The sequence below is a fragment of the Plecotus auritus genome (assembly GCF_963455305.1).
Source record: "Plecotus auritus genome assembly, chromosome: 2".
Taxonomy (NCBI): domain Eukaryota; kingdom Metazoa; phylum Chordata; class Mammalia; order Chiroptera; family Vespertilionidae; genus Plecotus; species Plecotus auritus.
This window is the reverse complement of record NC_137771.1, coordinates 181679374-181750579: the sequence shown is the minus strand read 5'-3', so window position 1 is coordinate 181750579 and position 71206 is coordinate 181679374. Positions and strand designations below refer to the sequence as shown.

The 71206-nt window shown below is 45.6% G+C and overlaps 3 protein-coding genes across 5 annotated transcripts in view; all 3 read right to left on the bottom strand.

The window, feature by feature from the left end:
- SST (somatostatin) overlaps nt 1-1202 on the bottom strand; it is a 1417-nt gene extending 215 nt beyond the window's left edge. Inside the window, exons 1-2 of the mRNA XM_080655638.1 lie at nt 948-1202; nt 1-142 (exon numbers count right to left, since the gene is read on the bottom strand). The exon at nt 1-142 is cut by the window's left edge and continues 215 nt beyond it. Of these exons, the coding sequence (XP_080511764.1) occupies nt 1-142; nt 948-1085 (280 nt within the window). The 5' untranslated portion in view covers nt 1086-1202. The remainder of the gene's footprint in view (nt 143-947) is intronic.
- A 25935-nt stretch (nt 1203-27137) lies between these two features.
- RTP2 (receptor transporter protein 2) lies at nt 27138-30489 on the bottom strand (the record flags this gene model as incomplete). Its single annotated transcript, XM_080654697.1, has 2 exons — nt 27138-27651; nt 30326-30489. The coding sequence occupies 2 exons, from the start codon at nt 30487-30489 to the stop codon at nt 27138-27140; spliced, it is 678 nt and encodes a 225-aa protein (XP_080510823.1).
- A 14018-nt stretch (nt 30490-44507) lies between these two features.
- On the bottom strand, nt 44508-67815 carry BCL6 (BCL6 transcription repressor). 3 transcript variants are annotated; one of them, XM_080655421.1, is made up of 10 exons: nt 67757-67815; nt 57156-57194; nt 56162-56333; nt 54228-54449; nt 51797-52768; nt 51319-51506; nt 49753-49920; nt 48562-48692; nt 48319-48456; nt 44508-45722 (listed from the first exon to the last, which is right to left on the bottom strand). In XM_080655421.1, the coding sequence occupies exons 3-10, from the start codon at nt 56320-56322 to the stop codon at nt 45579-45581; spliced, it is 2124 nt and encodes a 707-aa protein (XP_080511547.1). In that variant the 5' UTR covers nt 56323-56333; nt 57156-57194; nt 67757-67815; the 3' UTR covers nt 44508-45578. The 3 variants fall into 3 exon arrangements, with proteins under 3 accessions (XP_080511547.1, XP_080511549.1, XP_080511548.1); XM_080655423.1 differs by lacking the exon at nt 67757-67815 and adding an exon at nt 59848-67720; XM_080655422.1 differs by lacking the exon at nt 67757-67815 and adding an exon at nt 58362-59464.
- Between the last annotated feature and the right edge of the window lie 3391 nt (nt 67816-71206).

Below are 71206 nucleotides of genomic sequence, written 5' to 3'. Positions count from 1 at the left end.
GGTTTGAATTAGTGGATCTCTGCAGCTCCAGCCTCATTTCATCCTGATCAGCAGCCTGGGACAAATCTTCAGGTTCCAGGGCATCATTCTCTGTCTGGTTGGGTTCAGACAGCAGCTCTGCCAAGAAGTACTTGGCTAGTTCCTGTACGGGGTGGAGGGGAGAGAGATAGAGAGAATGAGCAGGAGGGTGGAGATGAATAAATGAAAAAGCCTAGTTTGGGAAGCAGATTCAGCTCCACCCAAAACCCAATTTTCACAGTTGTGCACCTCTGTCACTTAAAATCATTAAGGTTATAAAAATAAGGGTAGTTACTATAATCACCAATTACACAAAGAGGCTTGAAAAATCAAATGTTTCTGCAAGTTGTCTGTCTCTGTAGGCTTCAAACACGCATAGAGAGAAATAACAGATCTTTAAAGCAGTTTTGCAAAGATAAACATGTGCCAACAGTTTAACTCAATTTTCACCTCATGAACTACAAACTTATCACTTTCACTAAGTCACTGTGGGGAATGAGACCTTTCATAATTTTAAACACATTGTGTTCCGTCTGTACAATGCCCATTAGCCCTTGGTCCACTGCATGAGAGGGGGGTATTGATTAGGATGATAGCATCGTCAGAGGTGCGCTCTTTCAGCACCTGGGTCAGCGCCTACAGTGGTCAGCACCAAGGATAGATGCCATAATACCTTCCAGCTCAATTGCCCAGGACTCAGAATTTTTGAACTCACCTGTGACAGACTGCGCTGATTAGGGGGGAAAGAGGTAAGAGAAGATTCTGGACTTTGAAAGTTTTCCTAAGAGCTTTCAGAGCTGAGGGACCCAGGAAAGCACCAAAACTCTTCAGGAGCACCTCTTAAATCCACCCAAGGGGACTAGGGCGAGACTAAGAGAAGGGTAGGGATTCTGGAGAGGGGAAAGAAAACGTCGAGGGAGTCTCCTTACCTGCTTCCCCGCGGCAGCAGCCAGGGATTTCTGCAGAAACTGACGGAGTCGGGGATCCGAGGGCGCGCCAGTGACACCGCCCAAAGCCAGGATGATGGAGAGCGCGGCCAGCGCGCACTGGAGGCGGCAGGACAGCATCTCCGCGGCGCCTGGGAAGCAAGCTAAAGCGCGGTTGGTCAAACGCTAAGAGCGGATCCGCAGGCTGCAGCGAAGGCTCTGAACCTTGCGGCTCCTAAAGCGGCTTGTCTGCTCTCCACCGTCTCACCCCTTTTTAAACTCTCTCTCTGACGTCAGACTAGGAGGCGCCCCCAGATCTCACGAGCGCTTTTACGCACAATTAGCCTCGTGAAATCAATCACAGAAGTGAGAGAAGGCTACACAATCCAAAGTCAATTACTTAAAAAAAAATCCTGCACACCCACGGGCCCACAGGATTCCACACATGTCATACAATCTACACAGTCTTCGATATTCTACGCACATACACATTCCATAATTTCACTCACACATGTACATGTGCACTCGATTACACGCAGAAGCTCAAACACAGCTGAAAAGACAAGTGCACTACCACCCATGGCTGCATACACACAAATGTACCCGGACAATTCTTCTGTCCTTATACTCAAAAATGTTAAGAGGGCAAAACAAATGCAGAAATGTATGACGGTGCCAAGTGGAGATTCAGAATCATTCCTCTAAGAATTAATTTAAGAATGGAATTTGGATGTTAGAATGACTGGATCATCTCTTTCTCCATTATCTCCGTAAAAAGTCTTGTAGATTATACTTTAATGGGCTACTTATAAAAGAACTGCACCTTCCCTCTAATGGAAAAATTACCTTAGGCTCACCCTCCATCCCTCTTTCTCAGTAGCTGAGAAACTTCTAGTCTAACCTGTCTTCCTAGTATGACAGAAAAAAAAGAAAGAAAGAAAAGAAAAGAAAAGAAAAGAAAAAACACACACGAACCAAAAAAAAATGAGATTAACTTCATTTTGGTGCCTAGAAACTTGAAGATAAAAAACAATCTCAGAAACCAGCTATTAAACCTTGGTGTTTGGGTCACTGAACCTAGAAGTGGGCAGTGAAATGCTCTGGAGTCTGGATCACACACTGCACAGTTGGCCAGACCTCCACATTCCAAGGCAGGGTTCTTTTCACTCAGCTCTGAGTTTTCTAACAGATTCCTAGCCAGTAGGAGCAGTTTTAGGTCAGGGACCACTCCCAGTCTGGACCTGCAGAAGTCCAGGGATGCCCTGCACATCTGTGACCATTACTATGTGTCTATGTGTGGGGAAAGGATCAGCTGATCTTAGTTAGACCCAGCACCCCCCTGTTCCCTACATGCATCAAAGGGAAGTTTAAGACATGCTGTTTCATATAACTTATTGATCCCCCTGATAAAGTCTAGTATCCACCCAGCACCACATACTTTTTACAATATTATTGACTACGTTCCCTATGCTCTACTTTACATCCCTGTGACTGTTTTGTGACTACCAATTTGTACTTCTTAGACCTTTCATCTTTTTTAAGCCACTAATGCTGTACACCTGAAACTAATATAAAATAATATGGAATATCAACTACAAGTGAAAAAATAAAATTAAGAAAAAAAGGCTAGGGAGGAGAAACCAAGATGGCAGCATAGGTAAACACCTGAATTGCTGCCTTTCACAACAACTTCAAAACTACAACTAAAAGACAAAATGGACATCGTCCAGAACCACGGGAAGGCTGGCTAAGTGGAAATTCTACAACTAGAAGGGAAGAGAAAAGCACACTGAGACTCAGAGGAGCTGCGGAAGTAAAGGCAGAAGTACGGAGGCGCACATGTGGAGAGAGCTGGTAACTGAGTACACGGCTGTCTTTTTCAAGTGGGAGGGAGACAAAAGCTCCCGACTGCTCTGAACTCCAATTCTGGGCAAGACTCTGGGGACCCAGACTCATTCGGGGAGAAACTGGACTGTCTGGCAGTGGGCGAAACTCGAGGGCGGCTTTCTCTCAGAGGTGCTTGCAGTGATTAACAAGGGACACTGAGACCTAGGGGCCTCTTAGGCCAGGGCTGGTGGGAAGCCATTGCTGTTTGCTCTGCCCTGAAACTTCGCCCCATCCAAGCTGAGCACAGAGGCTTTTGCATATGAATGACCTGGTCCTTTGAATTCTATACTTACCTAACAAACTGCAGCTGAGTCAGTCAGACCCAGAATATCCAAAAGAAGGCCCAAGCTGGGCCTCATCTGGGCACCTCCAAAACCCAAAGAAGAGGAATCTGCAGAACTCTCCATAGCTCCTGCTGGGTGGCCTCAGGCAGAGGCTAAATTAGCACCTCCTTGGAGATCCAAGAGCCAGTGTATCCAGGGGTCAGAGTGGGACCATCCAGATTACAACTCCTCAGATCCATAAGGGACACACTCAGGGGGCAGACTCAGTGAGCACCAAAGCCCCACTGAAACAAGTCTTGTCTCATAAGGGTGTCTCCAGCATAGAAGTTCTCCCAGCATAGACACAGCTGATCCTCACAGCCCGTTGGCCTGGAGGTCAATTTCTCCCAGTGATACCAACAACAATCAAGGCTTAACTACAACAAGACTGTGCACACAGCCCACAAAGGGGTACACCAAGAGTGTCCACCTCAGGTAACTGGGGAGACTGAGCCACTGGGCCCTATAGGACACCTAGCACACAAAGCCACTCTATCAACTCAGGGAAGCAGCCAGAATGTGGAGACAAAGAAACAGGTCACAAATGAAAGAAATAAGGAAAGCAAATGACTGGATACAGAGTTCAAAACCACAGTTATAAGGTTTTCAAGAATTTCCTAGAAAAGGCCGATAAATTTGGCGAGACCCTCAAGGATATGAAAAAGGACCAACTAGAAATTAAGCATACACTGACTGAAATAAAAAATAATATACAGAGATACAACAGCAGACTAGAGGAGAGCAAGAATCAAGTCAAAGATTTGAAATATGAAGAAGCAAAAAACACTCAACTGGAAAAGCAAAAAGAAAAAAGAATCCAAAAATATGAAGATAGTGTAAGGAGCCTCTGGGACAACTTCAAACGTACCAATATCCGAATTATGGGGGTGCCAGAAGAAGAGAGAGAGCAAGATACTGAAAACCTATTTGAAGAAATAACAGAAAACTTCCCCCACCTGGTGAAAGAAATAGACTTAAAAGTCCAGGAAGCACAGAGAACCCCAACAAAAGGAATCCAAAGAGGACCACACCAAGACACATCATATTTAAAATGCCAAGAGCAAAAGACAAAGAGAGAATATTAAAAGCAGCAAGAGAAAAACAGTTAGTTACCTACAAGGGAGCACCCATACAATTGTCAGCCGATTTCTCAACAGAAACTATGCAGTCGGGAGTGGCAAGAAATATTCAAAGTGATGAATAGCAAGAACCTACAACCAAGATTACTCTCCCCAGCAAAGCTATCATTCAGAATTGAAGGTCAGATAAAGAGCTTCAGAGATAAGAAAAAGCTAAAGGAGTTCATCACCGCCAAACCAGTATTATATGAAATGCTGAAAGGTATTCTTTAAGAAGAGGAAGAGGAAGAAAAAGGTAAAGAAAAAAATTATGAACAACAAATACATATTTATCAACAAGTGAATCTAAAAATCAAGTGAATAAAAAATCTGATGAACAAAATAAACTGGTGAATATAATAGAATCAGGGGCATAGAAAGGGAGTGGACTGACAATTCTCAGGGAGAAAGGGGTTTGGGGGGTGCGGGAAGAGACTAGACAAAAATCATACACCTATGGATGAGGACAATGGGGGGTGGTAAGGGCAGAGGGTGGGGTGGGAACTGGGTGGAGGGGAGCCATGGGGGGAAAAAGAGGAACCATTGTAATAATCTGAACAATAAAGATTTATTTTTTAAAAAGGCTATTTTAGAATTCTGGTTGTGGTTAAATGTTTGCTGTTCAGATCAGTGTTCTGACAGTTTTTATTTTTATTTTTTCAAAACAATTCCTTATCAAGGAAGGGCTAGATAATGTCCTGGCATGAACTAAGGATCCCTGCAGGCTGACATTTCATGACTTTCAAGCTCATAAAAAACTAAAACATGTGTGTTTCCAGGAACAAAATGAAGCAAAGAACTTGGCCAATGCTTTCACCAGCCATGCATCATGTATGCATTCGCAATACTTAGACCAAAACCATAATGTTGATATGCAAGAGGGGTGGGAGGGGGTGTCCTCAATGGCTTGAATAATTGTCACCATTTCCTTCTGTGTCTGTAAGCCAAAGCAATGGGAGAATGCACAGAGTGGCATGCTAGAGCATCCAGGGCTTGGCAAGTCTAGGTAGGGCTAAGCACCAGTGGGGCACTAAAAGTCACTCACATGTGTTGGAATAGTCTGGAAGAGCAATGACTCTGAGGCCAATGATCCCAACCTAGGGAATACATGTTATTTTCTCTTTATTTTCTGGAACTTCCTTGGCTCCGACTGGAGACTCAGAGTCTAGTTATATCAACCCAACTATCCCAAGGCACCCCCAAATGATCTCACACCTCCTCCACCCAGAACTTGGCCCTAGGCAGCCCCACTGATGAGAGAAGGAAAGTTTTCCTAAAATAGCAGCCAGCCAAGCAACGAAGAACAGCCCTACTCTCTTGCTCAGTGCTCTGGGATCTCTTCAACCTCCCTCCCTGGACTCCTGCTCCTCTCCTTCCAGATTCTCCTCCTCCTCCTCTACCTGTTCTCCTCTCTCCTCTTTCTCCTTTTCCCTAACCTTTCTCTGGATTTCTCTTTCAGAATCTTCCTTATTCAATTCTTCTTTTGTCATCTCTCCCCATTTCCTATCCTCATTCCTCTTTGTTATTCTCCCCTCTCCCCATCATTTTCTGACTTCAGTGTGGTTTCAACTGGCTCTTCCTGCCTTCTTTGCATCACTCATTTCCTTCCTACACTGCTTAGTCAGTACTTGCCTCAGTCCCTGCATCTAGTCTCTTCCTCTCTCACCTCGCTCCTCCTCAGCTGCTTACAAGAATTGCTCATGACCTCCAGCTATTTAAGTCCTTACTTTGGGAACAGTGAGGTCTGGGTTTCTTGCCTCCTGTCCCTGCTGAAGTGCCAACTATGGCTGTGGATGACAAGACTTCTGCATTTTGTTTTGTTTTTATAATCTTGGCATTGTTAGGAGTCTAAGGACCACTTAAGAGAGAAGTAGCAGGACAAAAGGTGGCATGAATTCTTCCTTAAACCCTCATGGCCAAGTTATGCATAAAAGTTGATTTGGCACAAAGGTACTTCAAACTTCCCCAACCTGATCCCTCTGTAGACAACTCCCAAGACCTCCCTCCCAAGTCCCAATGGTTGAGAGGGGGAGTCGATTTTTTACTCTAATTAGGACCCTACTTCCCAGTCCTTAGTCACCAGGAGTCACCTTCCCCCATTCTTATGCAGCCTCTTTCCCCTGTGCACATCAGGGCATGCTAAACCCCCCTCACAGAAGAGGAAATTGAAATCCTGAGAGCCTAAGTGCCTTGCACAAGGCACACAGGCAGGAAGTAGCAAGATCAGAGGGAGGATGTTCTTCCAGTTTAACACCTTTCACACTCCCCTGACTCAGAGATGCCTGAGACACTTGTCTGAGCAGCCTGCATCCAGGATACAAGTGTCTCTAGAAGGCATCCAGGCCTCTCTCATGTGCAGCTCTTCTGGCCAGGATAGGATCTGCCACCTCCTGTGAAATGTACATTTGGGTGACTACCTCCCTATATGAGTAGAAACTCGTTTTAATGAGAAACAGTAAAATCTTCTGAGCAGAGTCAGATGTTCAATATTAAGCAATGCAGGGAAGTAGAAAGTGTCTGTACTGGGAATTGAAAGACCTGGGTTCTAGTTCTGACTCTGCCACAGCCAGCTGTGGGTCTCTCTCTCTGGGCCTTAGTTTTCCATCTACAAAATCAAAGGCTTGATAGGTAACCTTTGTGGTTTCTTCCAGCCCTGATAATCAAAGAGTTTAAATTTGAGAAAATAAAGGGGCAAACTAGAGTGTATTGTAATATTAAAATGCTGTTTCTTTCTCAAAATGAGGACTCTGTGTTAGAAAATCTCCTGGATCCTGGTTGGGAAAGTATGAAGTGCCTTTATACTAAATCAAACAGCTGGGCCATGGGTGTTTAAGGCAATTCATACCTTCCCAGCCAGGGCCTGTTTCCAAGGAAGAGGAGGTGGCTTGTGATTGTTATTGGGCACCTATTCTCCAGACTTGTTCAGACAAGAGAAGAATGGTGTTTGGAGCTGGAGTGGTAGCTAGGAAGGAAGTGAGGACTGGTTAGGTCTGAAGTTTATTTTGAAAGAGTTGATAGAACATTCTGATGGCTTTTTTGAATATTGATTTAAGAAAATGAGCCGAAACCGGTTTGGCTCAGTGGATAGAGCGTCGGCCTGCGGACTGAAGGGTCCCGGGTTCGATTCCGGTCAAGGGCATGTACCTTGGTTGCGGGCACATCCCCAGTGGGAGGTGTGCAGGAGGCAGCTGATCGATGTTTCTCTCTCATCGATGTTTCTAGCTCTCTATCCCTCTCCCTTCCTCTCTGTAAAATATCAATAAAATATATTTAAAAAAAAAAAAAGAAAATGAGAAAAATTGGTAACATTCTCTAAAATGAATGTTTTAGACTTCCTGGACTTTTTTGCAAATGGAAACCTTTTTATTTCCCAATCAGAAGAAAGTAAAAATTACAAACTGTGGAGAGAAGAAACATGGAATAGTGAAAAGAGCCCTAGACTGAATCTCTGAGCCCTAGACTTAAATGCTCAGTTTTCTCCTGTTTAAGATAGGCCTGAACACTTGCTTTTGTTAAAATATGATTTAAGAGCCATATCAGACAGTATACATGAAAGTTCTTGGTAACTCATAAAACATGATAAAAAGAAAAAAAGGCCTGTTTTTTTATTGCTGTTCTGGTGGAGGCAGCCAGCTCAAGCCAAGGGTTAAATGTTCAATGAGCCAGCCTTTGGGAGCTGGAATGTCCCTGCTGATGCTCTGAGCTGGCTAGGAAGGCAGGCCTTCCTCATACTGAGACATATAGGGTGTGATTTGAAGGTCCAGGAAGATCTCTCCCATAGAAGTGCAGCAGATGGGCGCTGAAATTTATCAACTAGAAAATAGTCTCTTCTCTTTTATATACTTTTTCTTGGAGATATAACACATTAAAACTTGGAAGCTATTAACACTTTAGTGTGAATTCACTTGTTGAATTGTCTTCCAGATTTATATCTGGCTAAAGAAAATCTAACACTGACTTAAGTAAAGTTGGGAGCCAGAGATCAATTTGGAGTAAGTGACCCACCCAGTAGAGGGAAGACTTTTTGGTGAATATTGTTGGGGATGAGGGCAGGCTATGGTGAGCATGTGGACTTCCTGCTGGAGGAGAGGAGCCTGACAATACTATAGAGACCTTTTCTTCTACAGCAACTCTACTACTATGGAACACAAAATGAAAACTTGTCATCCTCACTCAGTTGGTGTGGCTCAGTGGTTGAGCACCAACCAGTGAACCAGGAAGTCATGGTTCAATTCCAAGCCCACATGGCCAGGTTGTGGACTTGATCCCCAGTAGGAGGTGTGCTAAGACGTGTGTCCTTTGTGCCCCTAGCAGAAACCCTCACAGATTATAGTTCTGTGCCTTATAAGTCTATATGTCTCATCCATGAGAGATTCACTGAGCAGAAAGCTTGTCTCAGCCATGTTTATATCTTTCTCAGAGACCATAAAAACATGAAGCACAAAGTAGTTGCTGAAAAATAAGGTTGGGTTGGACACAAACTTCTCTCTTCTTATATGTGAGGTCTCTGGATTCTGTGAGTAGGACAAGCATTATACGCTTCTGGTAACAGAGGACTGTATCACTTGACCTCTAACCCTAAGTAGCTGATTCATTTAGGAACACATGTCTATTGATCCTTTAGTCATCACTGAGCTTCAGAAAGAAGAAAAGACCCTAAACATTGCTCAGTGTCATTGTTCCTATGTGTTAACTGAAGTGGTCAGATCAATAAGCTAATATAATCACAGGGAAGACATATCCATCAACCACAGCAGTAAGCACATGCCCATAGTGCACAATAGAAGTGAAGAGCAATGTTAAATCACCTCATTGTAGTGTTTCACATTTGTTTAAGTGTGTTAATATCAACTGGACAAGGGAATGAAGGCCCCAGGTTATGTAGTAGTGCGTAGCTGGGCTGATGTCAGAGCTCTTTCTGACACTCCAATATTTCATCTCTCACCAGACATAGGTAAGGAAACTTTGCCCCTAATTCTCTCTTCATTTCCCTTTCTCTTTGTGGGTCCATTAGTCTCCCATAGCATCCCATTTGTTTATCTATAACTTCTGCTCAGGTCTCCTCAGTGAAATGAAATTGAGCTGTGTTCTGTCCCACTGTGCCATCCAGAGAACATCTCCCAGGTATCTTTATTTATTTTCCTCCTAAAAACAATAAGGATATTTCCTCATCCAGGGGGAGGACAATCTGCAAAGGCCCTGAGGTACAATCAAACATCATCAACAAGGCAAGAGAACCAAACAGATTGGATGAATCAGTGAGGGCTAAGAGATGGGGCCAGCGAAGCAGCCAGTGGCCAGACATAGACTGTCAAAGTCTGTGGTAAGAAAACCATTGAAATATTTTGAGCAAGGAATTGACCTGATTTGTTAAATCTGAGGTGTGAAATCTGAGGTCTTCCATGAGCTTTCCCAGGGCAGCTGGCAGGAGAGAAGTTGTCTTGAGCAGCTAGGTCTGGCAAAATAGGGCCAGAAACAAATGGCCCTGTCCCCTGAACAGTACAGAACAAATGGCAAAGTTCCCATTCAGGGTGATCCTGAGACCTCCACTTTGAAATGGAATGATAGAGACTATAATCACAGAAATGCCCTGTGAAGGTATCCCTACAACTACTTCAATTTCCCTCCACTCAAACCTCTGAGGGTTAATCTAGACTTCTGGGTCTTAACCCTGGCTGTACACCAGGATTGCCTAGGAAACATTTTAAAAGCATAGGTGAGTGGGCCCCAATGCAAAGAATCTGATGCATAAGCTTATATCTTCTCCTCTTCTCTCCTCCTTGATCTTATTCTCATCATCTCTCTCACGTTTCCTTTCATTTTCTGGCTCATGTCTTTTCTTATTTAATCCCAACTCTCCTTTTTCCCCCCATCCCACCCTTGACTTGAGCACAATGGGTTTAACTCTGCTCCACTGCCTCTCCTGATGTTACCCCCAGAGTTGAGGGCAGAGATAGGACTGAGGCCAGCAGGGGACCCATCCACAGACCAGAGCCTTCAAAATCATCGAGTCTCACCCATCCAGTTACATATGGAGAAGGGAAGGGATTCAAGGAACTTTACAGCACACTTGTGTCACAGAAAGAATAAACACAGAACTGAGAAAAATCAGAGACTCTTCATACATTCTTTCCCTGGCGCAAGTGCACTGTGAAGTTCCTTGAATTTCTTCTAGCCAAGTGGTTGATATCATGTAACAAGGTGGTCCTGTCCAGTCCTCTATGTACCTGACAATTAGCTTGCAGCAAAACCCCACTCCCTGACGAAAGCTTTGGGGATTAACATGCTTCCTGTCTCCATCCTTTTCTGTTGTGCATTTTCTAATCCCATGAAACAAGCGGACTGGCTCCTCCTGGCGGTGGCTGCCTGTGGCTACATCAGCACACAGGGCAGGTTGCTGTTGTTAAACTGAACTCTCTTGCCCTCTGCTGGCTAGATTGTAGAAGACAACTTCAGCTAAAATTTTAGGGCAGAATTTTATTCATTTCTTCATTTATTCCGCAGACTCTTTAAAAGCAGCCACTATGCAGAGAATACTGTGCGTGGTGCTGGAGTTGCAAAGAAGTGTGCAAAAAATATTCTCTTCCTGCAAACATTGTAATATTGAACACTTCGGGCCAAATGCTGTGCTGGGGATTTCAAAAATGAACAAAACTCAACCATTGGCTTCAAAAAGAAGTGATCTGGTAAATTATACAGAACTTTATCTGTGCCATAGGATCAAATAATTAGCACTAGAAGGGGCCACAAACACCTTCTAACCAAGTGTTAGTCATTATAGACTTCCCCAATTAGGTCTAGAATCCCCTGCACACAGGCCTCAGGGACTATCAAGATCGGGGAGGAAGCAGGTTACAGGCATTCTGTTTCATTGAACAGGATTCTGCCACAAAGTTTCAGAGGAACAAAGGGATTGGAGGGAAAACACAATTCAAAACCTGTAGTCTAAAACAAAAGGTCCTCTTACCTGTAACCTGAATGCCCTCCAGCCTCACGAACCTTTTCTTTCATTCTCTGGCTCATGTCTTCTTTGCTCACCTAACTCCAACTATCCTTTTTTCCCCATCCCACCTTTGACTTGAGTACAAAGGTCCTAAATCTGCTCCATTGCCTCTCCTGATATTACCCCCAGAGTTGAGTGCAGAGACAGGACTGGGGCCAGCAGGGGACCCATTAATGTCACATTTGTGGTTGGTCTCAGAGCCATAAACTTAATCACCTTTTTCACCCACAAATCTATAGAACCTCACCTTTGCAAGGTCTCTCCAAGAGGGAGGAGGCTCCCAAGGGGGTCTGACATGTGTCAAGAGCTCCTTCTTGTACCTGTTCACACCTTTGCCACAGAACAATTATTCCCAATGCTGCACCCAGAACCAAGGATACTTCCCTGGATCCCTGTTCTCTCCGGGATGCTCTAAAGTGCCACAACAAGGCCTCTTACACCAGTTGCTTTCAAATTTTTTACCACAATTTACGTAAGAAATATACTTTATGTCACAATCCAACACATGCACACACACACACACCTGCCCACGTTTCGCAAAACATACATACTTTTGTTACTTGCAGTAAACTGTGGTACATTCTATTCTTTTTTAAAATATATTTTTATTTATTTCAGAGAGTAATTAAGTGTACTTATGAAAGACAGAAGAGAAGACAGAGGAGGCCATGTGAAGAGGCAGGCAGAGATTGGAGTGATGCCACCACAAGCCAAGGAACAGCAGGAGCCACCAAAAGTGGTAAGTAGAAGAAGGCGGGGGTGGGGGGAGGGAGAATAGAGCTTTTGGAGGAATTGTGGCCCCTGACTCTTTAATTTCAGAGTTTTAAATGCCAGAACCGCAAGCAGATAATTTTCTGTTATTTGAAGCCATCGGTTTGTGGTAATTTGTTACAGCATCTGTCAAAAACAAGTAGACTAGCTAACTTTTCCTAAACTCTAAGGGGACCAGATGGAGCAGGATTCAAGTCACAGTCACCCTCTACATGTGGGGCCACTCCTCCCCCTCCAAAACTCCAGTGCCTTTGCCGAATCAGTTTCATCTGCCAGCTGTTTCTACCAAACAGTAGATTCTCCTAAGGGGCTCTAGAATTTCTTCTTGCAATTATTGCAAGACCTTACCCCATCTCCTTCCAACATACAGAGCTTGATCAACTAAATCCCAACCATGGGCACAGTGGAATTTTTTTCCCAAAAAGTTCCTCAATTTTCATGTAATGTGTACATCAGTTTTTGAAACTGGAAACCAGGCTTTGCATGGCATTACAAGCCCAGAGGAGTAAAATGATTTGCCTGAAGCCCACAGTGAATTAGTAGCAGGTGAGTGTTTATCTGACTGCTAACAACATAAACAGTTTCAGAGTTTTCTCCAGCATTATGAGAAATACAGTGTCCAGATAGGTAAGGCCAACCTCCATTCCTCAGGCATATTTTGTATACACTCAGCTTTCAACCTGTTTATAATACCATCTGCTTCATTTGCTGAAGGGGGATCACTGCTGTCTCCTTTTGATCCTAGCTCTGCACTTCTTACTGATTAATTGATGAACCAATGCCATGCCTTGAGAGAGAAAAAAACAAAACTATTGGCTAAGCAACATTTACAGCAGGAATCCCAGGGAAACAGATGTCAGTTTGGGTTCCTAACAGTGCAGCTGAAAAACTGTGTTCGTAGATCCAAGGAGACATGAGGTGAGCACTAATCCCTGCCTTTCCTGAGATTATATGCCCATCTAGAGTCATGACTTCCAGATCCATTTTCTTCTTTAAAAGAGGCTGGACATTTCTGTTCAGACTTAACTCTTGATAGCTCTAGAAACTAATGCAAACCATATATGTCCTGTTCTTCTAGAAGCCACAACACACAAGAGCAGACTCATACATCTAAATAATTCTGAAACCAGACTGTAGATTTCTTTTTTTTAAAGATATTTTTTATTGATTTCAGAGAGGAATGGAGAAGGAGAGAGAGAGAGAGAGAGAGAGAGAGAGAGAGAGAGAGAGAGAGAGAGAGAAGAGATACAGAGAGAGACTTCAATGATGACAGAGACATCATTGATTGGCTGCCTCCTACATGCCCCCACTTGGGATGGAGCCCGCAACCCAGGCATGTGCCCTTGACCAGAAGAATCAAACCCAGGACCCTTCAGTCCGTAGGCTGATGCTATATCCACCAAGCCAAACCGGCTAGGGCATGTAGATTTCTTTTTATTGTAGCAATTACCTGATTATCTAGCAACTAGAGGCCCGGTGTATAAAATTAGTGCACCAGAGGGGGGTCCCTCAGCTCAGCCTGTTCCCTCTTGCAATCTGGGTCCCATTGGAAGATGTGCCTGAGGGATCTGGCCTAAACTGGCAGTCAGACATCCCTCTCACAATCTGGGACCACTGGCTCCTAACCGCTGGCCTGCCTGCCTGCCTGATTGCCCCTAACCACTCTGCCCTCCTGTCTGATCACCACTCACTGCTTGCCTGCCTGCCTGATTGCCCCTAACCGCCTCTGCCTCCGCCCCTGCCACTGTGGCTTCATCCAGAAGGACGTCCGGAATGACGTCTGGAAGGTCATTCAGCTGTCCGGTCTAATTAGCATATTACACTTTTATTATTATAGATAGTTTGTTTGCATGCCTGGTCCCTTACAAAAGGGCTTTTCACAGAGACTGTGTACCCATCCCGATTAATCCAGAAGATTGCCCCGAACATATAAAATCTTCACAAAATGCTGGTCAAATATTGAATGAATATAGACCCTAATGCCAATCAATGTCTTTGACTACTATATTTGCACAAATGACTCCTAAGCTTACCTTTTCTCTTATCATGTAACCCAGCCTCTTTAAATCTATTCTGCACCCTTTGGCCTGATTCAACTTCTAAATAAACATTTGATCACATAATTGTCTCCCTTCAAAACTCCAAATGCAAATCAGTGTCTTTTTTAAAATGTCCACACTCTTTACACAGATTTCTGAGGTTCTCAGGAATGCGGTTCCAACTTCTTCAGTTTTATTTCCCACTGTACCTCACCTTTAGAAAAGGTGTGTGCTCACTGTTCCCTAAAAGGGCCATACAGTTCAATTTCTATCAAACTACTCATTCTGTCCCATTTCTCTGCAGTTCATGCACACCCAAGACCTCTCAAAGTCTACTCACTCTTCAGGGAGCATTTCCAATTTCATATTTTCTGGAAAGAAGTGAATCCAGATTTTTTGGGACCTGGAATATATAAGATTTGGTGTGAGGCAGGGGTCTCTTTAAGGAAAAATAATACAAAATTATGAATGCAAAATTCTCTCCTATCATCATGGAGATAGCTTAATAGGGACCCATAAAACAAAAATATTGAAACTCACTGACCACAAAGACTCCAAGGTAAGTGTGCTGAAAAACAGCCATGCAGAAGGACTGTAAAAATAAGTGTTAAATGCTTCTCACCCTCAAGAAATTTACAACGCACCAGAAGATATAAAGATATGCTAACAACTATCATACACGAAAGTATGAATTTATTAACTATAGATTCAAGAAAGAGGTTGTGGGAATGTGCTGAATGATATCCTTAATTCTGTCTCTAGATATTTGAGACAGCTTCTTAAAAGATGGCATTTGGGGGTTGCAGGGGAGACTTAAAGGAAGGAAATAAATAAACTTTGGGCAAAGAATAAGAACCAGAGAATTACAGGCTTGGAGATCACTGTGCTGGAGGGCAGAGAACAGCAAAAACACAGTGTGTTTGGGGAATAACCCATAGCACTCTGTGAAGGCAACTCTGGTTGTACAGACTGATGAACTAGGAGACTGTGGCTAGGTTCAGCTCCAAGTGACCCAAAATAGAGGTGCCTTTGAAAGCAGAAAAGTTTATTTCTCACTTGCATAAAATTTCTTGTTGATATTAGGTACCAGATCATTTCTATCTTGTTCTTCTGCCACGTATGATCTTGGACCTCATGATCCATGTTGAGGCAGCAGGGTGAAAAAAAAAAAAAGAAGAAAGATGAAGAGAGTACAGGACACATGGTTATTATCTGTGGGAGGCTGCATTTCCCAAAGATGGCTATAACAGTATCTCCCATTCCATATGTTCTTACAATGTGCCTTTGGCATACCTCTTTTTACAAGGCAGGGCCTTTGCCTCCAACTGTTGAAACTGGGCAGATCTTGTGACTGTTCTGATTAGAATATGGTATGATTGATACTATGTGATTGTCAACGTAAGTCATAAAAGAGGTGTTAATTTTTGCTTTCCTCACTGGGATACTCATTCTTGAAGCCTTCGGTCACCAGGGCAGTCTAACTGCCCTAAGGTGGCCATGTTTTGAGGAAGCCCAACAGCCCACATGGATAAGTGCCAGGACTACGTGAAGAGAGTTACCCAGCCAGCCCTAGATGCTTCAACTCCAGCCACTATCTGACTGCAGCTGCCTGAGAGACCCAGAATCAGAAGCACTCAATTGAGTCCTTCCCATATTTCTGGTCCACAGCAACCATGAGAGATCATAAAATAGTTACTCTTGTTTTATGCCACTAGGTTTTTTGTTAAACAGCAATAGATAACCTAAATATTATTTTTTAGGAAGTTTCCCCCAAATTTTTTACATATAACTTCTGTGTAACATATCTTTTGGCCAGAACTTAATTCTATAGCCATACCTAAGAGCAAATGAGTACGAGCTAAAACCCTATCACTATGGGAAAAGGGGAAAACAAATTTTAGGAGATAACTGGTCTGCCACTGCTAGGAAACGGACTGCTTAAAGACTAGAGATGTATGGATGCAATGTACTAATTTTTAAAAAGACTTAAAGATCGCCTTATATGTATCTACATCTCTATCAGTTATCCATAATAATAAAAGCGTAATATGCAAATCGACTGAACTGCCAAACAGTGAAACGACCATCCAGACGACCTTTTGGATGAAGCCAGGGCTGTGAGGGCGGCCACGAAGGCCTACTCTTGCATGAATTTCATGCATCGGGCCTCTAGTTCATTTATAATCATCTTGTTTTAGTGAAGATTCAAATTAATTTATAGGAGTTGATTTTTTTAAATGCAAATGAGAAGTAATAACGTTAGGTTTAAGGTGGTAAACTCAGCCCATGTACCTACTTCCCAAACCTTTCAATATTTCCAAATTCCACCATAGGCATTATCAAATGCAAAGCATCTATCTTGCAAAGAGATCCGTATATACTAGAAACCGCAGATGCTGCATTCCTGAAGCACTAAGAAACATATGTATGTGTAGTGGCAGTCATGACAAGACTGAATGTGGACCAACTTATGGATCTCCATAGGCAAACAGAAAGTTGACCTCAAGAGTAAAAGGAAAAGACCACTTTCCTGACCAGAGCAGAACACTAACATTCTCAAGCTTGGAGTGGAAGGGTGTGGAGATGAGAGCAAGTGAAAGTTAGTGGGAGCAAATCAATCCCACCTCTGGAGCTGCACCATGCCCCCCAGACAGGGAGCATCTGGTCACTGCACTAACTTCCTGATTAAGTTTGCATGAAATATAAGGCAAGGGGGTCCTGCCTCCTAAAGTCAACACCTAATAAGGTATTCATGTCAGTCAGTGAGAGAAACAGTACTCTTACAACCTGATCTACAACAACACACAGCAAAGAAATGTTTTGCCATGCTCCCTGGGCCATGCAGGGTGGACACATCTGAGTGAGCTCACACTCCACCACCTCCTTGGCAACAAGATCCCTCTTCAAGTGAAGAAAACTTTGGTAAAATAGGAATGTTCTTTCTTCCTTTTTTTGAGACCACATAATTTGAGGAGGCATGACATAATCTCTAATAGAACGTTCCCCACTTACCTGGCTGTAAACAACAACAAAAAATAGTCATTTAAGGAAATTAAAAATTATAGTTCAAACACATGAAAACAATCTAAGAATCAGAGTAAATGCCTCCATCTCCCCTATGGTCAAAATTACTACAAGAAACAATATACCAAACAAACAAGCAAAATCTTACCGACTCTAGCTTGAATTTTTTATCAGATTTGTGAGGTACTGCATCATTAATTTTTTTACATTAGATCAGACAATATAAAAGAAAATATACATTATTATGTTGCTAGCATAATTTTCTCTATATAATTGCCTCAATAAATTCCAGAAAACATTGAAATATCCCTATCAGCTTTTGAGAGAAGCACAAAGTAAAAGACTGTGATCAGAAAATGTAATACTCAGCCAAGTTAAATTTTTTTTGGGGGGAGTGGTGGATAAGAACAAGAGAAAGGCATTCTGAGTCAGGCAGACCAACTGCATATCTTTCTGAAAATATTACTCACAAAAGTACCTCACATGAAAGAAAGAAAATAAGTCAAAATAAAGAACTCAAAGTTGAGTGAGCTGGTATAAAGATGGTGAGAAGAAATCCTATATAATAAAAGGTTAATATGGAAATTGTCCCCTCAGGAGTTTGACTGACTGGGAGTTCAACCGCTCGCTATGATGTGTACTGACCACCAGGGGGCGGTACGGAACAAAGGACCAGGGGGTGGCACAGAACAAAGGAAGGCCCTGGCTGGCAGCCAGGGGAAGGAAGGCCCTGGGTGATCAGCCCTGATCGCCAGCCAGACCTAGGGACCTTACCCGTGCAAGAATTTCATTCACTGGGCCTCTAGTAAACCTATAAAATGTAAGAGTTGATTCCTAAATTAATATTATGAAACATAATGTGTATGTCTAAAATAACTCTTGAAAGAGAATGTATGAGTTATAAAGTCCTTTATTCATTTAATTATAAAATACTAGATTTTTCTAACAAAACTGGAAGTTGAGGTAGGCAAGGAAGAGAATATATGAAATTCCTCCCCATCTACCAAAAGAATTAATAACTTATATCATTTTCATGAAAGGCATACAAGAATATGGGTAAAAATCTACATTAATAAAAGAGAAACATGCAAATTGACTGTCACTCTGCTACACCCACCAGCCAATCAGGAGTGAGTATGCAAATTAACCCCACAAAGATGGTGGGCGGCCATGGAGCTGGAGTGAGCAGGACACTTGGGTTGCCCCTGGTGATGGAGGAAGCCAAGCTTCCCGCCCACCCTGGCCGCCGCTCAAGGAGGGGCTGGGAGCCTGGGTCACCGGCGGGTGTGGCCAGCCTGAAAATGACCCTCAGCCCCTTGCCCAGGCTGGCCATGCCCCCATGGAGTAAGAGTCCCTGCTGGGGGGTGTGGCCAGCCTGAAAACAGCCCTCAGCCCCTCATCCAGGCTGGCCACGCCCCCTCAGCGGGGACCCTCACCCCAAGGGGGTGTGGCCAGCCTGCAAACCACCACAGGCCCCTCGCCCAGGCCACTCCATGCCCCAAGGGAAACCCCACCCTGATCCAGGACACCCTTCAGGGCAAACCAGCCAGCCCCCACCCATGCACCAGGCCACTATCTATACTAATAAAAGGGTAATATACTAATTAGATTGGAAGACCTTCCAGGAGACCTTCCAGACATTCGTCTGGACAAAGCCATGGTGGTGGGGCCGAGGTAGAGGTGGTTAGAGGCCAAGAGGGAAAGGCAGTTGTGGGTGATCAGGCTGGTGGTGGGGGGGGGAGTTGGGGGTTATCAGGCCGGCAGGGAGGGCAGTTAGGGGTGAGCAGACCAGCAGGGGGGCCAGTTGGGGGCGAGAAGGCCATCAGTCGGGGTCAGTTGGGGGTGTTCAGGATAGCGAGAGGAAGGGAAGTTTGGAGTGAGTAGGCCAGCAGGGGGCAGTTGGGGGCAAGCACACTGGCATGGGGGGCAGCTGGGGGCAAGCAGGCCAGCAGGCAGAGTGGTTAGGGTCAATCAGGCAGTCAGGAAGGCAGGTGAGCAGTTAGGAGCCAGCAGTCCCGGATTGCAAGAGGGATGTCTGACTACCAGTATAGGCCCAATCCCTGTAAACTGGCAGTAGGACATCCTTCAAGGGGTCCCAGATTGGAGAGGATGCAGGCCAGGCTGAGGGACACCCCCCCCCACCCATGCACAAATTTCATGCACTGGGCCTCTAGTCTTTACTAATAAAAGGGTAATATGCTAATTAGACTGGGAGACCTTCCAGGAGACCTTCCGGATGTTCTTTTGGACAAAGCCATGGTGGCAGGGCCAAGATAGAGGTACTTAGAGGCCAAGAGGAGAGGGCAGTTGTGGGTGATCAGGCCAGGATGGGACGGCAGTTGTGGGTGATCAGGCCGATGGGGGGCTGTTGGGGGTGATCAGGCTGGGGGGGTGGGGCAGTTGGGGGTGAGAAGACCAGCAGGGGAGCCAGTTGGGGGCAAGCAGGCTGTCAGTGGGGGTCAGTTGGGGGTGATCAGGACAGCCAGGGGGGGGCAGTTGGGGGTAAGCACACTGGCACGGGGGGCAGTTGGGAGTGATCAGGCTGGTGAGGTGGTAGCATTTGGGGGCGAGCAGGCTGGCGGCGGGAGGCAGTTGGGGGCAAGCAGGCTGGCAGGCAGAGTGGTTAGGGGCAATCAGGCAGGCAGGCAGATGAGCGGTTAGGAGCCAGCAGTCCCGGATTGCGAGAGGGATGTCTGACTGCTGGTTTAGGCCCGATCCCTGTAAACAGGCAGTAGGACATTCTTCGAAGGGTCCCATATTGGAGAGGGTGCAGGCCAGGCTGAGGGACACCACCCCCCCAACCCTGTGCATGAATTTCGTGCACCGGGCCACTAGTATATTTTCTAAAAATGCAAAGATAATCAATAGTGGAATAAACATTTGTTGCATAACTTTCTATGGGAAAAATTATTTTTAAAAATCTAACAGAGTAAAGTAAGTTTTTAACATTAATAAGCATTAAAACAGAAATAATTTTTATATGTAGTGTTTTCCTCTTTATTTTCTAAATAAACTACATATGTATATATTTTATCCTATGATTTGGAAACACCCTTCTTAAATTTCCAAAAACTTGAATTTTATTTTATTTTGGTTAACCATTTGGTTTTCACAATTAAATATCTCACATCCAGGGGAAAAAATCTTTTGGCATATTTTTGTTTTATTTTTTACGTTTATTGAGACATCTGAGCATCCCACAGATATTGAATAAGAGATATATCATTTGTCAATTCCCTTCAGCCAAAGATCACCAGGAATATATGTGTTCTGTGATCAACTGGGTTTTTGACTCATTGCAATGAGTGAGGATGCACCCTGGAAGCAGGAAGCATCTCAGAAGAGGATGTTAGAAGGAACACCCTGTAGCTCTGGGGCCTGTATTCGGAAGAGGGTCTTGTAAGTGGGCTTTGTTCTGGATTGGGTGACATCAGAAAGTAGAGATAATTCTATGTAGATATCTTAATAATTCTTATCTAGAAGGTGAGAAGACAAGAACAAAGCAAAAGTTATTATGGTAAAGAAGTAGCAGCCACTAATATTGGCCAGGATAGGGGGTTGTGTAGTCATTTTTTGTGGTCTGGACCATGTTCATGCTTCTATCTGTATTCAGACACAGTTATGGGGTGGTCTTACTCTTCCCTTGATCTAGCATCATCCCAGGGTAGTGTTATCTGAGGTTGGTGTTCTATGGAATTGTTTATGTTCAACAGGAGAGCACCATTACCTCATACCTTCAGATGTTTTGGGCTGCTTTTCTCTTTCTCATCTTTTATAAAAACATTTTCATATATGAATGCACACACACATACATAATAAAAAGTTAATGTATTTTATTTAACTAGGAACATTTATTCTTGTTTAATGAATTTACTATATATAACGGATAGTGACATAGTATATTTAAAACTTTAAGGAAGTAATTCATTCTTATTGTGGAAACAAACAATAAGGAGCAAATATACAAAAATGAAAATCATCTATATTTTTACTGTTCTTAATTAAATTCAACAATGCATGAACAATTGGAACCAGAAACAAATTGCCTGCTTTCACTGGTTAATAAATTAGTTAGTTGACCTTATTTTCAACATTGAATAAACGAAACTTTCTGTGTTGTTTGATTGAAGTTAGTTTTTTTTTTTTAACCTGCAGCTCAAATTCTCATTGTCCACAGAGCACTTGAAGAGATCTTTCACTTCTATATCTAAAGTGAGAACTAAGTCTATTCTTAGCTACTTGAATGTGAAAGAGAGGTGGATGGGAAAAGATCAGAATGAGAAGGGAAAAACTGAATGCTTCTCTTAATATATACATAGTGCCTAGTACAATATATATACATAGTGCCTAGTGCAATATATATATTCAGATGTTCATAGAAGGCCTGGGGTAGGGTTTCTGTTCAGCACTACCTTTTTAAAATTTTGCTTTTAAAGACAAGTTCTAAAAGTGACTATAAAATATTATGCTCCCTCCACACTCCTTATTTGAGCCAAAAAAAAAAAAAATGTTGTCTTCAGCCACCTCCAGCCTACCTGGTTTTCCTGCCCTATTTCTAGCCAGTGCTCCCAGGTTCCTCTGGTGTTCTGTGTTCCATCCCCCTGCCTCTTCCCGTACTTGTTTGCTTCCACTTCCTAAACATGAAGCATCTTCTTTTTTCTTCACGCAGCCTGGGATGCACGTAGCCCTTTGCCAGCCCCAGTCTTGACCTCCTGACCACTTCTGCAAAACATTTCCCTACATGACTTCTCTCCTAAGAGGCCGTTCGTAACTCTCAGCCCCAAGGTATGATGAGTGCACAGTGTAAGCCCTCCAAGTCAGGGACTACATCTGATTATCTCTGTGACCGTGGAATCTAGGACAGGCCAGGAATAAAATAGAGCACCATAGATATATGTTGACTTGTTGATGAAAATGAAGGAATATAGCTGTATAATTTACTCACAGAATCTACTCCATGCCATGTTTAGGGGTGGTAATGGGTTTATATTGATTCATTCTACTGTACCACTGAACTAATACCCAGATCTCAGTTCAGCATTCCTTTGCATGCCTTGCTGTCCCCTTCATCTGGTACTCTGCAAAACAACTCCCACCAGCAATCCGTGCAAGCCACATTGGCTTTCTCAACAGTGTAAAATCAGCACAAAGATGCACACAGGGCTTAGAGCTCACTGCCTTCTTGTATCACCTACAACACAGATGTGGTTACAGGATATATACAGAAACAAAAGAAATAATAGTAAGGGACTTCTCGTGACAGGTCAGGCAAGCCTTATGAGGGGTGGGGAACAAACACTCATTCCACCTGACAGCCACAAATTTCATGAGCACATGGTTCATTTCTACCCAAATACTTACAAGGGCTCTCACCTGAACCTCTGTCAGCATGCTAGCAGACAATTCTTGCACATTTTTCAGAATTCTTTTTTCAAATTTCTAGAAGCCCAACTTCCCTCTCTGTCTTCAGATACCGGCCTGGAGTCCACCTGTCTGTCACCTAGATATTAGCGAGTGGCTCTGCCCTCTGGGAAAAGTACTGTGTCCTTGTCCAGGATCTGACCTGAGTCTCAATAAATATAATGTGTTGAGAAAACAGGCTTATTTATTTTATTTTATTTTCTCAAATTTACTGGGGCAACATTGGTTAATAAGATTACATAGGTCTCAAGTGTACCAGTGTATAACACATAATCTGTATATTGCATTGCATGCTCACCACCCAAAGTCAAGTGTCCTTTCATCACCATATGTTTGACCCCCTTCACCAAATTTAACTGCTGCCCCTCCCTCTCTGGTAACCACTATGCTGTTGTTTGAGTCTATGAGGTTTTGTTTGTTTGTTTTCCCCAAACAGTGTTATTTAATTCTTCCTTTCTTGGCAGGCTGGACTTCCATAACAGATTAAAACTAACCAGCTCACAAACCTTACAAAACTGGACACCTCGCTAAACCTCAGTTTCCCCTCAGTAAGTATGGATAATAAGAGTGCCTGTTTCATAGGTTATTATTAAAGGGAAGTTATACATTATAGCTGGCACAAAGTCAGTATTTTCTTCACTTCCAGCTGGGGGACATCACAGAACATGAAATATACACAGGATGATTCTTGCTGGGTGGGCAGGTGTGGTAGAGAATATGGCATACAAGACAAGAATTTTGTCAGTCAACTCTTCTGGGGACAGACGATGAAAAATAACCAACAGTGGTGGACAGACACACATGCATACAAGTGTGACAATACAATATGATAAGGGCAATAGCAGAGGTAGCCTCAAGGTGGTGCGACCCTAATGCTGCCTGGGGCTGTGAAAGAGGCTTCGCATGGGACGAGTGCTCCAGCTGACACTGAAGATAAAACACTTGAAAGCCGGATGGGACATGTGTTCCAGGAGAGTTGGCATCAGGGTTAGATGAGCACGGGCTTAGTCCAAGTTGCAGGATCACATAGTAATTGAGAACTTAAGTTCTGGAATCAGAGAGACAGTGAATTCCAGCCTCAGCACTGTGCCATAATAACTGGGTCATCCTGCACCAGTTTCTAAACCTCTGTAAGACTCAGCCATAAAATGGAGATAATATAATAGTACCTGCCTCAAAGGGTGGTTTTAGGAACTAATTGAGACAATGCACAAAAAGCTCTTAGCACAGCACTTCACATACAGTAAATTATTGTAATAGCGAATGTTTATTGAGCACCTTCTCAATAAATCTTCTGTATTATCATTTCTAGGAAATGAGATGTGCCTGGCTAATGAGACTAGGTTTTACCATTAGCAGGAAAAAGCTCTGGAAGAGTTTAGGAGGGGAGTGAGCTATTCATATCTGATTATTAGAAAACCACCCCAGGATAGTGGAGGGTGGGCTGTAAGGGAGGAACCTACAGGAATGATAATCATTAAGGAGACTACAGAGGCAAGGCACACCAATGATGCATTTGGGCAGCAGTAAACAGGAAGGAAAGAAAGGAAACCAATCCTAGAAGTCCTTGGGAAGAACAATCAAGAGGACAGGGCAACTGATTCATCATGTTGGGATAGGGTGGGGAGAGAAGGTCAGAAAATAACTCCCAGATTTCTGAGAAGTAGAAGGAGCAAGTTTGGATGGAAAAATAATGAGATCAACTCTGGTCATGCTGAGGGTGCTCCCAGGGATAGGTCAATTGGTTTGGGGGCCTAAAGCTCATCAGAAATGCTTAGAGTAACTATAACAACCCGGAATTCATATGTGGTGAAAACGTAAGCCATGAATGGGTATATATGTTACTGAGGGAAAACCAGCAGAGTAAGAGACTCCCCGAAAATACCAGTGTATAAGGGATGGGTGAGAGAAAGATTATCACAGTGGAGAAAAAACAGAAGTGGGAGAGCCAGGAGTAAGTGCTGTCATGGCATTTTCAAGGAGATGATGCAAAATGCAACAGTGAGACCAAGTGAGATACAGACAGAAAAGTGGCCAGTGGTTGGGCAATGAGGTAGGGGTGAGTTTCAGGGACCTGGAAGTGAGACTTCCATGAATTAAGGAAAAAATAAGAGGTAGAAAGAAATGTAATCTTCTTTGAGAAAGTTGCCTTTGAAGGAATAAAACATTACATGTCAATAGTTAGAGAGGATGTGGAGTCAGGGGAGGGTCATTTTAGTTCAATAGTTACAGGTATGAGAAGAATGAGCTGATGAAAAGGGAGAATATGTTTATCTTCTGGAATTTTTCTTGGGCCTCATCTCATTTCACCTACTTATTGTCACTTCCGTTTTCAGTGGCTCTTCATCCATCAATTCCTAGGCCTCACCTCAGAAGCCTCAGCTTTTCTGACCCACTTGATGTCTGCCCCTCCCCCTAGTCCCACACACAATGTCAGCACCAGATGTTGTCACTGCATCACATTCCTGTCCCTTCATGTCCCTTTCAGACTCCCAGGGTGGACCAGAGCAGGGCACAGACAGTCCTCTGGAGACCACTTGATCCCTGAGCTCCTGATGTTTATCTTCTCAGAAGCCACCAGGTGTTTGAAATTGAGCAACACCCCATAGACACATACTCTGTACAGGCCCACCTGAGCATTTTCTATAGCTGTCAGAGGGGAACACACCTCACATGCCTGCTCATTCACAAACGCTCCAGCCTGATGCTCTTCTTGTACCTCTATTCCGGCCACCCAGACAAAGGTAGATTCTTCCAGATTGCCCAGCTCCATGTAGGTCCACAGAGGAAACTGGATAAGCCACCAGAAACCCCCTGCCAAAACTGGAGAAGAGTAAAGCTAGGCTGCACATCTGGTGGGCAAGTGTGACACAGTGCCCAAAGCATTTCATCTCTGGGAACACATATAACCAGACACAACAGTCTTGACGCTCATCTTCAGTTCTCAGACCCCACTTGGGGCTGAGGCTCTAACAGTGGTCTATAGAAAGGTGCGACTATCAGGGAACAATGTGGGGTGTCAATAGGAGAGTTTCTTTTTCCTGTTCCAGAAAATAATAAATACCAGGTCATATGACGCCAGACCATGAGTCAAACTGCCCAAGTCACAGCTGTGTCTGAAGGAATGGGCACAGCAAATGCATTTTCCCTAATAGGGTGGTCTCATGAACTGGGCAAAGGAAAAGAGGTTGGGGGACAAGTGCTGTCTTTACTGCTCATGCTTCCCCTTAGTCATCACCTCCCCTGAATGGAGACACTGTCACCTGGAAGTTCCTCATTCACAGATCTGCCTCATCTGCCCTTTCCCTCACTGTCCCCGGGATCTAGGACAGCTGTAGAATCTGCTACAAGGTATTTTCACACAGGATGGCAGAATCACACACTATATCCTGTTTAAGAAGTGGTTCCCACAGCTCACACATTTCTGCAGAACACAGGAATATATTCTCCAAGTCCCAAAGAGCGCAAGTGCACACGCGCGCGCGCGCACACACACACACACACGCACACGCACACGCACACACAGAGTCATCATCTTCCAGTGAATTTCAACTTCTCCCCAGGAAATAAGTTCAAGAAATGTTGAGACCCACAGATTCCAATCAATTATCAGCCAGAAGCACAGACTACATATTTATTTGTGTATCTCTACTGGATCCCACCATGGCTGTCCCTTCACCCAGAAGGCTTCATGTGCACTTTTAAACCTGTACCTACCTCTCATTTTAGGAATCCACCTACATTTAAGTGGGAATTTCAAGTTCTAAACCAGTGCTGTCCAATAGAAATGTATGTGAATATGTTCTATACCTGCACAGTACAATATGGTAATCACTGGCCACATATGGCTACTAAGCACTTGGTATGTGACTGCTGCAACCGAGGAACTAAATTTTACATTTTAATTAATTTAAAGTCACATATGGCTAGTGACTAACACATTGCACAGTGCAGCTCTAAATAATTCCAACCAAGCAGATGCTAGTACCAGGGTAAAAAATTGAGCCTTTTCAGGCTCTCCAGGGATGAAGGGGAGGGTGGTGGGAGAGAGGCACTATCTTCATTGCTTCCCTTTAACCATGGCCTCCCCTGAATGAAGACACTCAGCCACACTGTCACCTGAAGATCCCTAGGCTGGGCAAAGACACACTGAATATTGATTGAAGATGCATTGGGTGGGGCCACTGACCTCTCCAAGGGGAACCATGGCAAGATGGTCAGAAGCAGCTGAAGACGAGCTTGAGAGTGAGGCAGGGACAAAACAGGACATAAAGGGGTCCTAATGGGGTGTGGAATATGGACATAAATTAGAAGACAGAGTAGAGATGGAGCTGGAGAGAGATGATCCCTCCCTGTGGGTTTAGTACTCTTCTCCCCTTTCCCCATCACTGTACAGTTTAATAAAAGGACCATTAAGTATCTCCTAGACTAGAGCAAATCTCTCATTCTGCAAACCTCCTAGTGGCAGCTTGCCCTAATAAACGGAGGTCCAGAAAAGTAACTGAGTTGTCCAGCGTCATCTATTGAATCTGTAGCAGAATCGGGACCAGGACCGTGTCCCCGCTTCTTCCCCCGCAAGCACCATCCTCCCGCCCCAGCCAGGTCCACTAAAGGAAGACAGAGCCGCGGAAGGAGACGTGCAGGTAGACAATGAGCAGGCAGAGAGAGGCCCAGAAGAGGCACCAGCGGAGAGAGAAGAAGCTGTAGCCCAAGCCCTCCTGAGGCATGGGCTTAGAGGCACCAGAGAAGGTGTAGGTCGCCTCCTCCTCCAGCAGCTTCTGGCTGGGCTTCCAGTGCACGATGCCCTCCTGGCAGGCCTCACAGAACTCACTGCGGTGCGGCCCGCTGTCCGGGCGGCTGGCCACGTGGATGCGGTACTGGCCACCGTCCTCATCATAGCACTGCTCGCGCAGGCTGGTGATGAGGTTGTCCACCAGGCTCTCGATGTTCTCCTCCAGCATGCTGGACTCCTCCTGCCGCGCCGTGCCGCACTCGTAGCACAGCTGCTTGAAGACGCGCATGCGCACTGAACCCATCCGCTGGGTGCGGTCCAGGTGCATGTGGAAGAGGATGACCACGTGGGGAGACTGCCAGGTGTGCCAGCACCAGGAGCAGTGGAACCTGCGGGGATGGGAGAGAGGGATGAAGATGGGTCTCTCCCCTCGCGGCAGCTTGCCCTGGACAAGTCCGGAAAGGAAGGGCCCTGTGTACCTGGCCTGTAGGTAGAAGCAGAGTGTTTACAGACCCCTGGGCTCTTCAGCGCTCCAGGTAGGCTCCCCAGGAGAATGGAGCAGCACAGTTGCTCAGAAGTCTGGCTTCCAGCTGTGCTCTCCAGCCTGCCTCCTGCGCGCCCTCTGGTGGACCCAGCTTCCCCCAAGCTTGATGCACTCAGGACATGCACCTGGATGCTGCACAGTGGTTATACTCCCCTAATCTGGGCCTTATTTCTCATTTGTAAAATTCAGGGTGATGGTGTCCCGTGACTTTGATAGGGAGATGACCAGCACGTCTCACTCACGCAGCCTGCCTTCTCCAGGGAGAAGAGGAGACTCCTCTAGCCTTGTCAAGCACAGACCACCAAGAATCCCCCGGATGGACTGGTGGAGGGGTGATAGTCCAGCAGGAAGAGCACTGCAGAGTTTGGTCCCTGCTCCTTCACTGAGAACACTCTGTCCCTTGGCAAATCACCCCTAGGTCCCACTCCACCCTGCAGTAGAGAATGGGAAAGTGGATCCTGCTCGGCCTCCTGCCCACATACATGCATACATGAACACTCACCATGTTGTCTATCCTGGGCTCCCTGGAGTCCCAGCCTCAGGAAACATGGAGAGAAGTGGCCTGGGCCTCATCTAGCCAAGCCCAACTCCACCAACCCCCGCCCAATGCACTCATTACCTCCAGGAAATTTCCTTCTATCCCTGGGATTAACCTCTACCAGGCCCATGTCCCAAAGGCTTTACAGGGAGGCAAGGGTATATTGGGCTGAATCTTCCCTCATTATTGGCCCTCTCTGGGCCCCCTGTAAGTTGGCCCTGAAGGACCTCTGATGAGGGACTCAATTCAATCCAACAGATACCACCAAGCACCATATAGCCCAGGCTGTGGAGTAGAGGTGATGCCAAGCCTGCCCCTGACCCCTTCAGCTCACAGACCACAGATCAGTAACTATCACCGCCCAAGCAGGATTGGCAGAGGGAGAAGCCCAAGTGGTCCTGAGCCAGAAGGGCCCATACCTCCATGCTGGCCAGAGCTATGGGACATCAGGATTCATGTGTCCCAAGGCTTAGAGGTAGAGTGAGCCTATGCACAGAATAGGACAGAGCAGTAGTTCCCCACCCCTGCCTGAGGCCAGCTGGGAGACACAGGTCACTAGCTTAGAATAGGACCAGCTGATCCTTGAGGCAAGGAGCTCAGCCTTTAAACTCCTGGGTCATTGTGCCCAAGTTTCCAGTCCTTTGCACCCCTTCCACCAGCCAGCTCAGAGGCTTCATGTTCTCATCCTCCTCCTTCCACACTTTCTTAAATCAAGCCAATCCAGAGTTGTTTCCTCTCCCTCAAGCCAGACCTCAGATCTTAATCCCAAAATACCAGATCTAGCAGAAGGGGACCTTAAAGATCATCAGCCTTTCATTTTACCAAAATGAAACAGAAGCACTGAGAGAAAGAAAAACACAGCCAGGACCCAGCACATAACAGGTGTCCAATAAATGTCTCTTGAATTGATTTGAATTGAAATGATCAGCCAACCTCTGCCTCTGTCAAAGACAGGTTCACTCTGACATTTACAGGTCTTGGAGCAAGAATACAAATGTAAGCTCCCCACCCACAGCCTGCCTCCTGTTCCCACCCTCCGCATCATGCTGCTTCTGAGGGACTTCATATATAAACATGTCTGAACATCCAGCCCTTGTGTCCACATCCCTAGAACACAGCCACCTATTGGCCTCCTGTCTTTGAATCGATGGACCCAGGGAAGAGGCCTGCTCAGACCCTGGAGATGAGCTTGAGGCAGCTTGGGCAGGGAATTCTGTGGTCCCAATCTCAAATCACAGTATAGAAGAAGGAGAGGCATGTGGATTTCAGATGGACACGTCTCCTTGGCCTATGGGAGAAATAGGGCTCCTATAAAGTATGCAATGATAGGCCCTACAGACCTAAGGGAAATCCTACCCAAAACTAAGTCTTTTTGTGACAGTCGGATAAATAATAGAGTTGGAAGGCACTTAATTGGTCATTAAGGCCAATCCCCTGCTTTTGCAAATATGAACACTGAGACCCAGACAGGGAAAGTGACCTGCCCACGTGTACAGAGTTAACTGTAGAGACAGTTTCTAGAACATAGCAAGTGGCCAATGAATGTTTTTGTATTCACATCAAATTGGATTGAGCTGACTGGACAGACCTAGGACTAGAGCACAGACTCCCCATCCCTAAGCTAAGGCTTTCCCTCGTGACCTCATGACCTCCTCCCCTCAGTTCCCACCACTCTTTAAGAGATTATGAAAGTAAGAAAACACTTAAAATGTCAGAGATGGCAGGGCATTAAAGGTATTACAGTTCTTCAATTACCATGAAAAACAGAGACCCAAAGACAGAACACAACCTGCAGGGCCAGCCGGGAGTCAGTGGTACTGTTGGGATTAGAACCAAGGCCTCTTTCACCTACCCAGCATTCCTTCTCTGCCCCTACCCTGACCTGACACCAGGATGAGGCTCCACACATCTCTCTGCCTCCACCTGGAAGGTGCCCAGGGCTGTGTTCCAGGGATTGCCTCCCCCCTTTCTGGCCTCTCACCTGCCTGAGGCATGCTGCTCCAGGTACTGCTTCCAGCCTGGGGCCAGCTCATTGGGCTTGAGGTTGGGGTCTATGATGAGCTCCCAACTGTCAGCAGGCTTCGCTACCTCCATCTTCTCATAGAAGACTTTCTTCCACTCACAAGTGGTCAGGCTGGTAGACATGGCCCTGTGGGCAGGGTCGGGGGTTTGAGCTCCACCTGAGTGAGAACACAGAAGGAGCCCAGGTAGGTGCAGAGAAGTTCAGTCTCTGTGGTCTGAAAATCTGCAGGACCAGAAGGAAACAGGACCCAGCAACCTCCTTTGTCACCCTGGAGCCTGTTGCCATGGCAGCTGGGTGGGGCGCCAAAAGCCAGGGCTGGGGAGGAGAGAAGTCTCAAGGGAGAGGTCCAGGGCCCTGAGCTGAGCTTGGGAAGCAGAGCTGGGTGTTGACACTAACTAACTGAAGTAAGCAGAGTGAGAGGCTCAGCCCAGACCAAACTCACCTCGGCCTGCAGGGGCCTCCAGGAGGCAAAGACAATTCAGTGGCCATCCTTCATCATCCTTCCAGGCATTCTCCTCATCATGTGCTATGGCAACTATGTCACCCTAGGGAGCCAAGAAGATACAGGGATGGAGAGATGCAGAGCCTGCAGCTCCCACATCCCAGATTTGCTTGGACCATCATTTGCCATGTGTCAGGCATTAACTGCTTGACCTGTGTGCAGGCCAAAGCATGGATTAATTTCCGTTCATCCAGATCAGGAAATTGAGGTTTATACAGCTCTGGGTAGCTCAACCAACACTCAGATCCAGGCCTTCCAAAATGAAGTTCATTTGTTCATTTATTACAGTACTGTTGAGCTCCTAATGCATTTCTCTGGGCTGAGAAAGAAGTGACAAGGTCCTTTTGCTTGGGGAGATCTCAGACCAGTTAGAGATGGAATGCAATTTAACCTGCTGTGAAAAGCACAGCAATAACATTTTAGATTCATAGAGGCATAGAACTGTTAAAACTCATATTTGGTTCCTGGTCCCAGGCCACACTGAGGCAGCTGCTGGAGGAACACATTTGTTCTGTGTTGCAGGGTCCTGCAGCCTGTGCTGCTGTTACAAGAGGCCAGGCAATAGGAGCCCAGAGCTCCCCAATGCCCAATTTAAAGACTTTAGGGACTAGGAGGGAACTTGCCCCCAAATTTGCATAATCCAAATGAAGGCAGAATCCCAAGAGGGAGGGAGGGAGCCTCAGTTGGGAAAAGGCCAGTCTATTTGGCAGCTAATTCCAAGTCTGCTCCAATATCTGTGTGGACTTAAGATTTGGTTACTTCCCTCCATGGACTTCGTTCCTCTCACCTGCACAGGGGATGCTGTGCTACATGGCATCCAAGGCTTCCTTTACCTGTAATCATCATTGGCTCTTTAACCTGGAAATTGGTCCCCAGACATGTGGAGGCACACAGAGTGCAGGTCATGCAGAATTGAAAAGGGTTGCTAGGAAACAGAAGGGCAGTTTTCACTGTTGCGTTCCAGCCGTGGCACTTGCACCCAAGTGGTTTTTGCATGGGGTGAAGTCAGGGACAAGACCATTGGATTTTTCTCTGGGAATGGAGAAATTAGGTTTGGGCTGAAGACCTCAGAAAAGACAAAACTGTGTCTTAGAGCCCTTTACTGAGAGCTTTAGAAAGGATATTTAAAAAAAAAAACAAAAACCCGATTTCTTCATTGAATTCTCTACCTCTTAATCTAACTCTCCTGACATTGAATTATGACATCTGAAGTTCAGAAATGGGAAATGAGTTGGCCAAGGCCTCAGGACTGGGCTGCTCACCCCTCATGGGGGCACTCTCAGCAGTCAGCTTCCAGCCCAAGTAAGATGGGGGAACCTTAATAATGAGGAATGGAATGAACTGAGGAGCTTATGGCCCAGCTTAGAGGCACCTGCTAGGAGTAAATCTCTGAGAAATACTGTTCCATCATTCCCAGAAAAAATTGACGCAGAAAAAAACCCCCACAAAAATACAGAAGATGAGAATTGTCAGGGTTTATCTGTTTGTCTTTGCCCAAATGATGCAATCCCCCTTAGGCTTAGTATCAGGATTAATTTAGAATGGGAGCTCTCTAAGCAGAGACTAATATAATTCCTCTTTCTGTACAACAGTCCTGTTTTCTCTAAAGAAACAAACTTGCTTGTGAAACAATCAATGAACACAGTTACTACCTCAGTTTTCTGCAAATGTCACTGGAGTGCTCCAGAAGCCACAATTTAAGTGCTCACTAAGGTATAAATGTGTCCAGCTGTAGCCACATCACACTTTGGCAGGTTTGTAATATATTGCTGCCATATTTTTTAATCTATAAGACACTTTTTAAAATAAAAGAATGTTTATTCATTTATAAAATAAAATACTATGAACTTACATTCTGCAAACAAAATTAGCAAAGGAGAGAGGGATAAAAGAATTAAACCCCTCTTCAATTTGGAATGTGGGTTAATAAACACTTTTGTAAAATGTCCATTACTTAAATGTTACTTATTAGAATAATACAGAGAATGTAAATGTGGAGCCTAAAATATAAAAGTAGTGAAGGGTTGGGAGGAGGGGAGATAAGTAGCTATCACCTGGGGGATTTTGAAAACTATATGTACCCTTACCCCAGAGATTTCAATCCATGGTCTTGAGGTGGTATATACAGTACTACCTCAACCCACTCCAGTCCTGAGAAAAAACAGCCATTGTTACTGAAGGGAATATATTTTCCCACAAGCATCTTGGGGCAAAAAAAAAAAAAAATAGTCTTTTCAAGTTTATCAATTGAAGGGGTTTACAAGTAGCATCACTGTAGCACAAGATCGATCTGTAGCCCCATCAGGGGTGGGCAAACTTTTTGAGTCAAGGGCCACAATGGGTTCTTAAACTGGACCGGAGGGCTGGAACAAAAGCATGGATGGAGTGTTTGTGTGAACTAATATAAATTCAAAGTAAAGGAGCAGAGGGGAGAGCAAGAGAACCGGATAGAACAGCCAGATCCGGCCCGCGGGCCGTAGTTTGCCCAAGGCTGATATAGATGCTTCTCAAAACAGTGGTTGACGTGTCTGATATGTCTGAGTGAAGTAGAATTTTATTTAAAAATTAGATATCCTCATCCAGCCAGCATGGCTCAGTGGTTGAGCGTCGACCTATGAACCAGGAAGTCACAGGTCACAGTTTGATTCCCCATCAGGGCACATGCCTGGTTGCAGGCTCAATCCCCAGTAGGGGGTGTGCAGGAGGCAGCCAATCAATGATTCTCTCTCATCATTGATGTTTCTCTCTCCTCCCTTCTCTCTGAAATCAATTAAAAAATTATTTTTAAGTAATTAGATATCCTCTTTGAGGCTAGGTCTGGGTAGATCCAGGGTTTTCCCTCTTTCTGATAACAAGCAATTGTGTTAAGTTGATAGCACCAGGAAAAATAGTCTTCTAGACCTGTGACTATAAGCCTGATTCCAAGAAGCTATGAGCAGCAGGGCTCCCCTTCCATCCCACTGTGAACACACACTACATGGCTCCTGTGTTATTGGAATTTACACTTAACATGAGTTGTAAAGGACATACACAGAAAGCTCTATTTTGACCTAATGATGGGGGACCCATCATAAATTCACACTGATATTTTCCAATGGTGTTTTAACATTGCCTTATTGCAAAACTATTTGGGGGAAATTGCCCTTAGAAGCTTTATTGACAATATAAGCTCATTAAAAACATTTAATATTCAAATTTTGAGTATTGATTGCTTACCAGGTTACAAACTATTTATTTCTCCATTTCTCATGACACTTGATCCAGTAGGTCTCAAGTGGCAGTGCACAACAGAGCTTTTTATGGAGTTGTTTTGGATAGAGTAAAGGTGCTTCCCATTCCTTCTGCAGAGAGGTCTGGATTTGCAAGAAGCTAGAAGTAATCAGAACCTAAGGCTAAGGCCTATTATTAATATGCAAATCTGATCAGACTGAAGCTTAAAACAATTCCGTGATTCCACATTTCCTCTAAAACAGAATCTTAACTCTTTGCACAACATTTAAAAACCCTTCGTAATCCAGGTCCCACACATCTCTCAGGCCTCACCTGTTATTACTCTTCTCTAATGGAGATGTACTAAATGATAGGGAGTTTAAATTGTCGGTAAAGCTTCTATGGGCCATTTTCGCCAATGGGGGTTCATGAACTAGATCCACTGATGCTTCTAAGTCTGCACTAGTTCATCAGCATTTGTCAAATGAACAGACATCCACAGGATACCTCCATCAGAGTGCCTTAAATCTCCTAGCTGGTTTTTAAAAGATGATATAGGAGGACAGGAAAATCTTAACCTGGATGTATGCTAGTAGCATAAGCAAAGTCCAAGAAGGTGAGGAAACCTTAAGGTTAGTCCAGAATGGTTTCAATGTCCAGGGAACCTATTGATGGAAACTGGTCAGAGTACTATACCAAACTCATGGGTAACCGCAATTTCCACATGGGAGTCCAGGTCATTCTTCCAAGAGACTTTATATGATGCAAGAAACAGCAGAAGCTGCAACCCAGTTCTTGTAGCACCAGGAACTGAGCAAAGAAACAACAGATTATTTCCTCATCTTAAAGACTTGTTGGGAAGAAAATTATAATAAACCTTAATTATAATGAAAATTAATAGTGATAGATGCTTACTTTGTATCATGAGTATTTCTAACTACATGGCATAAATTAATTCATTTAAGCACACAAGAACTCAATGAGCTCAATACTATAACTATTCTCCCCTTTTTACATATAAGTAAACTGAGGAACAGAAAGGCAAAGTAATTTACTCAGGTTGACATAGTAAGTGACAGTTCCAGGATTTGTACCCAAACAATCTGGCTCACCGACTACATGCAATTATCTGCCAAACTCATTATAAAACTTCAAACAAAAGTATATTAACAAATAAATGAAAGTTCCACTTTCTTTTTACCCTAGCTCTCTCTGACCTTCATTTTTTGGCCAAGTTATTGGTAAAATTTTAGAATTTACTTGATTATAAAATGTATTTGATAAAAAATAAATTATGATGTTTTTTTAAATCTCTATAACTCTTTAAAATGTTACATACCATCAATATTTTTCCAGTTTGGTTTTTGATGATTTATGAGACACAGAGATTGTTTGTGAATCTGTGTTAGCTCCTGAGCGCCCCTGCTGACACCAGCATCAGCACCTCAGCAAGAACGTGCTGCTGGGCCCGCCTGCTGCACAGGCACTGCTTATCACATCATTATAACACTGCCTCTGTGTGAAAACCACTACCCAAAGGAGGAAACTTTATTAAAAGTTGATAAAGTGGTTCATTTGTGAAGTGAGGCCATGCTTTGGCAACTTAGGATTCTCTCTAAATGTGAATCCAGTAAAAATCAGAGTGCCTTTGCAAGCATGTCTGAGTTTTTGACTTGGGGGATTCCTGAAGTCTAGGAAATATTCTCTGGAACTGTCAAAGGTCGACTCTGTTGGCTTAAAGGTCTCTGTGGAGAGCCAGAGACTTAGGTTCTCATCTCAAATTTGTATTCACCCAGATCAATAGCTTTCATTTCCTGGGTGTTGATTTTCTATTTGCAAATTTCAAAAGTGCTGATTTTCTATTTGCAAATTTCAAAAGTGCTGACCTCCACAGCCCCGTTCACTGCTGCGGTTTTGGTGTCTGAGGGCACCATGAAAAGGAAAGTGCTCTCACCGACACACACAGACATCCATCCCCTAGACTGTGTCTACACACCTCTGTCCCGGTTTTGGTTTACTTTTGCTTTCAGTGTCCCACGGCTTCTTTTGGCTTTGCTGTACTTACAGATCCAAGGGGATGGAGGCAGTGTCCCCTGCAGGGTCTGTTTTTTAGTCCGTTAGCAAACAGTTATTGACTCCCTGTTCCTGCCAAGAGTCGGGTGAGGCTCTGAGGCTGTTGGGATGACCAATACACGGTCCCTGCCCTCCTGGACTCAGTCGAGGGCAGTGTAGTGTTGCCATTGTTTACAGCCTTGAAACAATCGCACCTTCACTGCGCGACATCCTATCCGTCAACTCTTGGCTGGTTCTCTTGCTCCAATTCCTGCCCTCTTCTTCTCTCACCCACAGTTGTCCAGAGGTAAAGTTTCTTCAATTTATAGACAAATGGAATTTTTCTACTTCCCTTTTTATTATTGATGTTTAACTTAATTGCGTTGTCTTGAGAGAATGTAGTCTGTATGGTTTCAATCATTTGACATTTTCTGAGGCTACAGTTCTTCTTTCTTTATTGTCCTTTTCTGTATTTAGTTTTTAAACATTTATATTGAATCTATTTAGAGAGATACTATACTATTATAATTAAAGCCTCAGATTCTAGAACCAGATCTGGATTTTAAGCTCAGCTGTGCCAGTTACAGGCTTCTAAATTACACAGATGAAGAACAAATTAGTGGTTGCCAGGGGTTAGTGATGAAGGGCGGGGGAGAGGATGGCTATGAAAGGGTAGCTTGAGGGAGTTTTCTGGGAAGGGGATAGTTGTGTATCTTGGTTGTGATAGTGGCTCTATGAACCTAAACACACACACCACACACACACACACACAAATTGGTACATGTAAAACTGGTGAAATCTGAATAAGATTTGTGGATTACATCAACTGCATCAACTTCCTGGCCTTTTTTTTAAAGTATGTTTTTATTGATCTTCAGAGAGACAGAAAGGAAGAAGGATAGAGAGATAGAAACATCAATGAGAGAGAAGCATCATCAATTGGCTGCCTCCTGCACACCCCCTACAGGGGATCAAGCCTGCAACCTGAGCATGTGCCTTGACTGGGAATTGAACTGGTGACCTCTTGGTTCCTGGGTCGACACTCAACCACTGAGCCACGCCACTTCCTGGCTTTGATATTGTGTTATAATTATGTAAGATGTTATCCCTGGTGGAAACTGGTCAGGGAAGGGTACACAAGACCTCTCTGTACTATTTTTGTAATTTCCTGAGAACCTATAATTACTTAAAAATCAAAAGGTGTTTTGTTTTTGTTTTTAAAAGATCCTGGAACATTGTGAGCATTCAAGCAATGTTACTTAGTATTATTTTGTCATAGCTCTCTTTCAAGTTTTTCTGCATTTAATATATATTAATTTTGAAAGTACATAAACAGCCATACATGTTATTTTTTAAAAAACATTGTACCTCAACAAAGTTACTGTTAAATATATAGGAACTTTGCGCCCCTTGTGCACTGTTAGGTTAGTTTTTGATAACTAGTGTCATTTTGTATGCCCCCTTTGAGTTGTGATAATATCTGGAAGCAGGTATAAGGAAGCCCCAAATCCTGGGTCTGGGAATGTTGGTCACCTGGATGCAGGAAACTCTGGAAAGAGTAGCTGAGAAATTGCCTCCAGCATTGCCTCCAACTCTGGTTTTGATGAGTGATTTCTATTCCCAGGACTCCTAGTGAGAGCAATCACCCATCCTGTCTCCCAATTAGTTACTTAGGCAAGAAAAGCCACTATTGCGGTTTCCAGAGGGGCCTTTGAGACCATCCTGTGCAGCCTTTCATTTATAGTCAGAAACTGAAGGCCAGGGAAAGGAAGCTTCCTGCCCAAGGCCAGTTACCTTGAATCCACGCCAGAGCTATTTGTGAGATGGGGGCCCTGGCCAGCAGTGGGGCCCTGGCCAGCAGTGATTGGATGATGCCTCCCCGCAACAACTACTCAGGGTCACTGAGTATGATCGTGAGAGGAAAGCTCAGGGGGCACTCCTCCTCCCTGCAGACATGGAAGGGGAGCAGAGAGGTGCCCATGGTGCAGCCAGTCCACACCTGGTACCAGGCATCCAGAGCTCAGGGCAACACTGTGACATAGATGGCAGCTGCAGGACATGCCCTGGAGGCTTCCTCTCTACATTCAGAATTTGAGATTTTTAAAAATATGTATGTTTTTAATGATTTTGAGAGAGAGAGGAAGGGAGAGGGATAGAGAGTTAGCAACATCAGTGAGAGAGAAACACCATCAATTGGCCTCCTGCATGCTCCCTGCTAGGGATCAAGCCCGCAACCCTGGCTTGTTCTCTGACCTGGAGTCTAACCGGTGACCTCTTGGTTCCTGGGTCGACGCTCAACCACTGAGCCACCGGGCAGAATTTGAAATTTTGACTAAAAGAGAATCTCAGTTCTGAAATCCTAAACTTTCTTCATAGACTATGTTGCTCAGTTAAAAAGCTGTGTCCTGGGTGCATGAAGATAGGGGCATCTTTTTGTTCAGTCATCTGGGCTATTTGAGCTCCTCACTGCAAGTCATTCCCATCCCTGCCACTCACTAGCCCTGCATGCCTAGCCTCTCCTCTCTGAATCTGTTTCTTCATCCACCAAGTGAGATTTTCACTTCCTTAACTGGCAAGATTGTGGTTCCGATTAGGTGAGCTCTTGGCAATGAAAGCCACTGTTGTCTGTAACGTTAGTTACACTTGTTACCATCATCTCACAAACTCCTGCCTCCCTCTAGAGTTCTCTTCTGGATTGGCCTTTTTTGCCTGAGAATTGAGATATGACCTCCCCCCCCCCCCCCTCGTTTCCAAGGAAAACTGCAAACCTGAAACTCAAAGAAATGACTTTTTTAAAAAATATATATTTCTTTATTGATTTCAGAGAGGACGGGAGAAGGAGAGAGAGAGAGATAGAAACATCAATGATGAGAGAGAATCATTGAGCGGCCGCCTCCTGCACGCCCCCTACTGGGGATCAAGCCCGCAACCCAGGCATGTGCCCTTGGCCGGAATCGAACCTGGGACCCTTCAGTCCACAGGCTGACGCTCTATCCACTGAGCCAAACTGGCCAGGGCTCAAAGAAATGACTTTTAGAGTGGAAATTTACACACCCAAGTAGGTCTCGGAAGGAGAGGTTTTGGCGCTAGAGGGCCTCAAATCACATCCCATAAAGCCACTAGCCAATTCCGTTGGATGGCTTCACCAAGACGAAGAAGAGGGTTATAAGAAGGGAACAGGCACAAAGGCATAGAACGCTAACTAGAAAAAAAGAACAAACAAAACCAAAAAAACAGCACTGACCCCATTTACACCACCTTGCTTCCCTGGAATCAGATACTAGTAAAGTGGCACCTTAGCCATCACTGCTTGGCCTACCCTGCCACCTTGTGGCCGTATCCTAGACTGCACTAGGAGAACTGCCTCCTAAAACCTAGGTGCCAGAGGAGCAATAAAACCAAATGGATCCCTAAAGCACACACTCACTCTTTCACTGCTTCTTTCAACAAACCTGTACAGATGGTTTCCAGGATGAGAAAATTCATGGACGGTTGATATTGAAGGACTTCCTGGTTAGGGGTGGTGGGGCAGAGTCAGAGAAAAAGGACATGTTGAGTGGCGGTGTGGTGTGTACGAAGACACTGGTATGTTTGGGAAAGGATGCATTTCTCCATGTGACTTAATGTTAGGGAACACCAGGTGGAAGTAGTGGCAGCAGGGACAAAGTACAAAGAAGAGGTGAGGATGGTGCCACTTTCTGAGAGCATGTCACCAGCCCCCCTCCCTCAAACAATTTCTGTCATAGGTTGAATTGTACATCCCCCCAAAATCCGTATGTTGAAGTCCTAACCCCCATACCTGAGAATATGACCTGGTTTGGAAATAGGGTGGTTGTAGGTATCATCGGTGAAGATGAGGTCATCAGGGCAGGCTCTACTCCAATTTGATTGGGATCCATATAAAAGGGGGAAGTTTGGACACACAGGGAGAACACCATGTGAAGATGCAGACAGATATCCAGGTGATGCTTCTACAAGCGAAGGATTGTGAGCAAGCCGCCAGACGCTAGGGGAGAAGACTGTACTAGGATTCTTCCTCACAGCCCTCAGGAGGAACTAAAGGTGGACACCTTGATCTGACTTCTGGCCTTTAGAACTGCGAGACAATACATTTCTGTTGTTGGAGTCACTCCACTAGTGGCAGCCCTAGCAAACCAAACCACCTGCAGAGAGATGGCTCCCATCAGCCAAGTCAAGGAGGGCCACTCTATCTTGACAGAAGAGGCACTGCAGCTCCACAGAAGGGAAGGGAGACCCTTGAAAGCCCTGAGAAGGCTTCTGCCTGGTAAATCTTCAAAAAACAACTTGCCATTCTGAGCACGCCCCTCACAAAGCCCCTGAATCCTCAGAAATGCCATTTATCAGCTGTAACGTTGTAACTCTGTGTTTCTTTGAGATCCTGCTTCCATATTTGTCCATGTTTGGTTTTCCCAACTTGACTTCCACACCTTGAAGAATGGGACAATGTTACAAGCCAAAGTGGGAGTCAGGAGACCTCTTCCAAAGATGTTCTTGGTGTGACCTTTTAAGAGTGTCCCTTTCCCCTCTAGCATGGTTTCTTCACTTGTAGAATAGAATCATCATCACTAAGGCCCCTCCAGTTGTAATATTTGGCTCTGACCCTAAGCCTGCTTGTTACTCACTAACCTGCCTGCTTGATGTGCAAAAGGCAGGGAGAGTTCCAGGGAGTTCATCTCTGAGAAGTGCTGAGAAGTCTGTCACTGCTGTTGAATGAGTCAGACTCACTTACTAAGAGGTTAACCCTGGGGCTTAGGAAGTATTATAATAGTTCAGGCCTCCAAGATCCCTGGGTCCCCTTCCCAGACTGCAAAGCCCTCCTGCCTCAGCACCTGTATTTCTAGAATGCCACTTCCTTAGCAATCACTGAGGCTTTCTTCTCCTTCACTGAAGGTGCATGGCCCTGGATACTGGATCATGTACGCTCATAGGGGACTGGGCTCCTGTATGCCTCTTAGAAGCTTCCTGCAGTTGCTTTGGGGCTTGGAGGAGCATTGTCTTTCCAAGTGGTTACGGTATTTGGGGTAGAGCACTTTTTGGGTCTTACCTGGGAGGGATCACAGCATACCTCAGCCTTTATTAGCAAGAGCCTAGAGAAATTTCAGAGTATATAAGGGTCTTCCCAGTGGCAGACACCCCAAAGACCTGGACACCTGAGTAAACTGTGCTGTTTGGTTCCAGAAACAGATACTCACATAGACCAGGCCAACTATGGTGTAGGAATAGAGGCAGGGACCTTATTATGAAGAGGTTATAAGATGAATGGAATCTTCTAGAAACCAAAGACCAGACAGAATCCCCCAATCAATGACAAGCTTCCTAGAACTTGATACTAGAAGGTCACCCTTGTCCCAAGCCTCCTCCTCCTCAGGGGACCTCACTCCAATGCCCTGCCATTAATGCGATCCCCCACTCTCCACGGGTCAGCTTCTCTGTGCTTCTCTGCCCTATTCTCATTCTCTTAGCGTTTTCCAAAATGCCTCTGGTAGAATACAAAACAATTTTGAGAAGGCACATGAATGAACATTTTTATTTTGAATGCTATTTAATTTATACTTGGGGAAAATATATCTAAAATGTGAGTTGATTGAAAGAAAAATAGTGTATATATATATTTTTTTTCAAGGTGAGATGCTATAGCAAAATCATGAAGATGGATGACAAGTGAATGAAATTTGAGAAACACTGGGCTGGCTGGTGGTTCTATGTTTCAGGACAAATTCCCAGGACCATCTTGGTGACCCAACTTATTAGCATCCCCTACTTAGGCAACACTTTACATACCACACATAACAGGCCACAGACGTGCCTGTGGTTGGTTGGCCTTGAATGCAGTGTCCATCCTTAGACAAATTATTGGTCAGGGGAGTGGTCACATGATATGGGATATGGCTGCCCAAGTTCTGACTCCAACAGGAACTGAGACAAAGTTTCTGGTGGAGCAGCTTCTGTGGGCAGGTGCAGTGTGATGTGTTTTTATGGGCCCCTGGTTCAATTGTAACTCTTGGGCACTGTCTCTATCCTGGAGTTTCTGAGGTGGGCGTACTGTAACCACTTGGAAAGACAATGCTCCTCGAAGTCCCTGCCCCACCTCAGAGTGGCACAGAGAGAGGAATGGGAACCCAGATTCCAAAGACCCTTATATACTCTTAAATTGAGTCTAGGCTCTTGATAGTAAAGGCTGAGGTATGCTGTGATCCCTCCCAGGTAAGACCCAAAAAGTGCTCTACCCCAAATACTGTAACCACTTGGAAAGACAATACTCCTCCAAGCCCTGCTCTGCTTTGAAGGGTGACTTTGAGAATTAATGTGATCATTGATGCAAAAGTGCTTTGAATATCATAACCACCTCACAAATGCAAGATGTTATTATCACTGCTTAACACATTGCTATGAGTGTCACAGAGAGAGGAATGGGAACCCAGATTCCAAAGATAGCCCATTTTCCTCAAGAAAAAAAAAATGATGGAAGTTTCACCAACAACCAGTTGTGTGAACTCAGACTAGTTAGCCACTACTTGGCTGGGTAACCTCTGCCAAGTCCCTGCCTCAGTTTCCTTATATCTGAAATGGGAGCATTTGCATCTGTTCTTCCTTGTCTCAGATTGGAGTGAGGAGCAGAAGCCCACCCTCCACCCTCTGTCCCAGGACACTGGGTGAGGACAGTGGGCAAGTTCTTGCATGTCTCCTGTCTCAGTCCTTTCATGGGTAGATGACAGACTTGAATTAGGTGATCCTTATCATCCCCCATCCTTTCCAGCTTCTAAGCTGCTCTGCTTGATTCCAATCACCCCTCTTCCCTGGGTCTACCCTCCAACCACCACCCTGGTCCTGAGAAACCTTCCCCTTAAAAATCCCACAAAACAGAGAAGGACCTCAGGCGCCGTTGTTTCGAAAGTTATGTGTTTGTGAAATGTTGCATTCACGTCAAGCTTTTGTAATAAAAATTCCCTATTCCCTTTGCCCTAGCTTATCTGTTTAGAGATGTTTGCTTTTTACTTGTTATTGATCGTCAATTGGCTACAGTTACTCACTCTTTGATCTTCCCTTTTATTTGAACTTGAAGCCACCCACACTGTCTGCCTGGGCCCCCTAGTCTCTTTATTAAACAGTAATGATATATAAACAAACTCCTAGCCCCTCAGGGAACCAAGGGGCTCTGGGGCCAGCCTCCCTCGGGCCTGTGAATTGTCATTCCTGAAGCTGTCTGTTTTGTAAGTTCTTTTGCCAAGTTTCTATGGGAGCAGAGGGATCACTTTCTCCCTTTTCAAAGAGCAGGGTGAGCTGAGGCCTCAAGCTGGCAAGTCCTTTAAAGTCATTTTCAAAGGAAACCTGAGCTGGAAGGCCATGTGGCTGGCAGAGGGTAGTGTGACTTTCGGAGGCTCTCTCTGGGGCTTTGGGTGGTCAGCTCCCGGGAGCTTCCGAGCACGTGCTCAGGGCCTGCTGCAAAGGCACTGCCAGGACACACCATCCTGCCACCGGAAAGGCTCTGCTTCATGTCCCTGCCCTGTGGTCAGGGGGGTGTACAGACTTTCTCCTCTGGGCCAGGGGCCAGGACTACACTGGTCCTCACTATTCTTAGGCCTCGTCAATCAAACTTGGGGTTTTTTGAGGTAAAGTAAAACTAAGTTGAATTTATGTCTGAATCATGACATGGTAAGTAATCTAGATAATCCAATCCCCTCACGGGCAGGCTGGGAGAGGGACCCAGAGGATAATGATTGTCCCCCACACATGGGAGGAGATGGCTGACCTCCACCACAGAGTTCTTTGGACATGGACCATTCCTGCAGTGATGGAGGTTTGCTTGCCTAGCAGCCATTCATAAAGGTTCCAAGTCTATAGATGTTTGCCCACCGCTCAGCAGATACCAGAAAGACACCAATGCTGAGAGATGTATGACTGGGGCCAGAGGCCTTCATACCATCCTCTAGTCTAGACCCAAGCAGAGTTGTTTATGAAGCCAGGAGGCAAGATGAAACCTCTTGCATCCCAGAATGGGCAAATTCTCCAAGCCCGGAGGAGGAATGGACTCACATACACTTGTGTCAAAAGGGCTAGAACTGAAGTCATCAAAAGCTCAGCCTAGAACCCTGAGTGGAAAACAAACAACAAAAAAACACAGAGGAGGGAACCAGCCAGAAAGATAGGTGAGAGATCCATCCAAAATCCCCCACCAAAGCTCACAACCAGGGTCTGGAGTCTGTGATCCTTCCTGGGGCTGGGAGATGGAGCCCCGGCCTCGGTTCCTACACTCCCCATGCCTGTGGCCGTGAGCACTCCCCACTATGTTAAGAGCAGAGGAAACCAGACCCATTTAAGTCCCGATTCCAACACAAAGAAAGACCCCTGAACAAGGCGACTCGACTTTTCAACATTTTATTCTTGTATTTGTACAGCTATATGTTACATCGCGGTAATGCAGTTTAGACACAGCCAAACCCTGTCTCCGGAGCAGTTCTAACACAAGCATGACGCAGAATGTGATGGATGAGACAAACATTCCCAAAGAGGCTGTTAGCGACAACTTCCAGTCCCTGTGTCTGCCTACACTCCAGAAAGGGATGGAGCGCTCGCCCATCCATCATTGAAAACTTCCATGAAAAAGGCACCGTAGGACACGTTGTATAGGTATATACAAACCAGAAACTAGAACAAAACTACACATTTTTCCTTCCGCAGCTTTTTTTGTTCTTTTTTTTTTTAATACACACTTGTAAATTGTAAACCTTCACTTGCAAAAAAATACAAATACACTGAGGCATTTTAGACAAAATATTTTCTTACTTAAACAGATGCAATACTTAAAATATTCTCTTAAGTGCTCTTTCTCAATAAAGATTCTCAGATCCGTGTCTGCCTGCAGATACAAAATCGAGCCTTTAACGCAATGTCATATTTTTAATATATCTTTTTTAGGTTTATATATATTTATTATATATATATATTTATATATTTACAACTCTGCCATATATTCCTTCACCTTTGGTTAAAAAAATTAAAGCCCTCTGTTTGATAACATACCGAAGTCTCTTCTTTTAAAAGAAAGCACATTTACATACAAAAGAAACATCTGTTCCCACAAAACATATACATTCCTCATTTTGCAGACAAAGTCAAGTCAGAGCTTTTGCATACTCTCCCACTTTGATGTACAAAATGATTCTGCTTTTTGCTGACATGGTTCGCCTTGCACATAGGAGAAGAAGCAATATTATTTTCTTAATGTTGGATGGCAGTGGGGGAAGGGGAGCTGCCTTGGCTCCCGGTCCCCACGCCCCCCGCCCCCCACCCCCCATTCCCAGCTATGATTTGTACTAGTTGATGAAAGAGGCACTACATCATGGGATGAATGCTGTAAAATGTTACAGTATCCTTTGGGTAGATTCTGAGAAGGGGCTCGAATGGAAAGCGTCAACACTCCATGCTTCAGCAGGCCTTGGGCAGCTCCGGGGGCAGGTCGGTGGCTGACACACGGTATTGCACCTTGGTGTTGGTGATGGCGCCGTGCTTCTGGCGCAAGTGAAGACGCAGCTGGCTTTTGTGACGGAAATGCAGGTTACACTTCTCGCACTGAAGGAGAACCAGAGGTAAACTGTTAGCTGTCATCGACCCAGGAAACATGTCATTGTTCAAAGACCCAGAGAAGGAGCTTCGCCCTGTTTCCCTGTGAGCCATCCAGCAGCTGTTTCCTCTTAGTGGCCAGGTTAGGAGCCCACCTGAATCTGGGATCCTGTTAAGGGACCAGTACCACTTTGTGCAAATGTCCCTTTCCTGCTTTCCAAAACGTTGCTCATACTTTTCTCCTGCTTAAGCTGTATTTCCCACAAGTTCAAGTCTTATCCAAAAATGCAGCTCAGATGAAAACTCCCCCAATTATTGAGTCCCTCAATCTCTCTAGAATGAAAAGAATCCCTATTCCCATTGAACCCCTGTAAGATTTCTAGCCTTGTCTTATTAGGTGGGAAATGCTTCGAGGGCAGTGAGCACTCCTTACTAAACTTCATAATCTTCTTAGTATCTAGTAGAATATACTTCTTAGGCAATTATACATTAAATCTGAACACATTTGGACAAATGGACTGAATCATGAAAATTAATGAGTCTAAGGATATGCCTTAAAAATGCAGTTAGACTCCTTCTTAGTGTATACACTTTCAGTAAGCTACCAAGGCATCCCCAAGTAGAGCTGTTTCTTACTTTGATTCAATGAATGGATGCTAATAGTTTTAATTGAAGAGTTACTTAAAAGTAAAATGAATGATTCTATGGGGTAACCTGAATATAATTCTCGAAGAGAAAAAGGGCAACTTAGGTAAAAAGTAAGAAAATCCAAATAAAGTATGGACTTTAGTTTGCAATAACGTATCAATATGGGTTCATTAGTTGTAACAAAGGTATCATACTGACGTAAGACATTAACAACAGGGGAAACTGGGTGCACATAGGGGCTCTCTGCACCTCCTTTGCAACTTTTCAATAAATGTAAAACCATTCTAACTAAAAGTGTAATAAAATGTGTTCATTTAGAGAACATGTCTTAAAGTAAAAATGGAAATACATTTAGAGAAATAAAAAAATCAAATGGGCTGGACAGTGAGTAGAAAGAGCCCTGGTCTTGGGAGAAATGGGACCCATCCATGCCCCCCTCCGCTGTGTGCCCTGGGTGCATCATTTCTCTCTCTGGGCCTTGGCTGTCCCTCTGTATGGAACTGAATCAATACACTAGCAGGTCACTCCTAACTCAGACATCCTGTGCATCTAAACTTCTAGAGGATAATTATAATAGCAAATAGTTATTTTCCTCTTACTACATGTCAACCGCTCTGCACACTTTAACAAATTCATTAACTTAATATAACTCTATATGGTAGGTCCTCTTATGGGCTCAATTTATAGGTGATAAAATTAAGGTACTGAGAGAATAACTAATACACCCAAGAATAAATAGCAAGTAAAAAGATATTCACTCAAGGATTGATAAACAAAACAATGAAAATAACTCCATTTTGCTGCTAACATTTGTGATATGGGTTAACCATTCATCAATTCGTTCTTGTGCTCATCACTAACTAGAGTAATGCCATATTCTCCTTTCAGATTAAATGGAAACTAGAAAGATAAAAGAGGCTGCTGTCTCAATACTGCCCTGCAGGGCCGCAGAACCTCAGTGACTGAAAGAGCACAATGTGAAAACCGTTCTTCTACAGCATCCTCATCATTTCACAGAAAAAGAAAACTGTGGAACAGGGAGAAAGGCAGGGCTTGCCCAAGGCCAGAATAAGAACCGAGATATCTCAGCCTGCCTGTCCAGTGTCTTCCCCTCCATAGCAGAGATCTGCAAACTATTCCTCTGTGGAGCCAGACAGTAAATATTTTAGGTTTCGTGGGATATTTTACATTCTCTGACACAACCACTCAGCTCTGCTGCTGTGTTGTCAAAAGTAGCCACAGACAATCCATAAACAAGTAAGCAAGGCTGTGTTCCAATAAAACTTTGCTTATGGACTTTGAAATTTAAATTTTATAAAATTTGCACATATCACAAAATATTGTTCTTTTTATTTTTTTACACACTTGAGTGTATAAAAACCATTCTTAGCTCATGGAATGTTAAAAAAAAAATTAGTCTATAAGCCATTAATCTGCAGAGTCCATGCCGTGGAACACCATGATTCTGATGGGCCAATCATGGCTTCTGGCTGCTGGCCACCTGTTCCTTTCCTTCTTGAAATGTTCTTTTCTCTGTTTTATTTTATGTCACCACATTCTTCTACTCCTAGTGCTATGGTTGGCTGTTCCTTCTCAAACTCCTTAGCTCATCTTCAGTAGACAACAAGCCCAGCACTGAGGCATGCTGTAAGCACTCAATAAGCATTTTGGAATGAATAAATGAATGACTCTATCATTTATGTATTCATAATTCAGACCTCTTTACTAAGGCCCAGATCACTAAATCCAATACCCCCACTTTAAAGATCAGCAAACTGAGACCCAGGCCAAGGTCAATCAGGTATCTTTGAAAATCAGGCCCAAATCCACGCCTATGATCGTAAGTCCAGTGACCATCCCACTGTGCACTTGAGACAGGAGCAAACAGTTCTGCTGCCCTGCCACTCCATATCCCTGTCCCTCCCAGGTCAACCAGCAGCCACAAAGGCTCCCTTACATGGTAAGGTTTCTCTCCCGTGTGGATTCGCAGGTGGCTCTTTAGAGTCTGAAGATGCCGGAAACGGGTGCCACAGATTTCACACGGATAGGGCTTCTCACCAGTATGGATAAGCACGTGGGCACGGAGGTGAGCCACCTGGACAGAAGAGCAAAGCGTGAGAGGCTCTGTCGGGGTGAGCTGCACACCCCTGGGCAGCCACGTGCACAGGCTGAGGGGCCCTTTCCCCATTCCCCGGCTCACCTGTACAAATCTGGCTCCGCAGGTTTCACATTTGTAGGGCTTCTCTCCAGAGTGAATTCGAGTGTGGGTTTTCAGGTTCGCCGGTCGGTTGAACTGGGCCCCACAGATGTTACAACGATAGGGTTTCTCACCTATTACCAAGGGAAAAGGAAAAAGGATAGCTATATTCAATGGAGGTCAACATAGTCCCTGGCTTTTGGATTTCAACGCAAGCTGCCCTTCCCAGGGCTGTTTCGACTTTCTGTCCCTTGGAAGGTGTCAAAGAGAGGATGCAGGGGCCTGCCTCCCCTCCCCCCATACACACAACAGCACCCCTTGATCACAGTTTAAAAGCATGGAGGAGTAGAAACAATACTGATTGTGGAACAGGGATAGAGTGAGGTTCCAGGAAGCCCTGGAATCAGCTTTGTCATCAGGATCATCTAACAGTGGGACCCAGAAAAGTCACTCTCTTTCTCTGGGCCTCAGTTTCCCTCTCTAGAACCTGAGGGGCGAATGTTGATGGCTTAGAAAGGCTCTTCTAGCTCTTCGTTTGGATAAAACTGGTTCAGTAGTCAACCCACTCAGCAGGGAGATACCATCAGGCTGTTCTGGTTTCTTTCAGAACAAACATGCTTTTCCGCTTGTGGCAACTACAGCTGGATTCCATTTGCAAAGGAGGTGGGGCCTGAGTTGGATTAGATGTTCAGACAGAGAAAACCAATAGAGGGCTGTGCCTACCTTCATGGAAAGTTTCTGGGATAAAGGATCCATTTAAAATACCAAGAGAGAGTCAACTTTGGACAACAATCAGGTTATTAGAAGCTACCTAGTAAAGGAATGTGAGTTGATAAGGAATAGGCCCTTAGAGGAAATCAAGAGGCCTTTAGTTTTTTTTCTGGCTTTGCAAAAACCAAATCTACTTCGTGTCTCTCAGCCTTAGTTTCTCCTCCTCAACAGTGGGAAACTGTCTCTAGCGAAAGAAGAGAAGCAAAACAGAGCAGCTCGGAGGAAAGACGAAGGGTCCATGGAGTGGACCAGCCACTAAGCAAAGATGTGACAGGGCTAGAGCCCTCATTCAGGCCAGGATAAGGCCTGCTCTCTGCCTCACCCCACCGGTACCAAGCCCCCAGACTGCTTTCTCTGGAATCCTCTCCCTTTCCTGATCCCAGTAACATCAGCAAGCTCAGGTGGGGTGGGGCAGGGCCATACCTGTATGGACCGTCTTGTGGCTGGCAAGGTTGCCCTTGTAGCGGAAAGAGGCCTGGCAGCGGTCACACTTGTAGGGTTTGTCACTGTGGGTCTGCAGCGTGTGCCTCTTGAGTGAGGCCTCCTCAGAGAAGCGGCAGTCACACTCATTGCAGAAGAAGGCCCCATTCTCTGTCAAAGGGTGGGAGGGGACACTATCATCAGTGAGAGCAAGAGAGATGGGGCTCCAAGGCCCCTCACCTCCATAGCTACCCCAGTGCCCCTGCCCACCCAACATACATGGGAGCCCAGAGCAAAGGGCCTGTGGAGATTTTCTTTTTCTTAGCATTTAGAGTCTCAGTCATGAAGGAGAAAGGACACATTTGAATATTAAGGTACAGAAGGAAGCTCGAACCAGCAGGTACCCCTATGGCCCACAGCAGCTTGAGGAAAGTACCTCAGGGCTCTCCCTTTTCTGGAGAGTGCTGAGAACTGGCTGCTCTTATCAGTTCATAGTTTTATTTGTATTCATTCACAGACGCCCTTGGCAAGGCCCTTCAGGTCCCTGAGCCTCTGTCTGTGTCTCTATCTCCAAAATCAGGATAATAAACCCCTGTCCTACCTGCTTCATAGGAGCACCTGACATAACAAAAGCAGCATAGGAATGTAAGATTAAATCAAATGCAATGATACTTTGAAGTCATTGGGAAGATGAATGACAAACACAGTCACCCTTGCACCAATCTGCATTTCATGTCTCCCAAAGATTTGTGAGACTGGGAGACTACAGATGATGGTGGGAGTAGAAATAGAGGCCCAGAGAGAAGGAGCTCGAGTGCAGAACAAAGGCAAATGGCCAGGGGGACAGCCCTTGCTCTCTTAACTATAGGTCCACAAGCCTGTGCACCAAACCTCTCAGTGTAAATAATCTATTTTTTCTTTGTTTTTAACAATTTGAAAATAACACCTCTGGTGGCTCAGCCCTGATTCGATATGTCTGTGCTATATTATGGGAGCCAGAGCTGCAGGAAGACATAGACTTTTTCATCTGGTAAAAACTGGGGATGTCAAACACAGACTATTCAGAAACTTCAATTTAATAATTCTGTTCAACTAATCTAGTTCAGCTAACATTTACTGAGTACCCACTCTGCTCTAGAGACTCCCTAGGACCTATGGGAGATGCAGGAGTGAATCAGTTCAGATGCTTCCTCTCTGGAATGGACAACCCAGCAGGTGCACTAACATGCCCATAGATCCTGCACCGGCAGTTTAGGTCCAGAGGGGCTGAGAAAGCGCTGGGAGTTATAGCCCCGCAAGCTTCTTTTTTCTGGAATGAAGCTACAAAGTCTGTTTGATAATTCTCTGTTATCCAAGATTAACTCTAACACTCCATCTTCTGCTTTGGTCAACCTAGTTCCCTACAAGGTCAAGAGTGGAGCGACCAGCTGGTGCCAATGGACTTCATCAGGAATTTCTCCCAATCAGTGACAACAGCGTAAATACTAGTACAATAGAACACAAACCCTACAAAGCAGAGGCAGGGGCGGGCCTTCTCCCTGGCCGGAGCGGGCAGAGGGTGGGACTCACCACAGCTGGAATCCGAGTACTCAGAGTGGGTCTCTCCCATCTCCTCCGGGAACGTGGGGCCCGTGGTGTGGAGGCACATCTCCGTGTGCTGTGGGGACTGAGAGCCACAGGACGTGCACTTCGGGGGGTGCAGGTAGAGGGGTGAGTGGCTCTCACTGCTGCTGCTGCGGGGGGAGCCTGCCAGAGACCTGTGGGAGGAAGAACAGAGCTTCAGCCGCTGAAGCAGAGGGGAGCCCTCCCCCAGTCCCCACTCCTGGACCTAGTTTCTTTCCCACAGTACAGAGGAGGGAATTCCCTGGCTTTCTATGGAAAAATTGCCTTCCTTACTTAGGCTAATTCAATCAATAGGCACTTGTCCCACTCCTCTGATATGCTCCACATCAGTCAAGAAAGGAGCATAGCCCCTGCATCCCTCAGAAGTGACCCTGGAACTCTGTCGGGTAACCCGAGCCCAGGCCTAGACTGCCACTGCACTCACCTGTTGACAATGTTATTGAGCCGGCTGGCCTGTGGGATGGTGGAGTCCTCCCCACTGGCACTGAGCTTAGCTGTGGACTGGAGGTCAAGGTTCTCCGGCTCCATGGGCGGCTGGCAGGCCGGTGGGGCAGGGTAGGCTCGAGGGGAAAGGCGTCCCAGCTCGGCCTGCTCGGGCTCCTCGGGTTTGGCATTCTGGTTGAGGCTATTGAGCACAATAAACTTGTATTTCTTCCAGTTGCAGGCTTTGGGGTCGGTGGGGCTTTTGGCTGGAGGGGAGCCAGAGGTCTGAAGGATGCAGGCATTCTTGCTGCTGCAGGACTCTGTGGGCGAGTTGGGCTGGCAGTCGGACTTCTGAGGACTCTGGGGACTAACCAGACCCTTCCGGTTTAGGGGTGCATTGGGGGGCTCGAAGTGCAGGGCAATTTCATCCTCTGAGGAGGGTCTCTCTTCCTCCTTGCCAGCCTTGTCACAGGGGAAGTATGGGACATTCCGGGCCGAGGGGGCAGCTGGCTTGGGGCCCTCAGCCACACTGTAGTGCATGTCACTCCGTGCCTCTTCTGGGGCCACCTCCTTGGGTGAGTAGATGTTGCTGTGGCACACACTGGGGGGTATCTCCATGGCCACCCGGCTGTACTCCCCAGGGATTGGCCTGGCACTATCGCAAGGGAGGGCCCGCTCCTTGGGGAAGGGGTTGGCCACAGGCATCCGGGCATCCCGCAGCTCCTCATCGGAGAAGAGGAAGCTGCTGATGGGGAGGTGGCTGTACATGGGATAAGAGGCTGGCGGTGTGGACAGGCCACTGTACAGGCTGGGGGCAAAGGCTCTGCTCTCACACCCAGGGGGGTTTCTCAGTGGCAGGTTGTTCTCCACCACCTCACGGCCCCGATAGGCCATGATGTCTTGGGGCATCAGCATCCGGCTATTCAGATACTCTTCACGGGGAGGCTTGATGGCAGGAACCATCTCTGCTTCACTGCAGGAGAAAGCAAGAGAAGACACCGGCCTCCAAATTAGAACTACTAAACAGATGACCTTCCAAGTGCCATTGTCTGTGCAATCACAGTTGTGCTTGGGCCAGCTAGACATAGGAAATATGGCTTTGAAGTAGGGAAACACTTGCAATTACAAGGCACTAATGCTTGAAGTCTAGCAATCTAGCCCACAGTTGGGTAAATAGGCCCAGAGAAGAGAAGTTACCCATACAATCTGAGCCTGTTTAAGTCACATACATGTGTAGGAATGTGAATCTGCAATTATTTGGATTATTATGGAATGTAAAGCTTTCAGAGCCCTTATCTCAGTTCACCCAGGCAAAGTCCTGCAAGGAAGGGAAGGCAGGTATTACTGTCTCCATTTTATACACATGGAAACTGAGGCTCAGGGAGGGAAGAATTCATAGTCCTGGTGCCACATGTGCAGAGGGTCATAGACAAACTGGTGCCCTGTGGAGAAAAGGACTCGAGGCATAGGTAAGTGGACTTTGGAAAATAGGTGGCCTTGCTTGTGCAGGAAGCCCTCACTATGAAACAGCCAGAGCTGGCTTCCAATCCCAGCTGAGCCACTTAGCAGCTGTGTGACCTGGAGCAAGTTACTTAACCGCTCCAAGCATAGGGCCTGACCTAGAGAAAGCACTCAGAAATGATGGCTCTGATGATCTTGCCACCATTATCACCCGCAGGAGACGAAGAGTTCTGGCTGTATATACTGGAAGGGACACTATGTGGGCAAAATATAGGCCAACTCAAACATGATCACAGAGCTAGAACCAATGAGTGAAGATTAGGGACTCCATTTCACCTCGCCATAAAGAGGAGCTTTCTGACTGTCTAAGGTAGACTGCGTGGCTCTGGGAATGCTGCGTTCCCAGCTCCTGGTGGGGTTCAAACAGAGGCTAGGAACCCTTCTGTTTGACAAGGGTTGCAATTACCCCAGAGCAGTGAATCAAATGGTCCTAAACAAAGCTCCTCCCTTCTTTGGCTCTCAGATTCCTCACCTTTACATAACGGTATGTCTTCCTAGCCCTTGGATAGGGAGTTAGCTAAAATAGAAGAAAAATCTAAAGGATAGGCAAAGGCTTTGGAACAGAGAGGAAGAGCAGAAGGAAGAGCTGAGTGATAATCATAAAAACATCCACAGAGGAGCTGGCATCCAAGCATGGCCTTACAGGGTGGGTGGGAGGAAAGGGCGTGTCAATTGAATGGGAGAGAGCCCGGTGGTGAGGATGCACAAGGTGTATCTGAATAGCAGTAAGGAGTCAAGTTGGCTGGAGCACAGGATTTCATAAGGGCGGAAGTGTGCAAAAATAGAGGAAATGTAGGTTGTGGCACATTACAGAGGATTTTTTTTTTTCCTGTATGCGTGCAATGTCCAGGGTTTCTCATCCCTTCTGATCCCTCTCATCTCCCAGGCTTCCACCTGGTAGAGCAGCTCACCTGGCCTTGATAAACTTCCGGCAAGTGTCCACGACATGCTCCATCTGCAGGTACATAGCTGTGGCCATCACGGCCATAATGTTGCCCTCCCGCAGGTTGAGCCGAGATGTGTACATGAAGTCCAGGAGGATGCAGAACCCCTCGGGGTTGATCTCAGGATCCAGATTGATCACACTAAGGTTGCATTTCAACTGGTCTGTGAAGATGCTGTAGAACAGGCCACTGCAAAACAAACATATGTCTCACTATAGCAGGCATATAGACTCGCATCAATTACAGTCAGCATCACGTGTAGTCCCTCTCCCCAGACCCTACCTCCAAAACTTCCACAGCAATTAATAATAGTGCCATTTACGGAGTGCTTACCAAATGCCAGTTATTCATTAAGCACTTTTTATATATGACTGGAGGCCTGGTGCATGAAATTTGTGCACTGGGGGGGGGGGTCCCTCAGCCCATTCTGCACCCTCTCACAGTCTGGGAGCTTCAGGGGATGTCTGACTGCCGTAGAGGCGGGAGAGGCTCCCACCACCACTGCTGCGCTCGCCTGTGGGAGCCCACTGACCACCAGAGGGCAGCTCCTGCATTGAGCATCTGCCTTCTGGTGGTCAGTGTGTGTCATAGCGACCAGTCATTCTGCCGTTTGGTCGATTTGCATATTAGCCTTTTATTATATAGGATTCTTCACAACCTTGCCAGGTAGATTCTATCATTCTCCCACTTTTCAAATGAGGAAATGAAGATCAGAGACATTAAGTGAGTCTCTCAAAGTCCCAGAACCTGTTTTCCTTTTAGTGTTGTAACTGCACAGATGACCAGAGTTAATTTTAACACTCATTTGCAATAACTATTTTTTATCCATATTTTTGAGATAAGCCTTCGTCCATCTCTTTATTCTTATTTTACAACTCTTACTGTATTTTTTTAAAACCAAGTTGAGTAATGATGACAAATCAATAAAATGATGCCTACATCTACATTCTCCTCATTTTTTTCTAAAATCCCATAGACTATCACAAGTTCAATATTCCTAGAAGGTCCAAGTCAAGCCTCCGGGTACCATGCTGTCTGGCTGAGGAAAGAGCACTCAGAAGCCAAAAATCAGGGCTGCCACCTCAAGTCTACTGAGTGTGTTGCAGAAGTGAGCCCCACTTCCACCAGTAAGAAGGAATGCAACCTTGGGTAAGATACTTCTCTATACCTTGGTTTCCTTATCTGCAAAGCAAAAACAATAGTATCTATCTTACAGGGTTGAGGCAAGAACATGTAAAGGGTATAGAGATGATGCTGGCACATAGTAAGCACTCGGTTACCATTGACTAAAAGAACAGGTGCTTCTTGTGGATGTCAAATAAGTTCTCTACTAGCAATCGATTCACGTGCCGGTGTCCTTGCTTTAGCATCTATATAATGGAGGCAATCATGCCATCCATGACACAGGCCACTATGAAGATCCAGGGAGATGATGTAATATAAAATTGCTGTGAACACTTGAAATCCTTGAATATATGAAGAAATAGCTGGCTCACTTTCACTAATTTATCCATGGAAATACAGCCACGGAATAAAAGAAATACCATTATGGAATAAGAGAGAAAAAGATTTCAAATTAGCTTGCTTAACATATTTTAAAAATCTCTTTCACTTTTCATTTTTTTCACATGTGAACTGAAGTTATTCTCCATGTTTGCTCCAAACACACCCTTTCTTGAGACAGTATTTGACTTCTTCTCTCTCTATTCCCACAGAACAGAAACTCTTTCTCGAAAGGTGTGGGCATTCATTCCCTTTCTGGGAGGCTACCCAGCCAGGCCCTATGCTGGACATCTGGACACAAATCAGTTGTGATCCCAAACACAGCAAAAGGGCCACATGTTCCACCTCGTTCTCTACCAGCACCATCACTCTCCTTGTATTCCCTTCCAGACCCTCACCTGCAGGCCATGAGGACTGTCTTATGGGCTCTAAACTGCTCACGGCTCACCACTATGACAACATCAGTCAAGATGTCCCGACTCCGGAGGCGATTAAGGTTGAGAAGAACATCACTGGCATGGCGGGTGAACTGGATACAGCTATCAGCCGGCGAGGCCATTTTGTCTTCACCTGCAAAAAGGAGTCAAAATCCTATTAGTTAACCAGAACCTGTTTCTTGCTTACCAGGAGCATGACAGCAGGTCGTTCAGTCTGCTAGCATGGAATGCAAACTGAGAGCCCTTGTGTTTGGTCTTTAAATAATTCATGGCCCATCTCTTGGCATTACTGTTCACATCTGTAAAATGGGGAGAATAATTTTTATCCAACAAATCGGAATAGAAAGCCCTTTACAGAAAAGGGGAAGGGAATGAATATTGTTGAGTGTTTTTTCCACATATCAAATACTCTACCAGCATTGAGAGGCAGTGAGTGTGTGACAGGGGAGAGAACCAGGCTTTGAAGGTTAGCATACTAGCTTGACCTTTTTTTAGCTGTTTGACTTGGAGCTGATTGCTCAATGTTTCTGGGCTTTGGTTTCCCAAAATGAGAGTAGTAATACCTATGTAGTTGTAAAATTAGAGATATGTGCCTGATCTATAGTCTAGGTTCTGAAAAATTGCAGCTATTCTCATCAGTATCTCATTTCTCCTCTATTAGGCTTTAGAATTATCTCAATGTTCCGACGAGCACCTAGCACATTGCTAGTGCATAGTAGGTGGCTAAATTAATTTCAACTAAGAAATAATTTGGGGAGTGAATGATCACACAACAGTGTTAAGATAGTCTAATGCAGGGGTACAGGATGAGGGCTGGGAGTGATAGAGAAGGAATAAGCAATCCTTCACCTCATCTAATGAAAAGTGGCAAAGTTCACAGAAACATATGCATTGGCAAATTCAAAAGAAACAGTTTTCCCACAAAATTTTAAGGTATATAATTCAATTTACTTACCCAATGCCTTGATTCACAGTCCAAAATTTTGCTTAAAACCTGCAGGGAAGAGAAAAAACAAACAAACAGAAATTGATTTAATGAATGTAAGATTGTCCACTATAGTCTTATTTTAGGACACACGTGTTTAGTTTTACTTTGATAGCTGCAGCCTGCCAGCTGGTGCGGTTTTACTATAAGCTAGGAAACATTTTTCCAGCTCTGCTCTTATGAAAACAACAGGCACCCGAAGCCATGCAATAATGTTTATACCCTGCGTACTGGGGATACAGTACATACATTAATTACATAGACATATACACGTATGTTTCCTTTCTCAATATAAACAATACTCATTACCTTAAAGCCAGTGCATTTATGGGAAAGAAAACATTTAAAGAAAGAAAAAATCAGTATTAATAAGGATGATCATTTAGGGGCCTAAAAACTTTGAACACTTTTCGAAACCTGCTAAAATATTATTTTTCAAGTCTTAGAATGATTCCACAAGGCCAACAAGGTAAATCTCTTTACCCCGATTTCACTGGTGACAAAAGTGAGACTCGGGTTCAAGTGGTTTTCCCAGGACAAAACAGCCAGGCAGTACTTCCTGACTGTCTGAAACACTGAAGATTGAATACAGAATCTGCAGAATACAACCTGCGGTGGCCTAGCTATGCTTTTCTTAAGGATCTTTGCCTTCTGTTTAAAAGTTTCCTCTCCCTTCTCTCCTGGGTCTAAGACAAGATATACTACCACAATCTTGCAAGTTTGTGCTTCCCCCTGCTGGTGAAAATATTTAATTGTCTGATTTAGCTGAGAACTGGCCAGGGAGCACTAATGAAATATGTACCTTCTCCACATTGGTTTCTTTAAAACAAAATAATTTAAAAGCACAGGTGGAAGACTCTCATTTTTGACAGTATATGGGCTGCAGAACAACAACAAAAAAACTATCTTAGCCCTCTTCCCCACCCCCTTTTTAAAAAAGCTTAGCCTTAGTTATTTTCCAGGTAAAGGGGCCCGAGGCCAGGGAGGTCTTGTTAGACCACATAGATGGTGAATAGCCCAACCCTTAGTCTTCTGGCTCAAATTCCTGACCCTTTCCAAATCAGCCTACGTGCTGTAGAACATGCAAGACAGCACCCTGACGTGGGTGAATCTCATTTTTAAGTTCCTTCCCCCCACACAAACACTTTGCCCCCATTCCAAGCTGCTGAGTCTTACCAAATGAGCACTAAAATGAGAGGTTTCCTTGAGTCTGTAACCAAAAACTCTGACAATTCTCTGTGGTCCCAAGTGCCAGTCACTCAATCTCATCGGCTTCAAGGTTAGGTGTGTATGTGAGTGAGTGGGGATAGGGGGAAGAAAATGGGGGAAGGGAGAGGACAGAAAAAGACAAAAGAACCTATTTCCTCCTCTCCCCGTTCTAACTCAAAATGGGCAGAGAGAGATATACTAAATTGATCCTAACAATAGTTCAGTTATTGGTCTCCCATGAAAAAGAATGCTGAAGGCACATGTGAGGTTTATTTATAAACCCGCTCCTCTTCCCTCATGGAAGGGATCCCTAAACACTTCTGAAATACCTAAGGCTGTCCTCCAGCCAGCTGCAACCGCCAGCTCTCTTGTGGATTTCCAGTCACACACCTTTGGACCACAGGAAGCCCAGATTTGCCATTTCACCTTGACACTTATCAATGATTCACTCCAGATTTGGATTGAAACAAACAAAACAATTCCCTTGGGTCTACTATCAGCCACACTCCTCCGGGCTGGGCATCTTTCACCCTAAACCTCTGCCTGGGTTGTCCAAAAACAAATGCACATACACTAAGGTCCATGTCCTTATTAAGTACACTCCTTCCTACATAGCTCTGTCTCAGGAGGCTCCACAATTAGTGAATATGTGGGTTATGGTGGGTGTGGGTGACAGACTTCCCTCTAGATGCTGCAGGTGTGGAGGGACCACTAGCATTTGGTTTGTTCTTTACAGACCACTCAGCTCCTTCCAGTCCATTATTGTATCTGATCCTCATAACAGCCCTGAGTTACTGGGGAGGACACGGAGGCTCCAGGGAATAAGCCTTGCCCAACATCTCAAAACTAATCACCAGCAAGCCCTGGACAAACCTGTCTGCTAGCTTCAGAAACTCACCAGCGACACACACAAGATTCATTCCACAAAAACAACCAAGAGATCAGAGCTGTCCAGGAGAAAGTGACAACTGCAAGGGCCCAGACCTGGACTCCTCTGAATCCAGCCCGCCCCAGCCACAGTAACTACCAAGTGAGAGTTAAAAAAAAAACAACCACCAAATGAGAGTTAAAGATTGTCTTCTCCTCCCCCCTCCCACCCCGCAACCCCCCCCCTCACCCTCCCTTTGGTGTTTTAAACTTAAGCACCCACCCTCAGGAGAAAGGCAGATCCTTTAAAGGATTTGGAGAAGAAAAAATAGGGTCCTCCCCCTAAAAAAAAGAAGAGAGAGAGAGAGAGAGAGAGAGAGAGAGAGAGAAAGAGAGAGAGAGAGAGAGGTGACAGAGACCAAACAGGAGATGAGAGGAAGGCTAGGTTCCGGCGACAGCGAGCCAATACAAAGACCCCATCCTTTTCCTCCTCCCTACACTCGGTGGGCACTGGGCAGCCCGTTCTCTCGCTCACACACACCCAAGCCCTGCGCGCGGGAGCAAGCCCACCCCCGCTATACGGTACCTGGCTGCCAGGGACTGCCCACCCGGGGGCGATGTGCCGCCACCGCTGCCCATCTGTCTCTGAGTCCCAGTGGGCTCGGCGGAGGCGCCGCGGTACTACCGTGGCAGCCCTTAATTTGGTTGTATTCGGATAAAACTTTTCGTGCACCTCGGGAACTAACATTGTGTGTGCCTCTTTCTTTTCCTGTTACGCCGTCAAGGCAGGGGGCAGTGAGGGGAATGGCTCAGCCCTCTCCTTCCCGGAACGTAGTCGATCTCCGCTCAGCGGAGTTCACAGAACACTCTCTGCCTATCGCCGGCTCCAACGAGAAGTAACTTTCCAAGAAGCCGCGGGCCCCCAACGGCCGCCGGGATCGCCGCATGCGCCGCGCGGGCTGCTGGGGATTCACCGGGAAGGGGGCGGGGTGGGGGCGCCCCGGAGGCTGGCGGGGAATACGGACACTTTCCCCTAAATCCGTGGGCCGCGCGCATCCAGGGACTCACAGCTCGCCGAGTCCTACCCTTCCCCGCAACAGTTTTACTAGTACAAATGGGGATGGTCAGATGAGTTAGTAGCACAGCGGGCCTAGACGCCAGGATTTCGGGTCCAGTCTGAGGCTCATTTCATAACTTCAGGTTGCCCAAGTCTGGCGTTTATTTGCCTGGGGCGTCTTTTTTCTCTCTCTCTCTTTTCGCTTGGCCCCGAACTCCCTTTTAAAGAGGATAGTTTGGCGAGCGTCGAGGCCTAAAAGGTAAAGGGCTCAGGGTCTCTATGCAGCGTACCCCAGCCGAGTTGGAGAAAAACTAAACCGAAAGCCCTTTCCGCCTACGTTGGCAAGTAGGGGGACACAACTCGGCTGGGTTTCCGCCCCAAGTCTTTAGAATAAGAGCTGCCAGGCCGAACCTGGCCAGGTTTTCGGTTTTTCCGAATTCTATTTCTCCGAAACCCCATAGAAACAAGGTTGGGATTCAGGAGAGGCCCGGACGCTGACCCCGCCGCGCGCGCGCGCGCGCGCGCGCTCCAAGGTTGCCGCGCCTTCCCATAGCCTTCCTGGGAATTATAACCCCTGGGCGCCATCTCCTATTTATCTCAGCAGTGGGCTCCAAGAGGCGCTTTGCGGGGCTGGGACTGGGGTACCGGGGATGCGAAAGACGCAGCCTTTCAAGCCACAGCTGGGTCTTAAAACTGGCGTTGGTGACACCCGGCGCCACGCCACCATTCAAAGGCGGAGGCGGTGTTAAGGTCCGTTCATCAAGACTGGGCCTCTGCAGCCTCATACTTTGAGGCTTTCTCATTCCTTCGCCCGGTGGAATACTGGTGAAAGCGAAGGCTGAAATTTAATATGGGATGGGATGTGAATCCATGAAGGGAAGTTAAAATTAAGTAAATGCACTTATTGGAAATTAGGAGTCCCTTAACCATGTTTCACCGCTGCTTAACACTAGAGGGAGCCTTCCCACCAGGGCTTGATACCAACAATCCCTCGTCGCCCCGCCCCTTCTTCCTTCCCATTGACCTAGTTTCGACAGTCTTGGGAGCTGGAGAACTCGGTCCTCCACCCCACCCCCCGCCCAATCCTGGCCTACCGTTGGGTTATTGGTAATCTAATAACTCCAATAACTCGTTGAGAGATCCAAAGGAGAATGTGAATGTGGGAAGCACTGTTTAAGGGAAGGGACGAGGAATTTTAATAAGGGTAGAGCTGAGCAGTGAAACCCTGATCGTGGTTCCTGCAGGCGGAGCGCTCCCTTTCTATGCAGCATCTCAACTAAGAACAGCTCCGGTCCAGCCACAGGGGTCCCGCAGTAGGGGAGTGGGGTCAAACTGTTTTTTTTGTTCAGTGCGGGACACTCTTCGAGCTTTTTTGCTGCGGGGCGGGAGGGTGGGGAGTCGACAGCAGATGAAAGCCAATTTGATAATGCGGTGGCCTCGGCAGGCAATCGTTTTGGGTGACCGAGGTCTGAGGTGTTCAGGGACATTATGTCCTAACTTTCTATCACGTTTCTGACAAAAGCGCTCTTTTAAGCCTGCAAACTTCTAGGAAATGCAATAAAACAGAGGGATGTGTCTTATCAGCAAGATCTGAAGAGGAGCTGTAGAAGGGACGCTCCCCATGCTTCCACCTTGCGACAGCCTTCCAGAAAGGTCCGGCAGACAATGCCAGCAAACCACGTCCCCGAGCAAAGATATCTCTGCCATCCTTGGTTGGGCCTGCTCGGCTTCTGCAAAAAGGCCTGCGGGGGAGGGAAAAGGCATGATCTTCCCAAGCAAACAATGCCTTTAAAAATCCGATCTGGACAGAAGTCAGCCAAGGTCTTTATTCGCGTTAATGAAGATGGAAGGCACTAACTGTCCTTGGAAAGCGATGAGTCAAACTTGACCGCTCTTCAAACACGTCCCCAGATTCATTTCCAACCCGAACAGAGGCGCGTTTCTCCTACGCGGCCTCCAACAACTCCCCCAGTGAGAGAGGCTAAACTCGATTCCGGCGGACCAGGGCGGTGGAGACCACAGCGTCTCCTCGGCTGCGCGTGCGGTCGTCGCTAGGGGCCGCCAGGACACCGACGCACGTTTGCCATCTTAAGGTTTTAACTCTCAGAAAGAAAAGTTTGCTATGAAGCGGTTGTGGCACAAATTCTAATGAGGATTACACTCTGCTGGCCTATATGACCCACCCACACAACTGATTTCTCTCCAAGCCACTTAGCAAAGTTTAGAAAGAAGAGGAATTTCAGGATCCAAATGTGAGCCTCAGGTGCTGCAAGATGCATCCCCACATGTCCAGGGACTGGGCCTTAATCACTCCCTAACACAAGCCTCCCCTTCCCCTCAAGATATGAGCCACCACCACCCCCCACTCCTCAGCACAACTGTAGGCGGTTCATGTTACTGAAAATCTTAGGCCATACTTTATAAACCAATTCCTCCAAGACAGCTGGAGAACCATTTCGCACTACAGTGACCTAAAGGTTGGAATCAAGGCTCTCTGACGGCTGTTCCTTCTCTTACATACCTCAAAGGAGCGGAGGTAAGCTTGCCTTTGACTTTCAGTCACTAACCTGGAAATTCAGAAACTTAAAATCTGGCCTGGACTAAGTCAGTATCTCACTATTACAGGTCCCCTCATCAGGCCTGTTTCCTCAGCTGTAAAGAGTTGTATGTCCTAGAGCCCCCATGGCATCTCTCCACTACTAATACCCCCCTTCCCTTCTCACCCCTGCCCCCCTACCCCCAACCCCCGCCCGGAGAGGCAACAGCGATATGGAGGTAGCGTGATCAAAGCGAGTTCTTTGAATTCTTTTACGGTTCTCTTCTTGGAGGCTGATGCCCATCACTAAGCAATCTTGGATCGGGCAAGCATCCGAGGCTTTATAATTTTCATCCATCTTATCCAAACTTTGGATGTCGGATGCCATCCTCACTGGAGGCTGTCCTCCCTGCCAGTCCTAGTACCTCCCTGCCAGGTTGAGAGACTTAGGAGACCAGAAGTGACAGCGGTCCACCGACCGCCCAAAGCTGGAATCTCAGCAAGACCTATCTATCACTAGGTGGCAGACTCAGTCTGTCTGAAAATCATTGCGCGGCCACAACCTTCCACACCCAACTACATCCAACCTTCCGCCCTCCCCTTTTTTGTCTGTTAGGGGGAGGGAGTTGCCATCATAGGCCAAGCTGGAAAACATTTAATTTACTAGATGTAATTCTTTTCTTCGCGATGTTCACGCCTCTAGCAACCACAACACATTAACTGGAGTTGAGTTCCTGGAGTAGACTGGTTTTTCCAGCCGGAAAGGCTGAATGTATTGAAAAGGGAAAGCAAGGGTGCACTTGTCTTCAAAAAAGAACAGAATGGCACTCAATGGCATGTAGCAGAGCTCCCTGTCAAGCACTGGGCGACCAGCAAAGAGAGTCTAGAATAAACTCCTGATCCCCACAAAGAAAGCAGTCCTGGAGGTCAACTGCAGGGTTCCACCCAGGCTTACAGCGCTCCAAAAATCCGGGAGAGTGGGAAAGAGCCCAAGAGTTTGGTCTTTTGATGGGGCCACTGATCTGAGGCCGGGAGTCGAAGAGGATTGGGAGAAGCCTCTTCTGGGGCTAAGAGAAGCGGCCGCTTTGCCACCACACAGCACCCTCGCTGGGATCACTGCTGCCGCGTTCCCACTAGTTGCGCAGTGCAGGGAACCAGCATGCGCCACACTAACTTTGACTCTGGCTGGCTGGGCTCCAAACCAAGATACAGACCAGACAACCATCGCCCCGAGCAATCCCCTAACCTCACTCCTGAATCTCTCCTCCCTCCCCCCACGCATACACCACCATCACCGCCAGCAAAACTATAGGGCTTCCAGTCATATGGATTTTAACACTAACATTCCTTCTTATCTAAATAGACAGGTAACAGAATTCAGGTGCTCTGAGAAGTCAAGTCCAAAAGAGAACGGGGGCTACCTCCTCCAGGAGAACTCCCTTGCTTAAAGCCAATTAGGCAACCTTCCCCTCTCTCTGGTTCCTTCTCTCTCTCTCTCTCTCTCTCTCTCTCTCTCTCTCTCTCTCTCTCTCTCTTATTGGAACTACTTTGCTTATTATACGACATCATCCTAGCTGAAAAGCAACTTTTCCTCTTCCCATTTGAGAGGTCAACTGCAAAGTCCTTTTTTAAAAAGTTAGTTTTATATCCCCCTTGTTAAAGGCAAAAAATAAATGAATTCCTCATAAGGTCGTTTCACAATATTTTTCAAATTCTTTGACTTGTGCACAGAGTCTCACCCACCGAGGGGTGGCGCTGCCACACCACCTCCTCTGAATCTTAAGTTTTTCATAACAAAGTGGCTTGTGAGTGTGGCTACCGGCAGGAGAGAGAGGGAAGGAAGGATTTTGACATCTAGTCATGGCTAACATTTACTCAACCAATAACTGGAACTCTTCGGGGCTCAGGAAAGGACAGCTTAAGAGTTTAGAGTCCCACCCCTATCCACCAAGCCCAGAAAGAATTGGAAGGTTTTTTCAAGAAAGCATGGGATAAAACCCTTCCAAACTGAGCACAGAGGAAAGGCCAATTGGAGAATTCCCCCTTCCTCTGGCTGCCTTCTCCTTCAAGTTGCCTAGTTTTCACAAAGAGCTTCTGACCTTATTGTCACAATCAACAGACCCTTAAAACCAGCCAGTGCTTGAGCCTGCAGTAGTAGAAAGTCTTCCAAATAGTATGATATTGGAAACTTCTATTTATAAATGGGGGAGGGGAAATACTTCTCATCTACAGGTTTCTATTTTGGCCTGAAGACTCAACTGCAGTCATATGAGCAAGGGAATGCCCATTTCCTGGTACCCTCTTCCCATTTCTTCCTCCCCCAGAGACACATATCTTTTCTCTCTCTTTTTTTGTTTTAAAAAAGTATGTATTTTAAAGCAAGAATGTGATTTCACCTCATTCCTTTGAGCTCATGTTTGCTACCTCCAGGAATAGCGTGTGGACTAGGGCCAGATGAACTTCAACTTGGGCTGCAGATTTACGAGATTCTGTTCCAGTGCCAAAGGCTCTTGGTAGTAAATAGTGAGCAAAATAGATACCTGTCTCCTGACGGATCTTGCCCCCCCTTTATATTTTTTAAGTTATTTATTAAAACCACACACACACCTTGCAAAGAAAAAGGGAAACTGGCAGTCTCTGTAGAGGAAGCCGGTGGCATCGCTCAGAGCCACAAACTGTATTTCTAAACAGCCCTTTCCCTGGTTCCCTCTCTCCTGCCCCTCTTTTTTCTTTCTGGACAGTAAAAAAATGCATCTACTGATATTCACTTTACTTATTTAAAAAAACATTACAAGATTTTTCTCCTGGAAACTATAAACTGACTAGGAAAAAAAAACTCCATAAAGGATTAAATTATTTTTGGGTGTTGGGGGTGGGGTAGGTGGCTAGCTCTCTCAGACAGGGACGCAGTAAACAGCTCTGGACTTTCAGCACACTGTTTAGGGTCATTCTCCCTGCTCAGCTGTCAGGACCCCCACCACCAAGTCTTAACTATTGGGAGAAGGGATACAACAGTAAAGGCTCTTTTTCACTCTTTTAAAAATCTGTTGTGTTGTGTTCTTGTTTTTTTCATGGGGGAGCTTTAAAACTCATGATTGCAACACCAGTTCCATTTTTCGCCAGAGTTCCAATAATACAGCATCATACAGGCAACGCAATCCATAGCTCTCAAGAAATTTACCATGGTCAGGTCACTACAGTCGGCAGCGGGCTGGCCCCTCGCTCCAGCTGTCCCCGGAGCAGCCGACTTCCAAGGCTCCAACTCCCAACCAGCTCCCGCCCCGGGCCGCCGCCGCCGCCTTCTCCCATTCCTACTCCCTCGAGAAGAGCCACAGGTTGCAAATCCAACCAACCTCACATTCCGATTTTGCAAAATCACTCACAAAGATCTCCCTTTCGCACCCGCGCCCCCTCCTCCCGCGCCTGGTCGCCCGGCCAAGACCACAAAGTGTTCTCTCCTCCCGGGTCTTGCACGTAGGAACGCGGGCTGGGGCTGTTTTGTTTTTTCCCCTCGCCAAGTTCAAGGACCTCGGTAATTTAAAGCCTAATGTTGGCCACTTTCCGGCCCGCCGTTGTCATTTTACAAAGATTGCACCATGGGAAGAATAAAATAAAATTTAGGAACGAGGGGGAACAGCCATTGGGAGCTAACACCGAGTCACGCAGTAGCCAAAATACAAACACCGCGACCGCCAAGAAATCCCGCCACCTTCCTTCTCTGCTAGGCTGTCTCGTGAAGGTTCCCGGAGTCCCCACACACTGAACAGCACCGCAGGTGCAAAGGCGTACCCCTTTACCACCTCCCACCCCCAAATCCCCGTCCCGCCAACAGCTTCTCTCCTTAGGATGGGAGAAGGAGCGCGCGTTGTTCCCGACTCCCTTGTCTGCAACCAAGAAAGAATAATTTCCAAAGTATTCAACATCCCCGCCCCCAGGCAGGCTAAACCTTCCCCAAAACAGAGGGAAAGGGGACACCAAAACACTCGCATCTCGTTAGGAAGATCACGGCTCTGAACGGAAAAAGTAGAAACTATACTTCATCCGGATTTTAGGGGGATTAAAAAAAAAAAAAAAAAACCAACACCGAGGAGTTCGATTGCATTTTTCCTCCAAAATCTCGGCTCGGAGACAGTGAATCTAGAGGACCGAGGCCGGTGGAAGAGAGCCAGCGGGACGAGCGAGCGGGCAGTCTCCCTCTTTGCCTCCCGGAGTTACTAAGAAGGACGGGAAAGGGATGGAAGAAGAGGCCAGGGAAAGGTGGAGGGAGGGAGGGAAGCCGAGGCAGGAGCGAGGTTAGCAAGGAAGGCAGTTTGCAAGCTAGAAAAGAAGGGAAAAACACAGCCGCAGGAATCCAGCGAGATCACAAGCCGTACGCAAGCAGGCAGCAGAAAGAGCGAGAGCGAGAGCGAGAGCGCGAGCGCGCGTCCTCTCCGCGGTCTAGGGCCAGACAGCCCCCAGACTTGCCCCAAACACCCCCCAAACACTGTCTCGTCCTCTCTGCTCCGGCCGCCCCCTAACTGTCCTCCTTCCTTTCCTCCACCTCCTTTTAAAAAACCAAAACAACACAAGGGAGGGTGGCAAAAGCCTCCCCAAACCGGCCGATTCACTCAGACAAGAATCAAATAACAAATACATAAAAATCTATATCCTAGAGTGGGAGAGACATGGGACTAATCTTAGGCATTTATTTTAACACCTGACAGCTAGAATAAATAAATATATACATTTATATCAATAGATACACATAGGAAACTTGGAGCCAAAGCATTTGGCAAGAGCGGAAAAAAAGAATTAAAAGGTAAAATAATGATCATGAGCAGCGGCGGCGGCAGCGGCACCAGCGGCAACAGTGGCGGCGGCGGCGGCAGCAGCAGCAGCGGCGGCAGCAACAGCAATAATCACCTGGTGTCCGGCCTTTCCTAGAAACTTCTTGCATCACCACTTCTAAGAACCCCAGTTCTAAGAATCAACAGAGCTCAATTCTCGGAATTTGAGCTTCGGACTTTACCACTGCTACATGGAAGGGGAGGACTGTATGTCAGCTCTGCGGGACTTTTGCCTTCTCTCGCCGGTAAAAAGCATTCAAAGCATAATATTTTCCACCGACTGGCATATTTAGAGGTCCTAATAGGCTGGGCGTCTCTGATTTAGAGGTTCTGATTCTAGGCTAGAGGGGGCGGACAGGGGACCACCCTCCCCGGACTCAGGACGATGGTACAGCCTGCTCCGCCAGCGTCACGTGGGCGGCCCCTCTGTGACGTCGGCATCTTCGCTGTAGCAAAGCTCGGCCTCTGGAATTCTGAGAACTAATTTGCTATTCGGTGACATAAGAGGGGGAGTGCGCTTTGCTTTCCTGGGGTCTGGGGCTAATTCCTCCTCTCGTACCCATAAACTCAGCTCCTGGAGCTAAATTACACGAAAAGGAGCGAGAGATTCGAACCGTTGGAAAAGTCTGTTATATATATTAGGTTTAGAAGCGAGTAAGAAAAAACCAAACACCACAGCTCTTTGCAGCTAGAATATTAGGCACCACGAGAAAAATATTTGCCAAGCAGTTTTCGGTGGGTTCATTTGCTTTATTTTTATTTTGGACAGTTTTTGTTTTCCTTGTCAATGTGATGGGTTGGGATTTTTGGTGGTTGTATTTTGATGGTTTTCGGATTTTTGCTTCTGATGTTTGCCTTTTGCAAGTTTGTGGTGTTACGTAAATCGTAGGATCCCGCAAAGGTTGGATTTGGGTGTCCTGTGTGTGTGTGTGTGTGTGTGTGTGTGTGTGTGTGTGTTTCCCTAATCTCTCAAGCTTTTTAAAGATGTGCTATTTTAATACTGATGCTATTACTGAAAGAAGCTGAAATTTTTGGTTGTATGTAAGCAACCCAACCCCCACTTTGTGTGTGTGTGTGTGTGTGTGTGTGTGTGTGCAATTTTGTTTTTCCCCTTGGACTTTTACCGAGAGGAGGCTCTCCTGCACTTAAGTGGCTGTTCAGAGGATTTGTTTTGTTTGGGTTTCTTTCCAGGACAGCAAGTGGTGGGTTTACTCTTTCTGTTATTGTAGACTTAGGAAATTTCTTGCTGCAAAAACCTGTGTGTATTTAGGTATGTGTACGCATGTGTTTTACAAAATTCTGTGAGCCAAATACCTGTTTGTGTTTTGCTTTTTCCTAAAGTCTTGATTCCTCCCCACCCCAACTCCACTCCTGTCTGGTTTCAAGGTCGTTGTCAAAAATCTCTTCTGTCTGTGTTCTAAGACATCAGCCGGAGGGAATTCTAAAGGCCTGCCATGCCAGAATCACAGATACTGCGTGTATTTAGAACAGACTGTGCTACAACCATAATGCGCTGCACGCAGCACAATTCTCAGCTTTCAAGCTGAGTTGGGAGGAGGAGGAGAAAGGGGAAATCTTTCTTTCTTCCTTCCTTTCTTTTTTTTAAAGGCAAATGCAGTGCAGAATCATTTCACTGTGGGCCTTGGTTTGTTTATTCAGAACTGCCAGTTTCCCTATTTAAATGTTGGTTGGGGTTTTTTCCCCTCCTACTCATCCCTGAATGAGGGAGACTCTTGTTTCTTTAATGTCTCTCTCTTAAAAAAGGGGTGTGAGAGGAAAATAATATTTCAGATTCCTCAAGAATTAACCCAAAATGTTTGGACCAGAAGCAGATTTCAAAGGTCAGGCTGTTCTGAGCTTTGGCTATGAGAGTCCTTCCGGCAACTCATTAAATTACAGATGAGTTCTTAAAGGTTTCACAAAATGTCTGCACATGTTAATTTCCAATAACGATATCATCCAAAATAATCTACCTCTCCATCCCTCAAATTTGGGTTTATAATGGAGATGTGAGCAGAGCTATGAAAGATTGCTGGCTGTTTCCTGGGATATTTGGGATCTCTTTCCCAAAAGAAGTCTATTAGAAGTTCATATCTATTGCTGACAACGCTGTGATTGATGCAGCCCCCTTTTTTAAAGGCTGTGTTGGGGTTTTTAGAACCAGGAGAGGTCCAAAGGAGGTGATTATTTTCTACACAGTGTGGAGCTTAGGAAATACGTAGTCCGTCACTGAGAAATCTGAATCGTTTAATACTTATTTACAGCCTCTCAGAAAAGCATGTCATGTGACAGATTTTTGAAAAATATACATAGGCCTAATCCTGTCACTGTTGTTGAAGTGAACATTTTACCCTTAAAGACACATGATATTGTCAAGTCACATATTCATTCTGCCAGAGGCTTATGCCTTTTTCTTTTTTTTTTATCATCTTGTTTCCCCTCATTTTTCAAAGAGTTTTAAATGAATCCTACTGGATTACCCCAACTTTACTGAAGTGATTTTCTTTGTGTATTTATATGTGTGATATTTTTTTCTTTTATGAGCAATAAGAACTTTAGGGCCTCTTGGGAGTATCTATATGGTTTGGAATGTGAATTGTATGGATCTGCCTTATTATTGATGGTACAATGAGGTTTTATGATTTTTGGACATTTTTCTTGTAAAAGTTGCCTTCTGGCCTCATTGGTCCCTCCCCCAACCCCACCTTAACACACTCAAGCTTGTGCCTTCTGCGTTCTCTTTGCTACTTCAATCTTAGCCCCATGGGGGCGCTGCAGAGCAAAGGGAAATCTGCTCCCTCTGGCAATAGAACTAACCCAAGTGGGGGCTGGGAAGGAATTCACCCTTCTTGTACCTCAGTCCTCTTTAAGTCTCTGCAGGGAGCGCTAGGAGGGAGAACCCACCAGGCTTGATTTAGAGATGATTAACCCCATCACCAAGGACCTCAAACCTTCTCAGCATATTATTTCTGGGACCAAGTTCCAGAGTCCTACATTTCTACTATTTTTTTTCTTTCTTTCTTCCTCTCTTTCTTCTTTTTTTTTCCTCTGCCAAATCAAACTGTTTACATTGAAAGAAATTGATCAAAGCAGACCATTACAAGAAAAAAAATTATTGAAAATATTCCAAAGGTAGAGATTTACTTTTAGGTAGGCCCCTTCCTCTCTATTGAATGAGTGGTAAGGAAAATTGTGCACCCACCTCTCATCTCTTTTCAATTCCTAGGAATAAACTTTATCAAATTTTATACCAATTGAATTTCTTCCAGCATGTTCTTCCTTCTCTCATTTTGATCACTCCGGGTTAGTAACCAGTTCGAATCGCCATGTGAGTCTCCCTCACTACAGCAGTGCTACCGTTATAGGATTAAAGATAGGATTGACTTGAATATATTCAAATTCTTTTAAATCATCCTGAAGGAACTCTAAAGAGAGATTCAGTGTCTGGAGTCTTATGTGTGATTCCTGGAGATATGGAGGGACTGTGTATCAACCAGTCCTATGATTTAATGACTCTACTGGCTAT

Excerpts from the sequence above, each read along its gene's own strand:
- BCL6 (XM_080655421.1), bottom strand. The coding sequence starts at position 56,322 with ATGGCCTCGCCGGCTGATAGCTGTATCCAGTTCACCCGCCATGCCAGT. Across the intron at positions 49,921-51,318 it reads GTACTCGGATTCCAGCTGTG|AGAATGGGGCCTTCTTCTGC; the intron begins GTGAGTCCCACC and ends ACCCTTTGACAG. Across the intron at positions 48,693-49,752 it reads CCACAAGACGGTCCATACAG|GTGAGAAACCCTATCGTTGT; the intron begins GTATGGCCCTGC and ends CCTTGGTAATAG.